The sequence below is a fragment of the Dipodomys merriami genome, unplaced genomic scaffold, assembly GCF_024711535.1.
Source record: "Dipodomys merriami isolate MVZ:Mamm:240054 unplaced genomic scaffold, mDipMer1.0.p SCAF_55, whole genome shotgun sequence".
In the NCBI taxonomy this organism is placed as follows: domain Eukaryota; kingdom Metazoa; phylum Chordata; class Mammalia; order Rodentia; family Heteromyidae; genus Dipodomys; species Dipodomys merriami.
The window spans coordinates 2,638,987-2,708,462 of NW_027206124.1; the positions used below are offsets into that span (position 1 = coordinate 2,638,987).

At 52.4% G+C, this 69,476-nt stretch overlaps 2 protein-coding genes across 6 annotated transcripts; one reads left to right on the forward strand and one right to left on the reverse strand.

Moving 5' to 3' along the window:
• Positions 1-28,179: 28,179 nt before the first annotated feature.
• Positions 28,180-42,316, forward strand: LOC138811754 (DNA dC->dU-editing enzyme APOBEC-3-like). Its single transcript, XM_069999556.1, has 8 exons — positions 28,180-28,488; positions 31,175-31,322; positions 32,539-32,803; positions 32,944-33,049; positions 36,312-36,483; positions 39,141-39,408; positions 40,579-40,694; positions 41,169-42,316. Exons 1-8 carry the CDS (start codon positions 28,409-28,411, stop codon positions 41,214-41,216), a joined length of 1,203 nt encoding a protein of 400 aa, XP_069855657.1. The 5' UTR covers positions 28,180-28,408; the 3' UTR covers positions 41,217-42,316.
• Positions 42,317-42,386: 70 nt separating this feature from the next.
• Positions 42,387-55,824, reverse strand: Cbx7 (chromobox 7). Of its 5 annotated transcripts, none has more exons than XM_069999562.1 (6): positions 55,547-55,824; positions 53,605-53,648; positions 48,197-48,262; positions 47,032-47,098; positions 44,924-44,996; positions 42,387-44,748 (listed from the first exon to the last, which is right to left on the reverse strand). In XM_069999562.1, the coding sequence occupies exons 1-6, from the start codon at positions 55,613-55,615 to the stop codon at positions 44,591-44,593; spliced, it is 477 nt and encodes a 158-aa protein (XP_069855663.1). In that variant the 5' UTR covers positions 55,616-55,824; the 3' UTR covers positions 42,387-44,590. The 5 variants fall into 5 exon arrangements, with proteins under 5 accessions (XP_069855663.1, XP_069855661.1, XP_069855660.1 ...); XM_069999560.1 differs by having other exon boundaries at positions 42,387-44,745; positions 44,924-45,275; XM_069999559.1 differs by having other exon boundaries at positions 44,924-45,275.
• Between the last annotated feature and the right edge of the window lie 13,652 nt (positions 55,825-69,476).

Here is a 69,476-nt window from a genome sequence, read left to right on the forward strand (position 1 = left end):
TAGTAAAGTTAAACATAGAGGGAATTAAAAAAAACCTAGTTCATCATTTGGCTTTTAATTTCAGCTTTAAATTCTTATTATTTTAATTATAGATTTGGAAAATTCAAGCAATCACTTTTAAGGAGGTCTTGATTCATATTTGGTCTCGTTTACACTTAAACTCCTTTAACCATTTCATATTGAACGATCCATCACATATATTTGCATAACTTCTCAAATATAATTGGCTGGCAAACCTTTTCAAACTCTCAAGCACTTCTTACAAATCTAATGTATTGAGGTTGTAAATACAGAACCATCTATTGAAGAGCAAAAGCCAAGTTTGGTCAATTACTCAACTGCATATTTAAAATTGGAATTGTGAAAACAATCATTCTAATTGAGTTCCCTTAAGTATGATAAGAATACAAAATACCGCTTTTTCATAAAGATGTTAACACTATGTTCTGATCTTTTTACATTTTGGTACTTAATTTAGCTCTTCCTGGGGGTAAAAAGTACATATTACAGCTGGATGCACATGGCTCATGCCTGTAATCCTAGCTACTCAGGAGGCTGAGATCTGAGGATCAAAGTTCAAAGCCAGCCTGAGCAGGAAAGGCTATGAGACTCTTTCCATGGGCTTACAGAACTACTTAGGCTTTCTTTTCTTCTCTTTTCCTTTCTTCTCTCTCTCTCTCTCTCTCTCTCTCTCTCTCTCTCTCTCTCTCTCTTTTTTGTCAGTCGTAGGGCTTGAAGTCTGGGCCTGGGCGCTGTTCCTCAGCTCTTAAGCTCAAGACTAGCACTCTACCACTTGAACCACAGCACCACCTCTAGTTTTCTGAGTGGTTTATTGGAGATAAGAGTCTCTCAGACTTTCCTGCCCTGGCTGGCATTTGAACTGTGATCCTCAGATCTCAGCCTCCTGAGTAGCTAGGATTACAGGTGTGAGACACCGATGCCAGGCAATTTCTCTTATCTTTTATTTATTTATTTTTTGTTCAGTCTTGAGGCCAGAACTCTGGGCCTGGGCGCTGTCCCTCAGCTGTTCAGCTCAAGGCTAGTGATCTACTACTTGAGCAAAAGTGCCCCTTCCAGCTTTTTCTGCTTATGTGGTGCTAAAGAATTGAACACAGGCCCTCGTGCATGCAAGGCAAGCACTCTACCACTGAGCCACCTTCCCAGACCCTTCTCTGAATCTTAAGGTACAAAAATGTGCCAGGTACAGTGGCTCATGTGTGTGAGCCCCAGCTACTCAGGAGGCACAGATCAGGAAGATCTCAGTTTGAGGCCATCCCAGGGGGGAAAAAAATTACCAGGGCCCAATCTGAACCAATAACTGGACCTGTCTGTCTTCCTATCTCACTATTCAATAATCTACTTACTCACTATCTGTTTATCTATCTCCATATCAATAAATACAGATCTCATGATCCCTTTAGCAGCAACGGGCGAGCTGCTGGCTGGCTGTGCGCGAATTCATTTATGCTGTCGGAATGAAACAGCCCATATGCTGTTCAGAGGTTTTCTTTCTTTCTTTCTTTCTTTCTTTTTTTGTCAGTTGTGGGGCTTGAACTCTGGGCCTGGGCACTGTCCCTCAGCCCTTCATCTCAAGGCTAGCGTTCTACCACTTGAGCCACAGCGCCACTTCCTGTTGTCTGAGTGGTTTACTGGAGATGAGTCTCAGGGACTTTCTTGCCAAACTGGCTTTGAACTGCAATCCTTAGATGTCAGGCTCCTGAGTAGCTAGGATGACAGGCGTGAGCCACTGGTGCAGCTTGTTCAGTTGTGGAAGCACTCAGAGGCCTGGATGAAAGTCCTTAAACCCCTGTGCGCATCCACTTGTCCAGTTATCTTCTTTTTATTTATTTATTTATTTATTTATTTATTTATTTATTTATTTATTTTGGGTCCGGTCTTGGGGCCTGAACTCTAGGCCTGAGCGCTGTCCCTCAGCTCTTTAGCTCAAGGCTAGCGCTCTACCACTTGAACCACAGCGCCACTTCTGGCTTTTTTTTTCTCTTATGTGGTGCTGAGGAATCGAACCCAGGGCCTTAAGCATGCAAGGCGAGCGCTCTACCACTGAGCCAACTTCCCAGCCCTCGAGTTATCTTTTTAGAAGACATTTAGTGGGCAGAGTTTGGGAACATTACAAACTTTAGGGGTGAGGTTACTGCTGCCCTCATCCCATCAATCCAGCTTTGTATACTTTGCGGGCCTGGGGACTCCCCAGCTCTGGTCAACAGTCTCACCCCAGTCTTCCCAGCCACATGGCTCTACATCAGAGCCTAGATGCGGTGCCCCTCCCTGGGGGGACCTTGCCAGGCGGAGTCTTTGCTTCTCTTCACCTGAAGAACTTCCTCACCTTAGCACTGCACTGTCTGGACCTTGTAAAGAGATTGGTGACAGGCGTCAGTCACTGCGCTGAGTGCTGAGTGCTGAGTGCGTGCCTAGCATGTGTGAAGATCCCAGTACCACAGCAGGGAAAAAGAAACAGAAAAGCCTTTGCCTCTATCTGCCCTTCTGTCTGTCTGTCTGAGCCTGCACACAACGTGTTTCTCATTTTGTGAGGGGGAGGAGCCCTTTGTGACAGGAGAAGCAGGGGTAAAGGAGCAGGGGACTCAAGCAGAACCCCCCAGGCAGCCACTCCATGTGGGGCTGGGGAAGCATCAGAAAGAAAATGCAAGCCAGGCACCAGCGGCTCACGCCTGTCATCCTAGCTACTCAGGAGGCTGAGATCTGAGGATCCCGGTTCAAAGCCAGCCTGGGCAGAAAAGTCTGCGAGACTCATTTCCAAATAAAAACCACTAGAAAGGGCTGGGAAGGTGGCTCAGTGGTAGAGCGCTTGCCTCTCATGCATGAAGCCCTGGGTTCAATTCCTCAGCACCACATAAGCAAAACAAAACAAAAAAAAACCACTAGAAATCCAGAAGTGGTGCTGTGGCTCAAGCGGTAGAGCGCTCGCCTTGAGCTGAAGAGGGCAGGGACAGCGCCCAAACCCCATCACTGACCAAAAAAAAAAAAAAAAAAAAGCTTGGGGACAGTGCCCAGACCCTTAGTTCAAGCCCCAGGGCAGGCACAAAAAAGAAAAAAAGAAGAAAAAGAACTAAATACTCTGTAAAGTTTATTGTTCAAGCTGAAGATTCAAACAATAGTACTAACAAGTTTCATCATGCTCACTCATAGGCTACTTTGCACATGTACTGGAGAATATGCATTCCTTTCATGTTCACATGGAACATTTGTGAAAACTGACCACACATTACACCACAAGGCAAAGTCTCAATATCATCCATAGGTCAAAGACAAAATCACAATGGAAATTTAAAAAGTGTTTAACACTGAGAAACAATGAAACACTAAAACTTGTGGCACACAGTTAAAACAGTACTTAGGGGAAATGTGTAGTCTAAGTCCCACACATTGGAAAAACCAAACTAGTCTTTAAGGCTTTGCTAATGAGCTGCCATCCATCTCAAGGAGATAGCAGGAAAAGAGACTCTAATGAACACAAAGCCAAATCTGGTCACTGATGGCTCGTGCCTGCAATCCTAGCTACTCAAGAGCCTGAGATCTGAGGATCTTGGTTCAAATCCCGCCCAGGCAGAAAGGTCTGTGAACCTCTTACTTTAACAGCAAAAAGCCAGAAGTAGAGTGGGGGTTTACGTGGTAGAGCACTAGCCTTCAGCAGAAAAAAGCCAAGCATGTGTATGAGATTAAGCCTAAAATTAAGCCCCACTTATAAGCGTGCGCGTGCGTGTGCGCGCACACACACACACATACACACCAACAAAACAAAATATAAATAAACAACAAAAATGACAGAAAAACAAAAATAAACAACAACAAAGCCAGCCAGGCACTGGTGGCTCACGCCTGAATCCTAGCTACTCAGGAGGCTGAGATCTGAGGATCACGGTTCAAAGCCAGCCTGAGCAGGAAAAGTCCGTGAGATTCTTATCTCCAATGAACCACCAGAAAAACCTGAATTGGTGCTGTGGCTCAAGTGGTAGAGCGCTGGCCTTGAGCTGAAGAGCTGAGGGACAGTGCCTAGGCCCCACGACAGACAAAAAAAAAAAAAAAAAAAAGCCAGGAAAGGAAAGTAAGGAATTGCTGTGGTTGGACTGTAAACATCCCTAGACAAGGGAGGCAATGACGGCCCAGGTGACAGCAGAAGAAGAGCCTTCGGAGGTGATGAGGTTGCGGGGGGGGGGGGGGGGGGAGGGGGCAGGAGGGAGGGGGGTTGTTTAGAACCCTTGTACAAGAAGCCAGAGAGCCCCCTTTCCCTTCTAGTAAGTGTGGGCCCAGCTAAAAGGCACCATCCAGCACCTTCACCAGCACGGATGCTGCTGGAGCCTTGAAGTTGAACATGCAGCCTCAGAACTATGAGGAAGAAGCTCCTGTTATTCATAAGCCACCCAGTTTATGTAGTGCGTGCGTGCGTGCGTGTATGTGTGCGTGCGTGCGCATGCGCGCGCGCGCGTGTGTGCGTGCGTGCGTGTGTGTGTGCGTGTGTGTGTGTGTGTGTGTGTGTGTGTGTGTGTGCGTGTATGCCAGTACTGGGGCTTGAAGTCAGGGCCTTATGCTCTCATTTGGCTATTTTTGCTCAAGGCTGGCACTCTCCCACTTAAGCCACACCTCCACTTCTAGCTTTTGGTGGTTTATTGGAGATGTGTCTCAAGGACTTTCCCACCTGGGTTGGCTTTGAACCACTATCCTCAGCTCGCAACTTCCTGAGCATCTAGGATTACAGGCATGAGCCACCAATGCCTGGCCAGTATACAGTACTTTATTCGAGCAGCCCATATTAAAGCACAAAAAAGAATAGAAAATAATAGAAGAGGGGCTGGGAAGGTGGCTCAGTGGTAGAGTGCTTGACTCACATGCATGAGGCCCTGAGTTCAATTCCCCAGCATCACATAAGCAGAAAAAGCTGGAAGTGGCACTGTGGCTCAAGTGGTAGAGTGTTGGCCTTGAGCTGAAGAGCTCAGGGACAGCACCCAGGCCCAGAGTTCAGGCCTCATGACCGACAAAAAAAAAAAATAATAATAATAGAAGAAAAAAAACAGACATATGGTGGAGCAGATCAACCAAGACAAGTAGGTCTTTAAAAATGGAAGAATGCTAGGCTCATGGCTCCTGTATTCCTCACTACTCAGGAAGCTGAGTTATAAGGATTGTGGTTCAAAGCCAACCCAGGCAGGAAAGTCCATGAGACTCTTATCTGCAATTAACCCTTAGAAAACCAGAAGTGGTGCTATGTCTCAAAGTGGTAGAGTGCTAGCCTTGAGCAAAAGAGTTCAGGGACAGTGCCCAGATCTGGAGTTCAAGCCCCATGACCCACAAAAAAATAAAAAATAAATTTTAAAGTGGATGAACTTGGGCTGGAGGCATGGTTCAGTTGTAGAATGCCTAGCTAGCTAGCAAATAGGAGGCCCCAGTTCAAACCCCAATATCACCAAGAGAAAGAAATTGATAAACTTCAGCTGAGATTTCTCAAGAGGAGGAAGAGAACCACAAATAATATGATACCAAGAATAAAAGTAGGATCCCATAACTCCAGATGTTGTAGGCATCAATAAGATTATAAGACACTGTCAACAGATATCAATACAATTTAAATTGTATTCTGAAAAATAAAAACCTCTAGAAAACATCACTTATCAACATTGGCTCAAGGTGATGTAGAAAATCTGAGTAGATGGGGCTGGGAAGGTGGATCAGTGGTAGACTGCTTGCCTTGCATGCATGAGGCCCTGGGTTCGATTCCTCAGCACCACATAAGCAGAAAAAGCCAGAAGTGGTGTTGTGGTTCAAGTGGTAGAGTGCTAGTCTTGAGCTGAAGAGCTGAGGGACAGCACCCAGGCCCAAAGTTTAGGTCCCATGACCAAGAAGAAAGAAAGAGAGAGAGGGAGGGAGGGAGGGAGGGAAGGAGGGAGGGAGAGAGAAAGAAAGAAAGGAAGGAATGAAGAAAGAAAGAAAGAAAGAAAGAAAGGAAGGAAGGAAGGAAGGAAGGAAGGAAGGAAGGAAGAAAGAAAGGAAGGAAGGAAGGAAGGAAGGAAGGAAGAAAGAAAGGAAGGAAGGAAGAAAGGAAGGAAGGAAGGAAGGAAGGAAGAAAAGGAAAGAAAACTTGAGTAGTTCTGTAAGCATGAAATGATTTGAATGAGTAATATATCCATGAAAGACTGGTCAGGAAATAAAACCACACCACTCATCTGGGCAGAGAGAATTTAACAAAGCACAGGTGCTGTCACCGTTAGTCCCAGCTGCTCAGCGGGGCTGAGATCTGAGCATCACAACAGTTTGAAGGCAGGCTAGACAAGAAAGTCTGTGAGACTCTTATCTCCAATTAACTATCAGAAAAGGTCAGCAGTAGAGCTGTGGCTCAAGTGGTAGAGCAAAAAAGCTAAGGAACAGTGCTCAGGGGGAGAGAGAGAGGGAGGCATTAATCCAGAGATAAAGTAGAAAGGCTTAAAAGGAGCTCTAAGATCTGGAGGTAGAAAGTCCAAAATGTTACTGCTCCCAGGGCTGCTGGGAGTACAAGAAAGTTAGGATTGTGCCAGAACCCCCCCAAAAGCTGTACGTGGCACCCAGGAGGAAGAAGTAGTGGCAGGGCCAGTGAGGTGACTCCCAGCTGGGAAGCCAGGGAGGAGGGGTGTGTGTGGAGAGTGGAGCCCCACTGCAAGGCCCCATGGGGTCCAGCGGCTGCTGCAGGGTGAGCTGCTGCTTCCCATCAGGTGAGCGGCTCCGCCTAGCACAGGCAGAGCAGTGCCCACAGGGGCTGCTGGATGCAGATTGCATGGCTGTCCTTTCTTCCTCCCCAGCCTGCCTGGTCTCTCGCTTGCCCTGTGCGGGAGTCTTTCCCTAATCCAGTAGCACTCTGCAGCTAGCTTTGGTCACAATGATAACCCCTCATACCCCCTCCCTCCCCAGCACCATCAGAATGCTGTATTACCTAAAATGGAAAGCTAACTTCCAATCGAATAGTACCAGAGAAGAAAAGACACCCAGCAAGGAAGCGAATGCCCACGTGGCTCCAGGCCTTGGTTTCTGTAACTGGTCACTGGAGCTATAGTTGACACTTTGTTGTTGTTGTTGTTGTACCAGGACTTGAACTCAGGGTCTCACACTTTCTCTTGCCTTTTCACTCAAGGCTGGTGCTGTACCACTACATCTCCACTCTGGCTTTTTTTTTTTTTTTTTTTTTTTTGCTGGCTAATTGGAGATGAGTCGCTCTGATTTGTCTGCCCTGTTTGGCTTTGAACCACCATCCTCAGATCTCAGCCTCCTGAGTAGCTAGGATGACAGGCGTGAGCCCCTTTTCTATGCACTGTGGTCCAACTAGAAACATCAGCTGCCTGCTGTGTGGCTGGACTCCATCCGTTCTGTTCTTTCTCCTTGGAAGGTTAGACGGTTTTCTCTCCAGAGATCATGTATTTCAGCAGAACTCCGGGATGGTAAAGTGGGTTCAGAGGCAAAGATAGAAGAGATAAGGCTTGAGACAGAAGGAGGAGGAAACACATGGGCCCAGTTGCAGCTATGGCCTTGAGTGACCAATGAGAGGAGGAGTCCTGCCTATCAGGAGCAGGGGCTCAAGGGGCTTTGCGACTTGCAGGAGCCTATCGTAGGCCAGCAGAGGAGGGACAATCCTCCACTGCCCTGGGCTACTCCTCCCCTGCGGGCTGTGCCTGGGTGCAGCTGACTGGCATTAGGAGACTGAGAGCATGAACACATCCTGTGACTTGGTTTAGAAATCACCCCATCTGGGCTGGGAAGGTGGCTCAGTGGTAGAGCGCTTGCCTTGCATGCATGAGGCGCTGGTTACATACCTCAGCACCACATAGGCAGAAAAAGCTGGAAGTAGTGCTGTGGCTCAAGTGGTAGAGTACTCGCCTTGAGCTGAAGAGCTGAGGGGCAGCGCCCAGGCCCAGAAAAAAGGAAAGAGCAATCACTCCTCCTCACTCTTCAGCTCATCTTCCTGCTCCAATCCTTTTTCACATCCACTCACGCCAAAAGCCATGGTTGGAACTCCCATGTTCTCTAACAGTCGACCAAGAAAGCAGTGTCCCTAGGTCTATTGGGGATACTGCCCTTGTTGGCCCTGGGGCTGCTCAAACGCACCACCACCCGTTGGGGTCAGAGACACCTTCGTGCGGGGGAGCCGGGGCGAACGCAATTAGACTCCGCCCACTCCCTTCCAGTGTTGAGGTAAACAACTCCATATTAGGCAGTGCTTGGCAGGACGGTGGGTCCTGGGCTTTGCGCATGCGTGAGCCACGTAGAGTCCCCAGCCAATCCCGTGGCACTTGGTGACGGTGAAAGGCAGACGACCAATGATAGGACAACACGTGTTCCTGTTCCCTATATAAGCGGCCATGTTTTCTGTGCACGCTCTCTCGTGCTCAAGCTCTCCTACGAGTAAGAAGGCTTTCCAATAAAGTGTGATCTGAGAAGACTCCTGGTGTGGTGGTCGTTCTTCCTCGCTGGCCGAGAAGGCGTTCGCCGCAAGTGGTGCCGAAACCCGGGACCCACGCGAGATGCCGAACAGGAGCCAGAACTCAACACGCGGAGAGGAGACGTCGGTAAGTATCCCCCGGTATGCTGTTTACTGTAGATTACTGGTTGCTTGCGTTGCTTCTTCCCTTGTGGTTTGTCTTTCTGGTGGTTCTGCGTTGTGGGGATGACCACAAAGAGGGGGTCTCAAGGAGACCCCTATACCCTTCTTTGAAGGCAAACCGGTTCTCAGCCCTACATGTAGAAGGGGAGGACCAGGAACGCAGTGATCCTGTGAGTGACTCAGAGGAAGAAATGTTAGAGGAGGAGGGAGAGCAGCTCGATCCAGCTGATAATGAAGACTTAGAAGAGGCTGCGGCTGAGTATGAGGCAGACAGATATGGGGGGTGGCGTCCCCAAACAATAAGAGTACCGCAGCAGCCAGAAAGGAGGAAAGGAGCTAGCCCTCACCCGTCGCCCCCCCCACCCCCGTACCCGCCGGCGGGGCGGAGTCACTTTATAAAAGGGAGCACCTGGTCGCGGCTGGCGGCCGCCTTTCCAGTTTTTGAAAATCCAATTACTAATGAAAGAAATTTTGAGCCGGTTTCCTACTCCCAGCTTAAGGATTTAGTTGAGGCAGTCCGGACTTATGGAGTGACGGCTAATTATACCACTGCCCTGCTCCGAAGACTGACCGTCAATGCTATGAAGCCCATGGACTGGTTTGAGGTAGCCCGTACCTGTCTTAATCATGGGCAGTTCCTTGATTTCCGGTCTATTGTTCAAGACAAGGCTCAAGCCCAATACAGACAAAATGTCCGTGACGGGCACCCGGACTGGACCGTAGATATGCTTCTCGGGCAGGGACCCTATGCTGTAGATCAAACAGGATATCCCTTTGAGGTGTATCGACAGGTGAATACTCTTTTTTACAAATCCTGGCGGGCCCTCCCAAACAAGGGAGAGACGGCCGGCAATCTAACAAAAATCATTCAGGCCCCTAATGAGCCATTTTCTGATTTTGTTCCCCCTATACTAGAGACAGCCGAGCGGGTGTTAGGAAATCTGGAAACAGCCATGCCATTTGTACAACAAATCATTTTCGAACAAAGCACCAAGGAATGTCAGAGGGCAATTACCCCAGTAAGAACCCAAAGCCTAGAAGCTTGGTTAAGGGCCTGCAGAGAAGTGGGTGGCCCCCTGACCAATGCGGGGCTGGCGGCTGCTGTCTTGTCGGCTGCCAGGGCCGCAAAAGATAATAAAGGAAAAGGATGTTTTCGGTGTGGTCAGTTGGGACATTTTAAACGGCAGTGCCCACAAAATGGTGGTCCGGTACGAAACACGCCCAGGCCGCCAAGGACTCCAGGAGTGTGTCCTCGTTGTAAAAAGGGGAAACATTGGGCTAACGAATGCCGGTCAGTTAGAGACATCAATGGACATCTTATCCCCCAAATTATTCCAAACACTGATTCAAAACAAGAGCCAAAAAACGGGGAAAAGGGCCCTCGTCCCCAGGGCCCGAAAATTTACGGGGCATTTCAGACTCCGGCTCCCGGACAGCACCCGCAACAACCCCCCAGCCAAAAAGAGCAACCTCAGGCTCCGCAGGGTTGGACCTCTGTGCCACCTCCGGACGGGTATTAACACAGCAGATGGGAGTCCAGATTGTGGCGACGGACATGACAGGACCCCTAGATGAAGGCACTGTAGGAATAGTTTTAGGACGCTCCTCCTCCACAATGAGAGGATTAATAATTTTCCCGGGAGTGATTGACCCTGACTATACGGGGACTATCAAGGTCCTCTGCCATGTCCCCCATGGAGTGGTGTCCATTTCTCCCGGGGATAGAATCGCACAGCTCCTGCTTTTGCCTTCTCTTCACGGCAACTTCCCTGCTAAGGAGATAAAGAGAGGAGATAAAGGGCTAGGCTCCACTGGAGTCGACCTTACATGCCTGTCCATAACTTTAGACCAAAGACCCATGCTAACTCTCCAAGTGGAAGGGAGAAGATTTGAGGGACTGGTGGATACAGGGGCAGATAGAAGCATCATCCAAAGAGGGGAGTGGCCAAAGCAATGGCCAACTCAAAAATCCTCCCAGACCTTGCAAGGGCTGGGCTATGCTGATGCCCCACAGTTAAGTGCAAAAAAATTGACTTGGAGAACAGATGAAGGCCAGGTTGGAAAAATGCAGCCATTTGTGGTAGACGTCCCTGTCAATCTTTGGGGAAGAGATGTGCAGCAACAGCTGAAGTTAACTTTAACTAATGATTACTCTGAGGCCAGTCAGAATATGATGAAACAGCAAGGATTTGTTCCAGCCTTGGGGCTTGGTCGATGTCTCCAAGGACGCAAGGAGCCGATAGAGCCACTTCCTAAGCAGGACAGAAAGGGTTTGGGTTTTTCTTAGGGGCCGCTGAGAATCATATTTGAAAGAGTTATATTTTACTGCTCATCATTGTCATACCTTGTAACTAGCATTTAGATATTTAAAGGATCTATTAAATTAGCATTGTATTTGGACAAAACATAACCAAACTGCAGGCCTATTTTCTTTCATACCTAATTAGAAATAAAAGCTAGAAGTTGTTTAAATTCAGTAGGCCAGTAATAGCTTATAATTCCCTTTCTTAAATTGACTCTTCTGCTGTGAGCTTTCTAATGACTTTATTTTCAAAGTTCCTGCTCAGGAACTTGAGGAAAAAATGCTTGGATTCAGGTTGATTTTGAATGTAAGTTTCCTATAACTCAAACACAAATTTTGATTAGTTTTAATTGGATCCTAAGTGTTTTGAATTTCTTGATTGATATAGTAAGATAGTAGAAAGATTCAAGTTTCATAGACTCACGAACAAAAGACAAACAGGGACTGGGTTTTTCATAGCGGCCACTGGGGCGGGCATTCCCATAGTTTGGAAGACGGGGGATCCAGTATGGGTGCCTCAGTGGCCACTGCCCTCGGAAAAGCTTGCTGCTGCTCAAACTCTAGTACAAGAACAGGTAGAACTGGGGCACCTTAAGCCTTCTGTTTCTCCTTGGAATACTCCTATTTTTGTAATAAAAAGGAAATCCGGAAAGTGGAGATTGCTACATGACTTGCCTGCAATCAATGGACAAATGCAAATTATGGGTCCAGTTCAGAGGGGCATTAATTCTCAGTTGCGAGGAGGGTTAATGGTGGTCAACCAAAGGATTGATCTCGTCCAGGAACAAGTGGACACCCTTTGGCAAATTGCTCAGCTTGGCTGTCAGTGGAAGTATGAGGGATTATGTGTGACAAGCATTCAGTATGATAACCTTACCCGAGCTGCAAACTTATCTAAACAGTTGTCGAGTTATCTTCTAGGTAACTGGACTGGTGAGTTTGATGAAATGCTGGATCAGCTGCGGATTGCCATTGTGACCGTGAATTCAACGCGAGTGGACCCTGGATTGGTGGAGGGACTCCAGTCTTGGATCTCCTCTGCAGTCTCCTGGTTTAAAGAGTGGGTGGGAGTCGGAATGTTTTTAGCCTGCTGCCTGGGAGGATGCGTGGTCTGCCTATGGTTGGTCTGTCGCCTTCGAGCCCAAACCAGAAGGGACAAGGTTGTTATCTCGCAAGCATTAGCCGCTTTGGAGAGTGGATCCTCACCCCAGATCTGGCTGTCAGCCCTGAGAGGCAATTAAGCCTTACCATCCTGCATAGCCTTAGCACCCCGAGGGATCAGGGGATCCCATTGCACCGGGACAGGTATGCAACTTGCAATTTGGGACAGGGTGCGAGGCAAGTGCACTGCACTTGAGGAGGACCATCTCCTCAAGAAGAGCATGCTGGGTTGCGAGTGGGTTGATGCCCAAGATCCCACCTCTGCAAAAAAGGCATCGGATGGGCCTGGTCATCACTGGGGAAGGCGCCCCTCAGGCAAAGGCCAGTGCAAGGTCCTCTCATTAATGTTTTAGACAGAGGCCCAACCTCTACTCTTACCTGTCGCCAAAAAACAAAAAGGGGGAACTGCGGGGAGCCGGGGCGAACACAATTAGACTCTGCCCACTCCCTTCCAGCGTTGAGGTAAACAACTCCATATTAGGCAGTGCTTGGTGGGACGGTGGGTCCTGGGCTTTGCGCATGCGCGAGCCACGTAGAGTCCCCAGCCAATCCCGTGGCACTTGGTGACGGTGAAAGGCAGACGACCAATGATAGGACGACACGTGTTCCTGTTCCCTATATAAGCGGCCATGTTTTCTGTGCACGCTCTCTCGCGCTCAAGCTCTCCTACAAGTAAGAAGGCTCTCCAATAAAGTGTGATCTGAGAAGACTCCTGGTGTGGTGGTCGTTCTTCCTCGCTGGCCGAGAAGGCGTTCGCCGCACCTTCGCTGCACTGTTCATAGTCCTGAAGCCCAGCTGTCCTCTCTGGCACTCTTTGTGCAGGGTGAGGGGCTGGCTGGACACCTCCCTCACCAGGGCATTAATAATCCAGGAGCATGGAGGGGAAAGGCAGAGAGAAAGAGCGAGGAAGAAGGTTAGGGATGCTGGAAAATCCTACCCAGATGTTTCCAGGGGGAAGAAAATGGGACTGTATTGGGTCAGCGTTTACAAAGATGATTGACAAAGACCCCGAGGAGCGCATGACTCCACATAACCATTGTAAGGTCCGCTCCTGGATGGCAGGCAGACTCCACCCTCCTCGCAGCAAAGTCTCCACCCAGTACCTGCGTTACCTAGGTAACTGGGACACCTGGAAGAGGTCACATCTGAATTTGATGTGGCCACACCTTTCCCCACCCATACCCTACATAAGAGCTAGCCCAGGCCCAGACTCTCCCTTTTCTCTCTCTGTTCGTTTCTAGCTCTTGCTGCTCTTTTCTTGCTCTCTTGCTCTCTCTCTTTCCCAGCCACGTGGAGTGCCAACCTTGCCTGGTCCCAGCAGGTCTACCCCTTACCCGAATACCACGTGAATGCTACTGTTCTTACCCCTCTCTCTGCTCTTTTCTCTCTCTTTCCTCTCTTCCCAGCTCTCTCTCATTCCCAGGCCTTTCCCAGCCACGTGGAGTGCCAACCTTGCCTGGTCCCAGCAGGTCTACTGAATAAACCTACCCCTTATCTGAATACCACGTGCGTGCTGGTGCTGTTCTAACTCGGCTACCTCTTTTTAAAAACCTAACAACCATCTTCCTCTGGGGCGAGTTCATGGAAGGGGACAGAGGGACACAAGGGGGAGTTCCTGGACTTCAGAATCTGGATTGGCTCTTCCTGGCCTCTCCCCAGGATCCGTGGGAAGTGTCCAGGGGCTGTTGGTTGAACGGATGGGATGTTGGGTAGAAGAGAAAGATCCTGAACTAGTTTGATTTCATCCTGCCTCTAAGGAGGGCAGGAAGGCTAACAAGCCAGGCCCCGCTCCAGCTCAGGAGTTTGCTGTTAGCTTCCTTCACTGAGCCCTAGCTACAAGGGAGGCCACAGGTGATGGAAATCAGCTTTGTCCTCATAGCTCAAAGACTGCTCCCAGAGCTAGGCCCCCTGACTTCCCTTCCCCCAAGGAAGTCACTTCCCAGAATTCTTCAGCCCAGAATCTTAATCTAGATGTAAAATTTCACTCCCTCACCCCCCCCCCAATCAGGTGATAAGCACCTAAATGCCGGCAAGCAGATGGGTCGGGAGACTCTAACCATAGGTTCTTACATCTGCCAGACCTCTACCATAAACGCAAGAGACTCTGAACCCTTAAGCTACCTGCAAGCCTGTGCCTGCACCAGGATCCTACTTAAGCCTCTTTGTCCCTGGTGCCATTCACCACGCCCCGTGTCTCCTGACTCTCTTCAAGTCACCATAGCGTCCCTCTTCAACTCTCCATTAAAGTTGATCTGATCTACTGAGATTCTTTTCTGTTCTTTCTTGACCCCGTTTCCTAACAACAGGCAAGAGAATCACAATCAGAGGCTGAGTCCAGAGAAAAATACAAGACCCTATTGAAAAAAATAACAGCCAAAACATAACTGGAAGCGGGGCTCAAGGGGTAAAGCACCTGCCTAGCAAGTGCAAGGGCTTGCCAAGAAAAATAAATCAGGCTTCTAGACATGAGTGAGCCCCCACCACTAGACATGAGCCCCCACAGTGAGCCCCATTCCTCCACTGCTTCAGGGTGGTGAGCTGAGGGTAAAGTTCGCCGGTCTTCCTGGCCCTGCTGTCTGTCTCACTCTCCTTGTCTCTCTGCGTCCTGCTGGATACTTCCTCCTGTGCTAGCGCACTCTCAGGGCAGGCAAACATCCCGCTTACCACCTAGAGGTCATGGCAAGGTTAGAAAATGGATTAAGAGATGGTAACTATTCCTGACGAGGGAGTGGAGCCAGTTGCTTAAGTCGAGGCTGTGGAAGGGACCCAGGGTTCTCCCCTTTCTCAAAGCCTCAGCTTCATTCATAGTTCAGCTTCAGTCAGCAAAAGTAATGAACAGCTTCCAACAAAGATATAACCTGAGGAAAAGCCAATAAAGATAGACGAGATCTGGCAGGAGCCCAAGCAGCGGCTCAGGTACCCTGCTTGGAGGCCACAGGCAGGTGATTTCCTTCAGCTGCGGCGTGAGTCAGCTTGGCAGCCACCCAGACTTCGATCAGGATCTAGCGGTGCAGCCAGCATACACGTCGATGGTGTCCTCCAAAGCATTAGGAGGAGCCGGGAGCTGGTGGCTCACGCCTGTAATCTTAGCTACTCAGGAGGCTGAGATCTGAGGGTCACAGTTAGAAACCAGCCCAGGCAGGAAAATCCATAAGACTCATCAACCATTAACCACCAGAAAACTGGAAGTGGAGCCATGGCTCAAAGGGTAGAGTGCTAACCTTGAGCTGAAACTCTCAGGGAAAATGCCTAGGCCCTGAGTTCAAGTCCCATGACCGACAAATTAAAAAAAAAAAAAAAAAGAGTAGGAACATATGAGTCACCTTTTACAGTACTCAGCGCTTTGTGGGCCTTGGCATACTCACAAATCAATCTGTAATTTAAAAGAAGCCGAGCACCAGGGGTTCATGCCTGTAATCCTAGCTACTTTGAAAGCTGAGATCTGAGGATCTTGATTTCAAGCCAGCCCAGGTAGAAAAGTTCATGAGACTTATCTCCAATTAACTAGTAAAAAGCTGGAGGTGGAGATGTGGCTCAAATGGTAGAGCCACTTAAGCAGAAAAAGCTAAGCAAGAACATGAGACCTGGAGTTCATAACCCCAGCACAAAAAGGAGGAGGAGGAGATAGAATTCCAGCAATGATTTTAAATTAACAGGTGAAACAGCCAGGGGTAGTGGTACAATGCTTCCAATTCCACACTTGGGAGGCTGAGGCAGGAGAATTTTAAGTACAAGGTCAGCCTGAGCCACATAGACAGAACCTGTCTCCAAAAATGGAAGAAAGATGAAAAAAGAACAGCAAGAAAATATGTGATAACATTTTTTCCCTTCCTTCCTTCCTTCCTTCCTTCCTTCCTTCCTTCCTTCCTTCCTTCCTTCCTTCCTTCCTTCCTTCCTCCTTTCCTTCCTCCCTTCCTTCCTTCCTTCCTTCTTTCCTTCCTTCCTTCCTTCCTGCAGGGATGGGCAATTAGTGAATTCTACTCTTGGCTTCACTGTGATTGGCTCAGAAGTGGACACATGACCACATGCTTGTCCAATCCGTGTGAAGTTCAGTTTTTCTTTTTCTTCTGGGAATTCTGGGAGCAGCTATAGTGGCTGGTCTGGGTAATGGGGAGGGGTGGGCTGTAAGGCTTGTTCCTGCCAGAACCGTTTTCCTCCCCCAAGCAAGGTTTATCTGAAAAGAAGCCAACACAAAGAGGACAGAGCCAAGACACCTGCAGCTTTGGGCGCCAGAGCCCTGACATCACAAATGCCTTAATTAGTTCCATTTATCAGTTAATCCACTGAATTGAGTTTCTCATCCCTGAGTGAACACACATACTGACCTGCTCATTACCTGTTTTGCCCGCACCATGCTGAACACATATGCAATGGAACTTGGCCAGAATTACATGATCGTCTTCTTCTTCTTTTAAAATTAATTATTACTTTCTTGAACCGTGAAACAAGGTCCACATGTGGACCATGAACTCTTTTCTGCAAATAAAGCTGCAGGAGGCACATCATGCGTCTTTCTGCCCAGAGCAAAGCCCTGCCTCACGCAGCCGTGGCTGCCTGGACCCTGGCACGGATCCCAAAGCACCATTTCTAGCCCATGACTCACAGAGTAAATAATCTCTAAGTGAAAAGCCTCTTATCATACTTTGGCAGGAAAAACAAGATGGCAAGCCAGGCAGCATTTTTCCTCCGTGTTTGAACTCGACGTGTGCCAAGGGCTGCTTTATGCTGTGCACATGAGCAGTTTGGGCTGGCTCAAAAGCAAAAGTATTGGCTCACATGTGTGCACATTAATAATCGCTTTTCTACCGCATAGGCTCTCGAGATTATGCAGTGGTTGACAATGGTATCTGTTGAAGAAAGTTTATCAATATCCTTTTGGCTCTGTCCCAGCAGACTTTACTGTGACCTTCACACTGGTTATGAGCATTTTGGCCCCAGTGTGTCGGACATTGAGGTGCATTTGCTGAGGACGGCAACCTCGAGTGAGGGTGTTTTGGTCACCTGCACCTTGGGTTGAGAAGACCAAGCAATCTTATACTAGAAAGCACTGCTTTGTGCTGGTTCTGGAAAAACTGGATTGGTTACTTTTTTCTTCTTTTCTTTTGAGGGCAATTGAAAACTTGTTAATATGTTTTTATTGGCATTAACCACTTGTACAGGGGCTTCAGTTGGACATGTCCGTGAATGCCTACAATGTACCTTGATCAGAGCCACCCGCCCACCCCCCCCCCCACCTCCCTTCCCAAGTCACTCCCAGCAAGCTGCCTTGCTCCATTTTCACATGCGGATATAATGAACGGTGATCATATTCGCCTCCCCTCCCACTAGTACCACATCTAAGACAGGACATATTCCGACGTCCTGATACTCACTTTTGTTAAACTGCAGGCTAATTGTTCAAAAGGGCTTCTTATGGTGTGGCACACATGTATTTGCCATATTAAATGGGCCGATCATTATGTATAAATACATATATATGCACATAAATGTATATGGAATGCATTTTATATGGTATCTCTGGAAACGGCCATTTTCAGGTTTGTTTGTTTTTTTGTGAAATCTCCACACTGGTTTCCATAGTGGTTGCACTCCTTTCAGTTCCCATGGAAGTGTGTGCGACTCCTCCTCCTCCTCCCCCTCCTCCTCCTCTTCCTCCTCCTCCTCCTCCCAGCCTCCCAGCCTCCCAGCATCTGTTGTTGGTGTTCTTCATGATGGCCATGTTTCCTGCGGGTGAGTGAAATCTCCATGCCGTTTTTTTTTTTCCCCAGTCGTGGGGCCTGAGCTCTGGGCCTGGGCGCTGTCCCTCAGCTCTTCAGCTCAAGGCGAGCCCTCTACCACTTGAACTACAGCGCCACTTCCGGTTTTCTGGTGGTTTATTGGAGATAAGAGTTTCATGGACTTTCCTGCCTGGGCTGGCTTTGAACCTTGATCCTCAGATCTCAGCCTCCTGAATAGCTAGGATTACAGGCGTGAGCCACTGGCGCCTGGTTCACTTTTGGCTTTTTCTGCTGATGTGATGCTGAGGAATCTAACCCAGGGTCTCATGCATGCAAGGCAAGCACTCTACCACTGAGCCACTTTCCCATCCCTCCATGCCATTTTGACGCACATTTACTTTACAGTAAAAATTGTTGAGCATGTCTTCATGCCTTTCTTGGCCACTTATCCTTCTTTCTAGAAGTGTCTGTTCAGTTCATTTGACCATTTAATGGGGTTGCCGATTCTTTGGGTGTTTAGTTTTATGGGCTTCCTATATACTCTGTATATGAATCTCATCAGGTGTACAGCTGGTAAGATTTTCTCCTATTTGCAGGCTGTGTCTTTAGCCTACTATTTCCTCTGCTGTGCAGAAGCTTTCTGGTCAACCTTTGCAACTATTTGCTGAACTACTGGGATTCTATTCAGGAAGTTCTTGCCTAAGCCAATAACTTCTAGCGTTTTCTCTGTTCTTTCTTGTAGTAGATTCAAATTTTCAGGTCTTAATCTTAACATCAAGACCCTTGATCTTGCTGGGCTCTTGTGCCTTATGCCTATAATCCTAGCTACTCAGGAGGTAGATATCTGAGGATCTTGGTTCAAAGCCAGCCTGGGCAGGAAAGTCTCTAATTAACCACTAGAAAACCAAGTAGAGCTGTGGCTTCAAAGTGGTAGAGTGCTAGCCTTGTGAAAAAGAGCTCATGGACAGTGCCAAGGTTCTCAGTTCAAGTCCCAAGACCACCACCACCAAAACCTTGATCCACTGCATGTAAGATAGGGCCTCACCACGGAGCCGAGGGTGGCCTTCAGCAAGCAATCTTCCTGCCACTGCCTCCCCAGTGCTAGGATTATAAGCCTGCATTGTCACATACATCTTAGAAAACATTTTTATGGTTTCAGACTACTATTTATCAGAGTTTTAATTTGAAGAGTAACACATTGAGGGCTAGGGAAGAGTGGATTTTGGGCCCAACAAGTCAATGTGCAAGAATTCCTCACAGAATTTACCATTTTCACTTATATGGCTGCGTAAGTAAAATCATTACTCGAGGGTTCATACAGTGGCATGTTTCATAGTTACACTGGAGAGCTATTTCTTCTTACATTTATGGTGCTCTCCTGAGGTTTTGTGATACCATTTTCATCATCATCATCATTACTATTATTTTGCCAGTCCTGGGACTTGAACTCAAGGCCTGGGCACTGTCCCTGAGCTTCTATTTGCTCAAGGCTAGCACTCTACCACTTGAGCCACAGCACTACTTCCGGCTTTTTCTGTGTATGTGGTACTGAGGAATCAAACCCAGGGCTTCATGCATGGTAGGCAAGCCCTCTACCACTGAGTCACATTCCCAAGCCTTCATCATTATGTTTTGAAGAACCTTGTTGGAATCATTAATCCAGTTTTGTAGAGTTACTAGAACTACAAACATTCAAAACTAAGGTCTGCCCGATACCTTGTGGGGAGAAGCCCTGCCGGTCCCTTTTTTGTCCCTTTATAGGCAACATCCTTCTAAGTGGTAGCTTTTACTCATTTATTTTTAGCAAGTGGAGATGTGGTGCAAGTGGTAGAGCACCAACCTTGAATGAAAAGGGTGACAGCATGAGGTCCTAAGTTCAGATCTCGGTACCCTCTCTCTCTCCCTCTCCCCCCCCACTTTATTTTTATTTTTATTTTTTTGCAGTTGTGGGACCTGAACTCTGGGCCAGGGCGCTATCCCTGAGCTTTTTTGCTCAAGGCTAGTGCTCTACCACTTGGAGCCACAGCTCCACGTCCAGATTTTTACTGGTTAATAGAAGATAGGCAGTTCATGGCCATTCCTGCTCGGGCTGGAATCGAACCGTGATCCTCAGAGCTCAGGCTCTTGAGTAGCTAGGATTACAGGCGTAGGCCACGCATCTGGCTTCCTGCTTCCCTTTGGACACGCTTTTCAGCATCTCCAGCTCAACCCACCACTTCTAGGCCGGTGAAACGCGTGCGGGTGGCGTCCTGTCGGCGCAGCGCGAGGAGCCCCGGGCGGCGGAGCCCCGCACCCCTAGGGAGGCTGGAGAAGAGCCCCGCACCCACTGCACACGTGGACCCCAGCCTGACGCCTGGGGCCGGGGCGCCCGCGCTGCACAGATCAGAGGACCCAGCTCGGGATCGCGGCGGGAAATCCCGCGCGCCCAGAGTCCCCCTTCTTCCCCTGCAAGGCCCAGGGTCCCCCCTCTTTTCCCCCCCGCCCGCCCCGGGGTCCCCCCTTACCCTCCGCCCGCCCCGGGGTCCCCCCTTACCCTCCGCCCGCCCCGGGTCCCCCTCGCCCCCCGCCCGGCCCGGACCCCCAGGGCCCCCCCGTGCGGACCCCAGACCTGCAGTGCCCCCCCCGCGCAGCCCCGATCTCTCGGCCTGTAGCGCCCCCCAAATTAGGAACGCGCCGGGCCGCTGCACGTTGTAAGCGCGGGGCCTGCGGCTCGCAGGGCTTCAAATCCCAGCGCGCCCCCCGCGTCTCCACCCCGGGGCGCCTCGGGGGCTGCAGCGGGCGGGGCTGGAGGAGGGGCCGGAGGAGGGGGAGAGGAGGGGGAGCGGAGGGGTTGGGGGAGGAAGGGCCAGGGAGGAGGGGCTGGGAGGAGGAGGAGAGGAGGATGAGAGGGGGAGAGGAGGGACTGGGGGAGGGGCTTGGGGAGGAGGGGCTGGGAGAGGAGGGGCGGGGGAGGAGGGGCTGGGGGAGGAGGGGCTGGGGGAGGAGGGGCTGGGAGAGGAGGGGCTGGGGGAGGGGCTTGGGGAGGAGGGGCTGGGAGAGGAGGGGCGGGGGAGGAGGGGCTGGGGGAGGAGGGGCGGGGGAGGAGGGGCTGGGGGAGGAGGGGCTGGAGAGGAGGAGGAGGAGAGGAGGGGCGGGGGACAGGGGGCTGGGAGAGGAAGGGCTGGGGAGGGGGGCTGGGGAGGAGGGCCTGGGCGGGGGGGGGGGCGGAGGGAGCGGCGCCCCGCCCCCGAGGCCCGCGCGCCCCCTGCTGCCCGCGGCCGGCACGGCAGGCGGCGGCTGCGCGCGGAGGTCTGGCGGGGCAGGCGCGGACCGGCCCCGGTGGTGGACCGAGACGACGCGGGCTCTGCGGGCCGCCCCTCCACGCAGGAGAGGACGGTGGCCCCCAAGCCTTGAGTTCAAGGCCAGTGTGGATCCATAGCGAGACCCGGCCTCAGACCGCAGCCAAAGGCCGCGTTTTCTTCTTTCCGAACGCGCAGCCTCGCCGCTTCGCCCGTCTCCCCGGGTTTGCTTGGTTGTCATTTCTTCTCCGCAGGGGTCGAGCCTTTGGCCGATTCTCCATCCTCACGCTGCCGCCGTCAGTGGCGGCTTTGAACAAGGCGCCGGTTCCCGCCTGCCCGGTTCGGCCCCGGGCTGGGGTTACGGCTCTCGCAGCTTCTGTGGAGTGCTGAGGGGTCTCTGGTGTATTTTTAGATAAAGTGCTGGCCGGGGGGGGGGGGTAGAGTAGTGGGACTCGAACTCAGGGCCTCTTACTCTCCCTCAACATCTTAGCTCCCCACTGGAGCTCTACCACTTGAAACACACCTCTGCTTCCAGCCTTTTGGTGGTTAGAGGTAAGAGTCTTACAGATTTATCTGCCTGGGCCTATAAATCAGATCTCAGCCATGCTTATGCGTAGATAAGATCACAGGTGTTGGGGTGAATGGCAGCCACTCAGCTGATAACGATTCTTTATTCTACCTCTGGGTTTTGGTTTTGGTTTTGTCTCTTGCCAGTCCTAGGGCTTGAACTCAGCACTTGGACTTGCCCCTGGAGCTTTTTCACCCTAGGCTAGTGCTCTAACACTTTACCCAAAGCTCCACTTCCAGCTTTTTGGAGGTTAATTGGAGATACGAGTCTCACAGATTTCCCTGCCCTAGATGGCTTTAAACAATGCTCCTCAGATCTGAGCTTCCTGAATAGCTAGGATTAGCGGTGTGAGCCATCCATGCCTGGCTTTAGATGTCTGTTTTGATGTTGTGTTTTGTTTCTCACCCCTTGTCTATGGCTTGTCTTCTCATCCGCCTGACAGTTTTTTTTTTTCCTCCCATCTTGACAGTCTTTTGCAGAACAGTTTTTAGTTTTAATGAACTGCAGCTCACCGCTCATGGCTCATGGCTTTGGTGTTGCATCTGAAATAGCATTGCCATACCCCCAAAAATTTACAATGCTCCGTGTGCTATCTTCTCCGAGTTTATAGTTTTGCCTTGACATTTCAGTCTAGGATGCATTTCGACTTCATTTTGTGAAAGGTATTTGTTACAATTGAGCAACATTTGATGAAATGAGGACATTGTATTGAATTGCCTTTGCAGTGATCTGACTGTTAATGTGTCTGTTCCCAGCTTCTCTCTTCCTCCTTCTGTCTTTTCCCCCTCTCACTCCCCTATCTGTCCTCTCTACTTTCTTCTCTCTCCTTTCTCCCCTCTCTCCTTCTTTTCCTCCCTCCCTCTCTCTCCCTCTCCTGGGGCTTGAACTCAGGACCTCTGAGCACTGTCCCAAGGAATTATCTCCAGTTAACTAGCAAAACACTAAAAGCAGAGATCTGAATCAAGGGGTAGAGCATCAGCCATGAGTGATAAAGCCAAGCAAGAGGCAAGGTCCTGAGTTCAAGCCCCATTTCTCTCTCTCCCTCTCTCCCTCCCTCTCTCCTTCTCTCCCCCTCTCCCCTCCCTCTCTCTCCCTCCCTCTCTCTTCCTCTCTCCTTCCCTCTCTCTCTCCCTCTCCCCCTCTCTCTCCCCCTTTCTACCCCCCCTCACACACACACACACACACACACACACACACACACTTGTCTTCAGGTCTCTTTGTGCCAGTACTAAGCTGTTTTTGTTATTGCGGTTCTGTAGCATAGTTTGGAGACTGGTGTTACGATGGCTCCCATGGGGATCTTTTTACTTAGGATGGCTTTGGCCATTCAGGGTCTTCTCTGATTCCATGTGGAGTTGAACTTGAGCTTTCTAATTCTGTGAGGAATTGTGTTGGGATTTTGGACGGGTATTTCTTTGAATTTGTACATTGCTTTTGGCAATTGGGCATTTTTGCAATATTAATTCTACCAATCCATGAACATGGGATGTCTTTCTGTCTTCCGGTGAAGGGAGATTTGGAACTGCTTCGATGGTGGCAGGGCAGAAGCGCAGGCCTGGCGCCCGTGGCACACACCCTCGCACCCCCAGAGGATGCGGTGGGGACTCGCAGCACCCAGAGGACACCGTCAGACGCAGCGAGACCTGCGGACTCTGCCAGCCACACAGCAGAGGCCCCATTAGACGAATCTGGAACGCTGAATGTGAGCACAGGGCGGATGCCCATGGCTCCACCCTCCCCGACAAAAAGAGAATTCTGTCAGCTCAAGCAAAGGCGACAGTGAAGCCTGGCGCTGGCGGTGCATATGACCTGGGGTCGGCTCCGGCTTCCACAGGCTCACCACGGAGGGAGACGGAGCCCTCCCACCCAGACCTAAAATATGAAAGCTTGAAGAAAGAAAACGCACAGACTGCTTGTCACACTGTAAACATGGCCATGCTGCCCAGAGCAAGCCACAGGTACCGTGCAGTACCCATCAAAACCCCAGCAATGTAAGTACCAATTCAAAAGTTCATACGGAGGAATAAATGACCTCAAGTAGGAAAAATTTAAGCACAAAGCAAACATCACCAGTGTTATTACAATACCAGACTTCAAATTATACTACAGAACCATAGTAACAACAACAACAACAAAAACCCAACTGGGTACCTGCATGAAAACCCACATGAAGACCAATGGAAGATTATAGAAGACCCAGGAATAAAACCACACACTGCTTCTCAAAATAGATCTTCATACATCAATTGACCAGAAAGACACCTGCCTAGCCATTACTGTTCACATTAGCCAAATGACGGATTCAGGAGTGCTGAACAACAGATGAAGGGTGAAGAAAATATGACAAGCCGGGCGCTGGTGGCTCACGCCTGTAATCCTAGCTACTCAGGAGGCTGAGATCTGAGGATCGCGGTTCAAAGCCAGCCCGGGCAGGAGAGACTGTGAGACTCCTATCTCCAATAAACCACCAGAAAACCAGAAGTGGCGCTGTAGCTCAAGTGGTAGAGCGCTCGCCTTGAGCTGAAGAGCTGAGAGACAGCGCTCAGGCCCAGAGATCAAGCCCCACGGCCGACAAAAAAAAAAAAAAAGAAAATATGCACACATCACACACACACACACAGAGGAATAATTACACAGCCATAAAGAAAAAATGAAGGGGCTGGGATTGTGGCTTAGTGGTAGAGTGCTTGCCTAGCATGCATGAATCCCTCGGTTTGATTCCTCAGTAGCACATATACAGAAAAAGCTGGAAGTAGTGCTGTGGCTCAAGTAGTAGAGTGCTAGCCTGGAGTAAAAGAAGTTCAGGGACAGTGCCCAGGACCCGAGTTCAAGCCCCAGGACAAAGAAAGAAAGAGAGAGAGAGAGAGAGAGAGAGAGAGAGAGAGAGAGAGAGAGAGAGAGAGAGAGAGAGAGAGAGAGAGAGAGAGAGAGGAAGGAAGGCAGGCAGGCAGGCAGGCAGGCAGGCAGGCAGGCACCAGTGGCTCACACCTATAATCCTAGTTACTCAGGAGGCTGAGATCTGAGGATCGCAGTTCTAAGCCAGCCCAAGCAGGAAATTCTGTGAAAATCTTTTTTTGTCGTTGTTATTTTTTGGGTCCAGTGGTGGGGCCTGAACTCTGGGCCTGGGCGCTGTCCCTCAGTTTTTCAGCTCAAGGCTAGTGCTCTACCACTTGAGCCACAGCACCGCTTCTGGCTTTTTTCTTTTTGCTTATGTGGTGCTGAGGAATCAAACCCAGGGCCTCAGGCATGCAAGGCAAGCACTCTACCACTGAGCCACCTTTCCAGCCCTTCTGTGAAAATCTTATCTCTAATAAACCACCAGAAAACCAGAAGTGATGCTATGGTTCAAGTGGTAGAGCATTAGCCTTGAACTGAAGAGCTGAGAGACAGCATTCAGGCCCAGAGTTCAAGCCCCATGACCAACAACAACAACAAAAATTACAAAAGAAAGAAATTATTTTATCTGCAGGAAAATAGATGTAATTGGAGAACATTGTACTGAGTGAGACAAAGCTCAAAAAGCAAAATACTTGGCTGGGAAGGTGGCTTAGTGGTAGAGCGCTTGCCTTGCATGCATAAGGCCCTGGTTTTGATTCCTCAGCACCACATAAGCAGAAAAAGCCAGAAGTGATGCTATGGCTCAAATGGTAGAGTGCTAGCCTTAAGCTGAAGAGCTGAGGGATGGCGCCCAGGCCCAGAGTTCAGGCCCCAGGACTGACCAAAAAAAAAAAAAAAAAGCAAAATATCCTCCAAATCTTTCTCATATGTGCAAGCTAGATGTTAAAACATATTATTAGACCTTGCCATATTTTCATACATGTATATACACATACCAACGTGATCAGTGTGACTATTGAACAAGTACTGTGATTGGTTTCTTACATAAATCTTCCCAATAACCTTATTAGGCAGGTACTATGTATATTCACTTATAGATGAGTATGGCTGTCATTTTTAGTTTTGGGTATATTTTTAGTCATGAACTCAGGGCCTGGGCACTGTCCACTTGTTCAAGGCTAGTTTATGCTACCATTTGTTTTTTTGGTCGGTCATGGGGCTTGAACTCTGGGCTTGGGCACTGTCCCTGCACTCTTCAGCTCAAGGCCAGTGCTCTTGAGCCACAGTGCTACTTCTAGTTTTCTGGTGGTTTATTGGAGATAAGAGTCTCATGGACTTTCCTGCCAGGGCTGGCTTTGAACCTTGATCCTCAGATCTCAGCCTCCTGAGTAGTTAGGATGACAGGCGTGAGCCGCCGGTGCCCGGCTATTATGCTACCCCTTTGAGTCACAGTGCCACTTCCAGTTTTCTGGTGGTTAATGGAGAAAAGAGTCGAACTAAATTTCCTGACCTGGCTGGCTTTAGACTGTGATCCTAAGATGTCAGCCTCCTGAGTAGCTAGGATTACAGGTGTGAGCCACCAGAGCTGGGCTATAACATCTTCTAACAGGTGTCCATTTCTGATTTACCACCCAGAAGGCATTTGTTTTCCCTGACACCAGAAAAAGTTCAAGGCCTGGGAGCTGGGCTTGTGAGGAGGTAGATCAGCCTTCCCCCAGGTGGGGGCGCTGTTATGTGTGCATCAGCTCGGGGATGGGGATCTGCCTCCTGCAGAAGAGCCCAGGGACACCGCCCACAGCCTGGGTTTTCTTGGGACAAAAATCCCATTGAGGACACATGTTTAGGAAGATTAGCTAGCAGTGTGCATTCATTCCTCCAAAGAATTCTGGAGTTTATCCTTAGATGAACTTAAATAATCAGAAAGCTGTGGTGTGTGTGTGTGTGTGAGAGAGAGAGAGAGAGAGAGAGAGAGAGAGTAGTGTGCGAACCATCCCAACTTCCTGGGGTCGGTGGGACTCGAACCCACAAACAGTGAAAGGAGTCACCAACACTCAATCAGTCGGGCTAGGAACCTTTATTAGCCGTCTCAACTGCCCTTCACTATATGAAGAGTGAAGACCAGCAGCCAAGCTCTCTTGCGGCAGAGTATTAAAGGGTCAAGCAGGTCACACACAGGTGGCAGTGTACGTGACAGCAAGCAGGTTGACAGAAGCAGAACTAGCCGTTAATGAACCCAAATAACAATGACAATTTCCATAAGTCATGGGGGCAAAAGTGACATTTCCAGGCTCCCCCTTTGTTTCATTCCTGACATTTACCAAAACACAGTCCAAATTTCTTACTTACCTCATCCAAAATCAAACCACCTTCCAGGTTTGCGGGCTCTTTCTAAGTCTCACTGTTATTTACCACATTTAACTTGTCTAACTCCCTAATCTTCTGAGTCTCTGCTTCTGAGAAGTTCCTTTAATAATTAACCTGGGGTTTCTCTCTACCGAGAGGTCCTGCCTTTAATGCTTGCCCTATCCTTACAGTATGTGTTGGCAGTTCAAATGGGAAAATGATGGATGATATTAATTGGGGTACATTTGAGAGCTTGCAGACTTCTGGGACTACTAACTTCTGGGGTCATGTGCTCCTCCTCTCCAAGGGAGGAGGGCTCAAGGGAGAGAGTAAGTTCCCTTCAGCACAAGGGTCTGTGGCCAGACAGCAGGAAGGACTCCCTGCTAGTGAACAGTAAGCTCAGATGCCCTAATTTTGGTGTGTGTGTGGGTCACCTCAGTGAGTATTACGGAATATTGATATAGTGTGGTGTGGAATCTGGAATCGGGAGTGTAGGTGTGCTATGAAATATATTAAGCCGTGAAAGTATGAATTAGGAGGATGTAGTATGGAATACAGAGATCAGGACACACCCAGAGGCCCGAAGACAGTGATAACCAGACACACACAGAAGAGCTCCAGCCGGAAATACATAAAAAACCCCCACCCCCACCCCCATCCAGTGAGATGATCTCCCTGGGGAGCAACTCCATATCCCCCTCCACTGGAAGGCAGCTGCGATCCCCTCCAGCCGTCCAGAGCAGCCGGGAGGACCCCCTGGACGGACTCCCCTCCACCTCAGGAGCAAGTGACGTGCCACGTGAGCTCTCTGGGTGTGTGGCCCACTAAGTAGAATGGAGGATAGGAGTTCTTGGTGTGGATTAATACTGGTATGTTTGAAGTGTTGGAAGAAATTGGGTGAAACTTATTAGTCTAAACGTGATGCTATATGTGTGCTCAGCACAGAGAGAGACACACACACAGACAGATAGACAGACAGAGATCCTGGGCTCTAGGTCTAGCTTTGCTGCCTGGTACTATCTGATCAGTGTCCCCAGCGGCCTGGTCACTCTGGGCAGCTGAGCAGTTACAGGTGACTAATGCAGAGAAGGAAGTTCCCAATTAAAGGTCCAAAATATATGTCTGTCTGTCTGTCTTGTTGCCAGTGAAGTCCCCACCTGTAATCCTCATTTCCATCACCCCCAGACTCTCCACACCTCCCTTCATCCAACAGCCAGGGGCTCAGCTGAGTAGAGGTGGTGAGCAAAGGATTCCGCGCACAGCCACTAGGGAGGAGCATCTGCCTTGCCTGGCCCTCCTCCGCCTCTCCCTCCCCTCCCTCCTCCCGCCTCCCTCCTTCCTCTCTCATCAGTTACTTTCTCTTTCCCTTTCTAAGCAATCTTGGCCGTCCTGGCCCACACAGGCCCTGACTCCTCTGCCCAGCCAGGGCAGCGAAGCAAGGAGGGAAGAAGTTAGGGCTGAGCTCCGAGGAGGCGCTGGGCACCAGAGCCCTCCCATTGTGGGGCTGAAGCAGGAAGAAGGTGGAGCCTGGGTTCAGAAAGCCCTGGTCACTGGCGGTTATCAGGGGAGGGGGTCTGCCCAAATCAGGAGCCTCATAAGCACAAAATGCAGCTGCAGCGCCAGAGACCAAGAGCCGGGCTGGGACCCTCCTGCCTGGGATGTCTATATCCGTCTACACAGATAAGGTAACGCTCTGCCTGTGGGTCCCATGCTGTGGCTCCCCTTCCCAGCCCTGGCTTCTCTCCAGGCTCCCTGGTCCCCTGAGAGCACCCTTTCCCTCTCCAGGAGTGAGGCCCAGGCTGTCCATATTGGCCACCCTAACCCCTCCCTCCTCTGCCCAGTGGCCCGGGGCTTTCCTGAGGCAGAAGTAAAAATGGGTGTCTGGGGGGGGCGGGTAACTCGGGTTTCCTGGACGTGTCTAGACTTGTCATGAGTCAAAATTGAAGAAAAAGTCAGACTGGGAAGCAAACTTTTGGTCAAAGCATGTTGATGGGTTTTCTGTCATCTTTACACTATTATAAACAGCCTCAGGGGAGGGGAGGAAAGGAGATCCTCTCCGGAATAAGCGGGGAAGAGAGGGACAGCAGAGGATCCCCCAAACATAAGTACCCCTTGGTCCTAATGACATTTGGGAAAGAAAACAGGATGCTCAAGAAAAATGCCCACCTTCTTAGATAAAGAAGCAAGTGTCACCCGCAACTGCACAGTTCTGCTGAACAGGAAAAAAATGGCTGAAAGCAGTTGAGGTGGGGCAGGCCCCAGAAGACCAGCTCCCAGCTGCCCCAGATAAGCCCAGGACCCATTTCAGAGCCCCCCTCAGACCCGCCATGTCTGTTTCTGTAATGGGCTGCCTGCTACAAGCCTCCTGCACTGCCCGTCCACCGCCGTGTCTGCTTACGCAGCCCCCACATAGAAACCCACCAATTGCACCCCTCCACAGCCCTTGCACCCTGATCCCGCTCATTTCCCTGTAACCCCCATACTCGGGACCCAGCGTGAGCTCCTCTGGGTCGGCAGCTGGAACATTATTTGTTTGCTTGCCAGTCTGGCATTGTGCAATACTCCAGGTGATCTGGTGTACCCTTGGATCTGTCCTGGCCCAGCTAGGGATCCAGTACCACTAAGTACCAGCTCTGAGATGTGGGCAGATGGCCCCCTTCCCCAGCCCCGACCCTACCCCACTTTCCCAGCCAGACTCTGCTCCCTGGGGACTGGAGCCAGTGAGTTCAGAATAGTAGTTCACAGCAGCTGTGAATTTAAGTGTTACCTTAACTTTAAGACAATAACAAAAGCCCAAACAAAGCCCTGCACTTGCTGGGCGCTGATGGCTCATGCCTGTAATCCTAGCTACTTAGGAGGCTGAGATCTGAGGATCATGACTGAAAGCCAGCCTGGGCAGGAAAGCCTGTGAGACTCTTATCTCCAATAAACCACCAGAAAACTGGAAGTGGCACTGTTGCTCAAGAGCCACTCAGCTCGCCTTGAGCTGAACAGCTGAGGAACAGCACCCAGGCCCAGAGTTCAAGCCCCATGACCGACACACACACACACACAAAAGCTGAGCACTGGGGGCTCATACCTGTAATCCTCCCTATTCAGGAGGTGGAGATCTGAGGATCCACGGTTCAAAGCCAGCCTGGGTAGGGAAGTCCCTGACACTTTTTGTTTTTCCAGTCACGGATGTAAACTCTAGGCCTGTGCTCTGTCCCTGAGCTCTTTCACTCAAGGCTCACTCTCTACCACTTTGAGCCACAGCTCCACTTCCGGTTTTCTGATGGTTCATTGGAGCTAAGAGGCTCATGGGGACTTTCCTGTCCTGGCTGGCTTTGAATCATGAGCCTCCTGAGTAGCTGAGATTACAGGTGTGAGCCACCACCAGTGCCCCGTGTCCATGAGACTCTTCTCTCCAATAAACTACCAAAAAAGCCAGAAGTAGAGCTGTGGCTCAAGTGCTAGAGCTCTAGTATGGAGCAAAAGGAGTTCAGAGCTAGCGCCTTGGCCCTGAGTTCAAGCTCCAGGACTGATGAAACAAGCCTGGTGCTGTGGCTCATGCTTGTAATTCTAGCTACTCAGGAGGCTAGATCTGAGGATTGCAGTTTGAAACCAGCTCCAGCAGAAAAGGCTGTGAAACTCTTACTTAGTCTAGTTAAGCACAGAAAAACCAGAAGTGGAGCAATGGATCAAGTGGTAGAGCACCTGTCTTGAGCAAAACAGCCCAGGGATTGTACCCAGGCCCTGAGTCCAAGACCAAGTACTAGCACCTCTTCCAAAAAAAAAAAAAAAAAAAAAATCAAAAAGCATGCATAGCTAGAAGCCAGGAATTAAATATCTAACGCTATTATCTGTGAGTACTGAGGATTTTGTTCTTTTTCATTTTCTAATGGGTTGGAGGGGTGCTTCGGCAGGAAGACTGAGTATTATTGGATGGTACGCCCTCTGCGCTCTGTCTGTCTCCCCCATCTTTCCACCTACAACGATGGTAAAGAAATCTCAGGGCCAGCCGGGTGCTGGTGGCTCACACCTGTAATCCTAGCTACACAGGAGGCTGAGATCTGAGGATCACGGTTCAAAGCCAGCCCCGGCAGGAAATTCCATGAGACTCATCTCCAATAAACCACTCAGAAAACTGGAGGTGGTGCTATGGCTCAAGTGGTAGGGCGCTAGCCTTGAGCCGAAGAGCTGAGAGACAGCACCCAGGCCCAGAGTTCAAGCCCCACAACCAACCAAAAAAAAAAAAAAATCTCAGGGCCATGGATGGCTGGGAGGTGGCACACAGCTGTGCCTCTGGGGAGGGCTTGTTCATGGACAAGGTGACACCATGGTCACTTTGGAAGACACCCTGCAAGCGTATGTGTCCTCTCCTGTCCCCAGAAACCCCATGTTCACCTTAAGTCAAGGATCGTTCTACTTCCATTTCCAAAACCTTCTTTACGCCAATGACCGGCACACAACCTTCCTATGCTGTCGAGTGGAAAGAGAACAGGAAGGCCTGATAGACACGAGGGTCTTCAAAAACCAGGTATGGAGGGCTAGGGGAGGGGGGCGTGGCTCGTGTGGTAACTACAAAATCAAAAACAGACACAGGTATGGGACAGACTCTTCCCAGCCTGGGGCCAGAGCTAAGCCATTCTCCCATGTGGAACAAAGAAGCTAAAATGTTAGACAGTGGGAGCCCTTGGCCCTGCCGACCTAGCCTGACTGCCCTGGAATCTGATAAAAGGTGAGATCTGAGCGGGAGGCTCACCCCTGTCATCTGAGCTACTCAGGAGGCTGAGATCTGAGGATTGTGGTTCAAAGGCAGCCCAGATAGGCAAGTCCAGGAGACTTTTATCTCCTTAACCACCAAAAAAGTGGGGAATGGCTCTGTGGCTCCAGGGGGGTCTCGTGTGTCTACAAACTCTTGTCATCACACCTCTGAATGGAGCTGCGTGCTGCAGCAGTTTTGAAGTAAGGGAAAAGGTCGAGTTCATTGAAAGGGGGGCTGGCCCCCCTACACCCCATGGCATGGATATTATCGCCCAGAACCACGCTTCACCTGCCCGCCCCGGCTGCTTAGAGCCTATACGTAAGAGCTCCTGTAGATAACCATCTGGACAGCTCTTACCAGTGCTGGCAGGTGCTTAGCCAGTCCGACCCCCTGTAACCACTGTGCTGACTGCTGACACATAAATTCTTCATGAAAGCCTGATGCCCATGGCTTGTGCCTGTCCTCCTAGCTACCCTGGAGGCTGAGATCTGAGGATTAAGATTCAAAGCCAGCCTGGGCTGGTAAGTCTGTGAGACTCTTATCTCCAATCAATCACCAAAAAAACAAATCCAGAAGCGGAGCTATGGCTCAAGCGATAGAGCATCAGCCTACTGACAGCACGTAGGCCGAGTTCAAGTTCCAGTACTGGCACGCATGCACACATACAAATTATGCTTGCATAATTTCAAGGGCTTAGTGTCCACCTGTGTCCAGGGGTCCCCCCGGGGGATGACAGAGTCCCATGCTGTCCCTAGAGACAGCAGGCAGGGGACAAGCTGACCCCAGTGGGCCTGGCTGGAGCCAGGCTCAGAGGCTTTAAGTGATGCCTGGGTGGAGGGCTGGGGAATGAATGGAGGAGAGAGTTAAGGAGGGGTGGAGAGCAGGGCTGAGTCTCTGAGTGGCATGTCCTCCTTGTCCCCCTTCCAACATGGCCTGTCCCTCCAACCAGAAGCCTTTCTCTTCTTCCTCCTCCTCCTCCTCCTCCCAGGGCATCCACGCGGAGCTCTGCTTCATCCATTGGTTCCATGACGAGGAGTTCTTCCCCGGAGAGGACTACCAGCTCACCTGGTACATGTCGTGGAGCCCCTGCCCCGACTGTGCGGAGCAGGTGGCCCAGTTCCTGGCGGTACACCGCAACGTGAGCCTGACCATCTTCATCGCCCGGCTCTACTACCACTGGCTGCCCCAGTTCCAGCAGGGGCTCCGCCGGCTGTGCCAGGAGGGGGCCCAGGTGGAGGTCATGTCCTACCAAGGTGCGAGGCCGAGGTTCAGGGCTGGGGGCTAGGTGGGGACTGTGGGAGGGGAGGGGTCTGAGATGCCCCAGGGCCAACACGAAGGCCCGGGGAGAGGCCTCCTGGACTGAACAGCGTCCTTCTTGTGTTTTGGATCTCAGAATTTGAAGACTGTTATGAAGAGTTTGTGAAGAAGTCCTTCAGGCCGTGGAAGGGGCTGTACACTAATTATAAGAAACAGGAAGACAAACTGAGGAGAATTCTCGGGTGAGGGGCTCCCTTGTGTCTGCTCGCCTCTCCTCACCTCTCCTTCCAGTCTCTTCCTCCTCCCCCCCTACCGCCCCGCTACCCCTCACCCCTGCTCAGACCACGATCCGCCTCTTGCCGGGCCTCTCGCCAGCCTGGGAGCCCCACCCTCACAGTGCTGCCCTGGAGATGCAGTCTTGTTATTATTAAACGGAAACGAGCATTTGTACACAGCGCGGATGGGGGTGGGGAGACACCCTGGAGGCAGGCGTGGCTGGAGCATCCTTCAGGAAACAGCCACGAGGGCCCGGACTACCATGACAACCAGGGGTTGGGACTGCAGACCTGGCCATCCCTTCTGGACCATCATGATGCAGGGCTGCTCTAGGCCTCTCTGGTCTAGCTAGCCACCCGACTGACCCTCACCCATCTGTCCTCCTGCCCCATGCGTCCCCACCATGCCTCTGTATGTCCAAGTGTCCTCTTCCAGATAGCCGTTGGGCCCACACCAAGGGACTCCTCACCTGATCACCATGGTTTCCAGGGCGTGTCCGCACACAGAGCGTCCGTTCTGAGTTCTGGGGCTTAAGGCTTCAACACGTGCATTTGGGTTCATGACAAGGACCCATGGAGGGGCTTCTGGGGCTGGTGTGGATGTGGGTGCAGGAGTATTTGTTCTGTGTGACATGGTGTTCCCTGCCGCCGCCCCCCAGCCCTGTCCCACCCCCATGTCCCTCCAGGAGATGCAACTCTGGATGGCAGGCAGACTAGCCATGGTAATGGAGACTGGGGTTGGTGGGGTGGGGGTGGGGGGAGGAATGGTAAAAGGAGGTAAATGGAAAAACAAAACAAAACAAAACAAAAAAATCGTTTAAGCCAGCACGGGTGGCTCACACTGTAATCCTAGCTACTCAGGAGGCTGAGATCTAAGAATCACAGTTCAAAGCCAGCCTGAGCAGGAATGTCTGTGAGACTCTTTTTCTCCAATAAACCACTCAGAAAACAGGAAGCAGTGCTGTGGCTCAAGTGGTAGAGCGCTAGCCTTGAGCTGAAGAGCTGAGGGACAGCACCCAGGCCCAGAGTTCAAGCCCCATGACTGACCAAAAAAAAAAAAAAAAAAAGCGTAATTAAGACGTTAATGGAAAGGGATTGGGCAGCAGGAGCCGTGATTGACAGCTTCTCCTCTCGAAGGAGGGAAGGAAGGCTGGAAGGGAAGAAGCCAAGAAGTGCAGCGCAGATGTATCCAGGGGAGCAGCCAGACAGTGGGTCCCTGGCTACCAGTCCCTACCTGGACACCATGAGTGGGACGGGAGCGTGAGTGGGAGGGAACACGCAGGCAGGGAGACGCGGGAGGGACAGCAGGAAGGAGGTGGTCCGCACGCTACAGGTGAATGAGATATGGCAATGGCTCTCCTGCTGCTCCTCCCTCTGCCCCCCACCCTGGGCCCCCTTTCTGGGGTGCCTAGGTGTAGGTCCCAAGGGCAGCATGTAGCGATTCTTTCTGGCTAGTTTGAAACATTTGTGACCTGACTGCTCACTCCTTGAGCATTTGGGTTAACACGGGCCTGGATGGGACACTCTAAACTCTTCCCCAAGCCTCTGTTGCTCCGGACGTAAGGGAATGTCATCCCATATCAGCCTGGCACTGGACAATTCCTGAACACAAGGAACAAAGTACCTACCCTGCTCGCTCACATAGTTTTGTGCTGTAGAAACATTCTGTAAAGAAACCCAAAAGTTGTCTAATGAAGATTAATTATTAGTGCAGGGCACCGGTGGCTCACGCCTGTTATCCTAGTTGCTCTGGAGGTTGAGATCTAAAGGATTGAGGTTTAAAGTCAGCCTGGGCAGAAAAGTCTAGGAGATTCATCGCCAATTGCCAGCAAAAAGCCGGAAGTGCAGCTGCGGCTCAATTGGTTGAGCACTGGCTTTGCACAGTGGAAAAAGTCAAGTGAGGTGCAAGGCCCCGGATTCTAGAATCCATGATGGGGAGGGGGCAGTGGGAAGACCCCCACCCTACTTGGGGGAATATGAATAAATCCCGAGGGAGATCGGTGTGGTCAGTCATGTCCAGCTTTGACCTTCAGAGCGCCTGGGGTTCCTGTGCATGTGGTCAGGAGCCCCAGGTGACCAGCAGAGCCCGGCCTCCTCTCTCTCAGGACGCAGCTCTCACAGAATGTTCTTTGTTGTCTTGTTTTTCAAGCTGAAGAGCCTAGCTTTGGGCTTGCCAAGACGGGCAGATAGCTTCAGGAATGTGGGCTTGAAGTCCAAGTCCTTGAATCCTACACTGGGCGGCCCTGCGGGGACACAGCCCTCTCCCCCTCCCCCGGGCGCCACCCCAGTCACCCCAGCCCGGTCCTGGGAACAAAGCAGCCTGCTGTGGAGGGGGAACGGTGGCCAGCACTTCCGCTCTGTCATTTACTTGCTGGATGACCTCCAGTAGGCTGAGAAACCTCTCTGTACTTGAGATCTCCTTGGAGATGATCTGAGCCATCCCTCAGAGGCTTTGGGGGGACTGGGGTGCAGCTCTGGCACACACTGGCCTTCTCCAGGCGGTGACCTCTCTGAACCGTGCAGAATCCTGCTCCTGAGCTACAGGTGCACCCGTTGTGCATCCTCCCTCCCTTCCTCATCAGTTGCTTTCTCTTTCCCTTTTTAACCAAGCTTAGTGCGGGCCCTGCCAAGCCAGGTGCCTGCCAAGCCAGGGCACTGAAGCAAGGAGGGAAGCAGTCAGGTCTGAGCCCGAGGCGCTCCCCCGTGTGGGTCTGAAGCAGGAAGATGGTGGGGCCTGGGTTCCCAAGGTCCTGGTCGCTGGCGGCTCTCAGGGGTCTGCCCAAATCAGGAGCCTCAGAAGCCCAAAACGTAGCCCCAGCCCCAGCACCAGAGACCAACAGCCAGGGAGGCCACGTCAGAACTCCACAGACCCCAGGGCCCTAGGGAGCTAAGGCCACCCTAATGCCAAGCTAGGACAAAGGTGTGAGGGCAAAGGGAACAAAGGGTCTGAGCCAGGAGGGTGGCAGGTGTCCAAGAAAAAGCTGCCCCTTGGTTCTCAGGAGGGGCAGAGCCCCAGCCCAGCCCGGACACTGCTCCACCAGCTGGTCGCATGGGAGCCTCTCTGCAGAGTCCCCGCCCTCCATGGAGTCCCTGTAGCCCCGGCCCTCCCTGACCTCTCCCCAGGGCCTTAGAACCCAACAAGTGGGCTCCAGGGAGTAGGTAGAGTGCAGCCCGCGGCAGCTAGTTCTGAGTAGCTCTCTGCATCTTTGATTTCTCTCTTGTCGCGCAGAAGCACGGTGAGTCTGTTAAAAGAAGAAACCTTCCTCTTCCAGTTCAACAACCGGCACCGGGTGCCCAGGCACTGCGGCCAGCACCGGCCCCGCAGGAGGACCTACCTGTGCTACCTGCTGGCTCGCCCCGGGGACACCACCGCCCCCACCAAAGGCTGCCTTCAAAACAAGGTGCCAGCCCCCCCCCCCCCCGCCCCGTGGCTTGAAGTCAGGGACCTGGGCTCACTCTTCCTTGTCTTTTTCACTTAAGGCTGGCACTCTACCACTTGAGCCACACCTCAACTTCCAGCATTTTGCTGGTTAACTGGAGATAAAAATCTCAGCTGGGCTGGGTGCTGGTTGCTCACGCCTATAATCCTAGCTACTCAAAAGGCTGCGATCTGAGGATGGTGGTTCAAAGCCAGCCTGGGCAGGAAAGTCTGTGAGACTCTTATGGCCAAATAACCACCAGAAAACCAGAATTGGTGCTGTGGCTCAAGTGGTAGAGTGCTCGCCTTGAGCTAAAGAGTTGAGGGACAGTGCCCAGGCCCAGCCCCACAGCCAACCAAAAAACAAAAACAAAAACCAAATCTTAGCTTTGTCTGCCCAGGCTGGCTTCATAATCCTCAGATCTTAGTTTCCTGAGTAGCTGGGATTATAAGTGTCAGCAACATTGCTCCTCTCTGTGCGTGAGGCAGGCGATCTATACACTCCAACTACGCATGAAAATATGCATCATGCAAGCCTACATGAATCCCCTGACCACTTCAACCCCCACTGTCTCCCTGATTTGGGTTGAGGGGGGCCCACATTCTTTTTTTTGTCCCTGGTCTGTTCCCTCCTACCGAGCACTCTTCCTGCCCCTTGGAGAGGTGTTAGTGTCTGCACATCCTCCTGTTCCAACCTCTGAGCACTCCCCCCCCCCGAACAACACCTGCCTCCTGCTTTGCTGCTGCCCCCCTCCAACTCCATCCCTCCGCTTGCAGCAACCCTCCTCCTCCTCCTCCTCCTCCTCCTCCTCCTCCTCCCCCTCCTCCTCCTCCTCCTCCTCCTCCTCCTCCTCCTCCTCCTCCCCCTCCTCCTCCTCCTCCTCCTCCTCCTCCCCCTCCTCCTCCTCCTCCTCCTCCTCCTCCTCCTCTTCTTCGTCATCATCGTCATTGTCATCGTCGTCGTCAGTCATGGGGCTGGAACTCTGAGCTTTGGCGCTGTCCCTCTCAGCTCTTCAGCTTAAGGCCCACGTTCTACTGCTTGAGCCACAGCACCACTTCCTGTTCTCTGGTGGTTTACTGGAGATAAGAGTCTCACAGGCGCTGGGCGCTGGTGGCTCACACCTGTAATCCTAGCTACTCAGGAGACAGACCTGAGGATCTCGGTTCAAAGCCAGCCCAGGCAGGAAAGCCATAAGACTCTTATTTCCAATAAAACACTCAAAAACCAGAAGTGGCTCTGTGGCTCAAGCGGAAGAGTGCTCGCCTTGAGCTGAAGAGCACAGGGACAGCGGTGCCCAGGCACAGAGTTCAAGCCCCACAACCTACAAATAAAAAAATAAATAAATAAAAGGGGTCTCACAGATGTTCCTGCCCAGGCTGGCTTTGAAGCGAGATCCTCAGATCTCAGCCTCCTGAGTAGCTAGGATTACAGGCGTGAGCCACCAGCGCCCAGCACAGCTCTCTTCTTGAACCATCTTTGAACAACTCTTGGGTCAGTATGCTAAGCACATGGGGGACTGTGTCCTGTGTGGTCTGTTTGTTGGCCTCTCTCCTCTGGGCACTGATGGCCTGATCTGGTTTAAAGACCTGGGGGAGCTGGGTGCCTTGGCTCATGCCTGTAATTCTAGCTATTCAGGAGGCTGAGATCTGAGAATCTCCATTCAAAACTAGCTTGGGTAGGAAAGTCTGAGACTTTTTTTGGGGGGGCCGGTCCTGGGGCTTGAATTCAGGGCCTGGACACTTGTCTCTGAGCTTTCTTTTGCTCAAGGCTAACACTCTACCACTTGAGCCACAGCGCCACTTCTGGCTTTCTTCTTGCTTTTTCTGGTTATGTGATACTGAGGAATCAAACTCGGGCTTCATGCATGCTAGGCAAGCCCTTTACCACTAAGCCACATTCCCAGCCCCTGGGAGACTCTATCTCCAATTAATTACCAAAAGCTGGCAGTAGAGCTGTGGCTCAAGTGGCAGAGTGCTAGCCTTGAGCAAAAAAGCTAAGGGACAGAGCCCAGGCTGAGTTCAAGCTCCTAGATCCTGGCGCGCGCACAGCGCACACACACACACACACACACACACACACACACACACACACACAGAGAGAGAGAGAAAGAGAGAGAGAGAGAGAGTAAAATAAAGGCCAGGGGGCTTTGGGAATGTTGTGTGGATGGGCAAGACCCTGAAGAACTCAACCTTCACCTCATAATCCTAGGTACACCTGGATGTACCTGCCCCTGGGTGAAACATTCCCTTAGGGGTTTAACTACAAGTCCCACCTGTCCTCCATTTTCTTTACAGACTCCACCCCCATTAGAAAGTTCACAGATAGAGCCCTCTTTCCCCATCCCGGGACTTCCAGATTCTGCCTTCTAACCTTTTCTTTGTTGTTGTTGATTGTGGGGCTTGAACTCAAGGCCTGGACACTGTCCCTAAGCTCTTGTACTGAGGCTAGTGCTCTACCACTTTGAGCCACAGCTCCACTTCCAGTTTTCTGGTGGTTCATTGGAGATAAGAGTCTCACAGATTTTCCTGCCTAGGCTGGCTTTGCGCCATGATCCTCAGATCTCAGCCTCCTGAGCAGCTAGGATTACCGGCGTGAGCATCCAGCTGACCTTTTCTTCTCCATGTGTGGCACCCCTCCAGAAAGGTCACCACGCAGAAATCCGCTTCATTGAGAGAATTCGGTCCATGGGCCTGGACCCCAGCCAAGACTACCAGATCACCTGTTACCTCACATGGAGCCCCTGCCTGGATTGTGCCTTCAAACTGGCTAAGCTCAAAAAAGACTTCCCGCGCCTGACTCTGAGGATCTTCACCTCCCGCCTGTACTTCCACTGGATCCGGAAGTTTCAGAAGGGGCTGTATGAGCTGTGGCTGTCAGGGGTGCTGGTGGCGATCATGGGCCTCCAAGGTAGGAGAGAGGGCTCAGTCTCCACAGGACAGCTGGGGGCAGGTGGATGGGGTAGGGAAGAAGGACGGTAGTCCACATTAGACAGTGTGGCTGGGCACCAGTGGCTCAGGCCTATAACTCTAGCTCCTCAGGAGGCTGAGATCTGAGGATCAGTTTAAAGCCAGCCCAGGTAGACAAATCAGAGAGACTCTTCTCTCCAATTAACCAGCAAAATGCCAGAAATGGAGGTGTGGTGGGGTGCTGGTAGCTCATGCCTGTAATCCTAGCTACTCAGGAGACTGAGATCTACAGATCATGTTTCAAAGCCAGCACCCACAGGGAAAACCCTTGAGACTCTCATGTCTTAAGCAGCAGAAAAGCTGGAAATGGAGCTGTGGCTCAAGTGGTAGAGTACTAGCCTTTTACAAACAAAGCCTAAAAAAAGGATGCCCCCCCCAAAAGGGAATGGGGAGGGGAAAGTGGGGAAAAAAATGAGGGAGGGGTAACAGTTGTTAGACTCGAACTTGAGATCCCTGAGCAGCAAAAGAGTCGTTTATTTGCAAGCTCGAGCCTGGACTCCGTCACCGACACAGCGGGTCCGAGTTGTGAGCCCTGACCCCTTGTCCATCAGGGTTTTTATTGAGTATGTAGCAGGGGAAAGGATGTCTCAAGCTCATTGGTTAGGAATATGATCATTTCCGGTAAAGGCAGGGACTTTCTAGCTTATCGGTTACAGGATAGGTTAAATCAGACATCATTGGTTGGGTAAGTGGGGCTAACCACAGGAATGCTGAATTATGTCTTGTCCTAAATGTTTTCTCAGGAGAGTTGGGGGGAGAGACTGCCCAAATTCCTGGACTGTGATCCCTTAATAATTCTTACTGTGATCTTGCCTTGGTGCAGGATCTAACACTTACTTTCCAGTAACAGATGACAAATGTTTTCGTTCTGTCTGAAAAGACTGCTAAACTTATTTTTGGTCTCTCACATTGTCCAAAAAGAAATGTATTCATCACCTGACTTATGTAACTGTAACCCCTCTGTTCATCACCTTTACCATAAATAAGAAGAAAAAAAAATGACAGTACTACCGAAGGAAGGTTCCAGAGAGGAGAAGGCAGGCGGGAGACCCGGCCCGGGCTCCCTGGCCCTTGGGCCTCGGCCTCACTGGCTTCGTGGCTTCCTCCTCAGAGTTTACTGACTGCTGGAACAACTTTGTGAACCACCAGCAAAGAAGCTTCGCCCCCTGGGAGAAACTGGATGCGTACAGCAAGAACATAAGAGAGAGGCTGGGCCGGATCCTGAGGGTGAGCGAGCCTCTGTCCCCTCCGCCCTCCCTCCTGCCCTCCCTCCTGCCCTTGCTCCCAAGGCCTCTCCTCTTTCCATACCCTCTGCTGTCCACTTTTTTTTTTTTTGGTCATGGGGCTTGAACTCAGCCTGGGCTCTGTCCCTCAGCTCTTCAGCTCAAGGCGAGCACTCTATCACTTGAGCCACAACGCCACTTCCAGTTTTCTAGTGGTTTATTGGAGATAAGTCTCACGTCGTTTCCTGCCCGGGCTGGCTTTGAACCAAGATCCTCAGATCTCAGCCTCCTGAGTAGCTAGGATGACAGGCGTGAGCCGCCAGCACCGGGCTCTCTGCTGTCCCCTCTGCAGCAGGGATTCCCAGGTCTCCCTCCTTTGCCTTTCCCTGCACGGTCTTGTCATCCTGTCCCCACTGTCCCACCCCACCCCTTGCCTCCCACCCCATGGCTCATCCTTTTTCTTCTCTTCTCTCGACAGTCTTGGGGCTGTGGACCTCCACCATCCTCAGGAGGGGATTCAAGGTGACCTTGGAACATCAGTGCCCCCCCCATCTCCCCCCCCCCCCCCAGGCCCCTAGCCAAGACTGAAAGTCTTTCCTCCTACATTTCTGTTTTTCTTTTGGTGTGTGTTCTGGGGCTTGAACTCAGGGCATGGGTGTTGTCCCAGAGCTTTTTTTTTTTTTTTTGGTCAGTTGTAGGGCCTGTGCGCTGTCCCTGAGCTCTTAACTCAAGGCGAGTACTCTACCATTTGAGCCACAGTGCCACTTCCGGTGTCCTGGTGTTTTATTGGAAAGGAGTCTCAGAGTTTCTTGCTCAGGCTGGCTTTCAACTGTGATCCTTTGATCTCAGCCGCCTGAGTAGCTAGGATTACAGGTGTGAGCCACGGTGGCTCATTTCCAGCTTTCTACTGGTTCATTGGAGATAGGTCTCACAGACTTATCTGGTGGTCAGGCTTCAAGCCACAATCCTCAGAGCTCAAGCCTCCTGAGTAGCTTGAATTTTAAGTATGAGTCACCAATGCCCAGTTGTAAGTAGGTAAATAATGTCATAATTGAAAAAAATTAAGGTGATTTTTTTTTTTTCTTAGCTGGCCAGGGGGCTTGAAGTCAGGGCCTAGGTGCTGTTCCCGAGCTCTTTGACTTAAGGCTATCACTCTACCATTTTGAGCCACTGCCCCATTTCCAGTTTTCTGGTGGTTATTGGAAGGAAGTCTGACTCTCCTGCCCAGGCTGGCTTGGATGGCAGTTCTCAGAACTCTGCCTCCTGAGTAGCTAGCATAATAGGTGTGAGCCGCCAGCGCTGGCCTAAGTGATCTTAAACATCTAAACTCTGCTGAGCCCTGGAGGACTGCGGCGTAGAATCAGTCCAGGCAGAACAACAGTCTGGAGGAAACAGAAACGGGAGGGGAGGCCATCAGACAAGTTCGGTGTGTGGGCACCAGAAACGCCGCCTCAGTGGTGTAGCTCAGGGCTGGCCCCATGCCCATTCTCTGTCATATGCTGCATGAACCATGGGGTCTCACATAGGGGCAAAGCGAGTTTGGAAGAGTCTTAGTTGCCCTGGAAAGCAGGGTCTGGGTGACCTGTCCTGCCAAAGATCTTGTCCACAAAAGCGGCAGACGCTGGGCCCAGGTCCCATACTGCTTCAGGAGCGTGGAGCTTCTCCCTCAGTCAGAAGCAGAGATCAAATGCCCGAGAACATCTTAAAATTGTCTTTAATGTATTTGTAATAATTTTTGCCTCGTTTACCAGATAAATCATCTAAATAAATAGATGCTATACAGTCTCTTACCAATATCAGTACAAAAATAAACCGTGCTCTGCGCTCGCGACCCCCTCCCCCAGGGCAGGCCCGGGCCCCACCCCCAAATACATTCATGTAGTCTAAGCTCGGAGCTCACTGTGCAAGGAAGCGTCTTGTGCTGAGACCGGCGGCCGCACCACCACTTATAAAGCAGAACTGTACAGTGCACAGTGGCTTGGCCTCCCCGGAGCGGAGGCGGAGGAACTTGGCAATGGAGTCACCGTCCTGAGAACCACGGAGCCCAGGGCTGGGCCACGCACTGCAAGTGACCCCTCCTCTAGCCCACCCCTCGTTAAGAGCCAAGTACCAGCGCAGCCTCTACATTCAAGGGGGGGAAGGGGTGGGCAGACAGGCGGGCGGCTGCCAGCCCCCTTCCCATCCAAGTACTGGCCTTGTAGGGGCTATGGAGAGGGGGTCACCGTCCACCTGGCCTGAGCTGGGGCCTTGCTGGGGTCTGAGCAGCCACCGGGTCCTGGGCTGGAAAAGCCGCCTCTGGAGAATGGGCCCACCCTGTGCCATGGATTCCCGTGGGCCAGAAAGACAGGAAAAACACATTCTGCTGCTGCAGCAGACAGAAAACAGCTGCCCACCCGCTCGCACAGAACCCAGATGGAGGGGCCCAAAAAGGGCCGGGGGTGGGAGTGTGGTTTCCACTGGAAGCTGCCTGTGTCCTCAAGCCCCAAAGTGGGGAGACACACTCAATCTGCTTGAGATCTGCTCTGAGGAGCCCTGAGCTGCAAGGGCCCCCGAGCAGGCAGAGGCCCCCCCTTACCCCCTCTTCTGTTCTCCATCTGACCTCTGGGGCTGGGGGGTGGGCGATGAGGCTGTCCCCCAATGGAAGCACTGAATTGACCCTGGACAACTAGAGACTAAGGAAAAAGGGGAGCCCCAGGAAGTTTGAAGGTCTTGCTAACGGCATCCCAAACACAATGGGTGCAGGCGCTCTTTGGTTTGGGAACTGAAAAGGGGAGAAGTTGCCCTGGCCTTGGGCCCCACACTCTGCTGGCTTTCCTGGGGACACAGCAGTCAGGGGACAGTGCTGGGCCCCCAGCCATAGTGTCCAGTCCACCTGGACGCCGATGGTGGGGGGCCCGGCCTCCCTGCTCCCCTGGGCCCTCACCCATCTGCATTTTTGCCCCCACAGGATTGGGGTAGGAGTCATTGCGGCCAGCCGGCACAGCAGCACCGCTCCCGGCAGACGCAAGCCTGGCCCACCGCACACAGTGACTCCACCTCCACAGGGGACAAGGTGGCATTCAGGTTGCCTGAGGGACACAGAAGGGGGGGAGGAGGGGTCCAGGAGATGAGGGCTGCCCTGAGAACGGGTGGCCACCTCCCCCACCCCCCGGGGGTGCTGAGCCACAGGGGAGGGCAGGAAGCGAGGGGGGCCGGAAGAGCTGAGCCGGGAAGGACTGGACGGAACCTGTGGAAAGACAGGTCCTGCTGTCTCAGAAGCCACGCACGTGTGGTGGCACGTGCGCATGGCACACTGGTGGCCTGGCCAGAATTGCATGCTGGAGCCTGGGAGGCCTCCACGCCCGGACCCTGGGCTCTGAGCAAGCAGAGCTGGCAGATCCCGTCACGGGACGCGCATGCAAAGTGGAGAGAGGGGCTCCGTGGCAAGTTTGCGTGTGCCGAGTCGCCCTGTGTTCTCGGCAGTTTCTGAAGGAGGCGGGCACGGGTGTGCGGCTGGACATACGCGTGGACGCTTCCATACCCGCTGGGGAGGAGGGGCTCGGCGGGTAGCCCGCTCTCAGAAGGGCAGAAGCCTCTGGAGGATCAGGACCCTGCCTGGCCATCTCAAGGCCTCCATCTGATCCTGTCCTTGGAGATCAAAGCCAGCCTCCAGTTCCACCGTACAGCACGAGCAGACAGGAAGGTTCGGGTGATGTTAGCATGCCAGCTGGCCAGGCGGCTGGGCCGGGGGCTCTCCAGGCCCGCTGTCTCCATCCCTCACCAAGAAAGGTTGGGTGGTGGGAGGGTTGTGGGGGGGGGTCTTCTTTTCCACTGAAATATCACCCTGCCCCGGCCCCTCCTGATCTCTGGGGTCCCCCACCCCCCACCCCAGAGAACAGTTGAGGAAGAGGGGAGCCTGGGTCACAGCTTCCTGCCACGGTCTCGGAAGAAGCCCTCAGCTGCCTGGGCCTCACGGAAGGTGACAGTGACCGAGTTGGCGGTGATGTCTGTCACGGTCACTTCGCTTGAGGGGAGTGCAGGTGTCCAGGATGGGGGCCCATCAGCCAGGTCTGCATCTGCTGCAGCCACGGACAAAGACACAGAGGGCAAAGGCTGACCCAGGCAGCACGCTGCTCCTCCCGCCCGCGCGGGCTCCTGGGCAGCTCTGGCTCAGTGAGTCCAGTGTGATCCTCCTCCCCCGCCCCCTCCACCCCCGGCTGGACTGGGGGGACCCGAGGGCCCGGGCTGCCTTACCCTCCTCCTCAGCGGGCTGCTCCTCAGGCTCCCACTGGCCGGCCGCCTGCAGGGCGTCTGGGGCTGGCGAGTCCTGCGGGGAGAGCTCCTGTCCATGGCTGTGACTTTCCAGGTAGGACCCGCGGGGCGGGAACTTCTTTCGTGACAGCCGCAGGTACTTGTGGGCCTGGCCCGGCTTGCAGAGCGGGAAGGGCAGGGCGGGCACCAAGGGGCCCTTGTCCACCAGCTTGGGTGTCCCCGCCTTGACCACCCCCTTGGGGCTCCCGCTGCCGAGCGGGCAGGTCAGGGAGAAGCAGAGCTTCTCCTTGCCCTTGGCCTTGTGCGAGCTCCGCAGGTCCATACTGTACAGCCGCTGCGGGGGGAAGCCAGGGCACCGTGGGTCAGCCCGGCCCTGCTGCAGCTGCGGCGTCTCCGCTCGTGCGGTTCCCCTGCCCCCAACTCAGCCCCACGGTTCAGGCTCAGAGCCTGCCTGCCACTCATCCCCAGCCACCCCCCCCCCCCACAGCTGGACCACCTGCTTGGTGCCTAAATTGTAGCCCATCACCCCATGGCCAGGGGCATGGCTCAGGCCAGAGCACCTGCCTGAGTGGTGGAAGGCCCTGGGTTCCATCTCCTGATCAGCATTTAGAGTAAGAATCTGACTTTCTGAAGCAAAGAGCTGAAACCACAGCAGAGCTAGAGCAAGGTGAGCGGGCCTCAGCAGCCCTGGACAGAGCCGAGACAAGAGCGTGCCCGCAGCCACCACCCAACCCTCTTCTCCAAGTTGGGCCTGCAGCTCTGCCATCTGGGATCTGGGATCTGACTGACTCTGGGGACAATCCATAATGTCCAGACCCGGGGAGCTCCTGTGTCACTGTGGGACAGCACCTTCCACTGCCACCTGTCACCCAAGAGCGCTCTGATGGACCTGAGGCCACATCCCTAACCTGGAGGCCCCCAGGGTGTGGGTGGCAGGCTCAGATCCTGCCCCCAATGGCCTGGGCTTCACAGGCCAGGAAAGCCCACCACCTACAAGGCCAGTTCTCTGTGTGCGCCCCAGAGCAGAGCTGGAGCCTTTCCCCAGAGCAACCTGGGCACACTCCAGCCCCCCTGAGATTCCTGCTGTCTCCCAAAGCAGGGAGACTAGCAGTGCCTCACATGGAGCTGTGCTGGGCACTTACTTCCAGGCTGGCTCCTTGGTCTTCCCATGGTAAGGGAATGGCCACAAAGAGAGGACATATTTAACAATTCTATCGGGCTCCCCAACACCCTGGCTGTAACCAGAACTAGGGCTGAGGGGTGGGGGGTCAGTGGTGTGAGGCCCTGAGTTCAAACCTCAGTACTGGCAGGTGAGGTGGGTAGGAGAGATGTATTCCTAAGTGGAGGGCCCTGGGCATGTGGCACAGCAGGCCACGTGTCCATGTAGCCACGCACCATGAAGAGGCCACACCCCCATGCCCTCACAGGGCTAGACTCGGGATGCTCAGTAACCCAGCTCGGCCTTGTTGCACATCAAAGCCCCCCATGCCTTGACCTCAAGCACCAGCTGGGTCCCATGAGCTGTCCAGGAGAGCACGGACTACTGTGACCCAGGACAGGGCCAAAACCCCAGCTCAGAAACCTGCACAGAATCCAAACTCCACTCCCTTTTGAGGCCCCCAACACCAGGTGTCACTGGGGACTGGAACTGGGGGCAGGGAGGGGCTCCACAGGTTTCTTCCCACTCGCAAAGGCCAGGCTTCTGAGGGTGGGCCAGCCCAAAGCTCTATTCCAGAATCTGGCGTCTCCCGAGCTCCCTCAGCTCTCCAGTGTTGTTTCTCAAGTTCTGGAATATTGCAATTTTGTGTTCGGGGACTCTGAGTATCACAAAGCCTCAGTCACAAGATTGCAAGCTGTCAACCCCTTCACAAATGCGCCCTTCCTGCTGCCAGTGCCTTTCCCGGGGCTGCCAGCTCCAGGCTCCAGCCAACATTTGGTCTTTGCTGGCCCTTCCCTGGGGCGGTGCCCTCGAGTGTCCCGCCCTGCAGTGCCCAGGTATGTGTGTGTGTGTGGGGGGGGGGGTTCAGCAGGAGTGCGTGCTCATGCAGGGCAGGGCGAGGAGGGAAGAGGCCCCACAGTAGCGGGGTTACCTGCAGCAGAAGCCGCTTGGGCTTCGGGCCTCTCTTCCTATACCCCGACGCTCGGTCTCTCTCCTCCCTGGGGTTGCAAAGCAGGTGGCAAAAGAAAAGGAAACACTGCTGACATCTACGGGGAGGCAAGGTATCCCCGCCAAGGCCGCCCCCCGCCTCTCCACTGCTCCCTTGGGACCTAGGGTCCTCATGGAGCCCAGACCATGCAGCCCCCCCCCCCCCCCCGCCCCGGGAATAGTGTTCAGTTTCTACTCTTAGGAGAGTTGCACAGAACTCTATGAACCCACTCCCTGACTCTCGGGGGAGCTGGTGAGAGCGGAGGGTCCCTGCATCAGGGACCCCTGGGAACCAGAAGAGGAAAAATCTGCCTCAACTGCACCAACTGGCTGGGCAGCGTGGGGCGTGGCCAGTATCAGTGCCCAGTACCTGGCTCTGCGGGGTGCCTTTCCCACAGGGGAACACATGCACACCACACCTCCGTGGGACAACACAACCACGGACTCAGGGCAACAGTGCTCAAGTGGCGGGAGAGATCAGGGCCCTTCACTGTGCCTCAGTTCCCTCTGCTTACAAATCCACAGCCCCCACCACACAGTCCCAGGAGCAGCGAATGAAGGACCCAGGCTTTCCCCCTACCGCCCCCCACTGGCTGGGTGACCCTAGGCCAGGCTGTTGGGGCTCAGCCCGGGCATCAAGGCTAGAGCTAGGTCAGATATTGGTCTTCCAGGCAGCAGAGAAGGGAAGATGTTTCTTCAGCTACATCAAGCCTGTCTCAGATGGCCCAAGTGTCACAGACCCTGGCTCTGTGACCCAGCCCCTCAGGACATGCAGAGGCCCGGCTTGCATCCACACCCGCTCCAGGCCTCAGCTGACCTCACCGGAGGTCCCGTCCTTCGTGGGAATCTCCAGGGACTCTGACCTGCACCAGCAGAGTTGCTGCCACCGCCAGTGGCACCTCTGTGGACACCAGGGGAACTCAAACCCGTGCCAGGGGCAGAGTGCTACAGACAGAAATGGAGGCCACGGCCAACAGCACAGGAAAGGGGCCTGGGGTCCTAGGTGCCACCCTTTTCCTCTGGCTGCAGAGCAGGCTGGACTATGCCATCAGATGCCCCATCCTGCCCTCCAGCCAGGCCACGCCCAGCAGCGGACTGAGGGCGCTTACTTCTCCTCGTAGGCCATGACGAGGCGAGGGTCCAGGATGTGTTCCTCCGGCTCCCACGTGCTGTACCTGGGGAGAGGGAGAAGGGTCAGGGCTTCCCTGCCTCCACCTGGCGCCCCCAAGGTTGTGGCTGCTGGGTCAGGGCCGAGAGTCACCGGCCTTGGCTCTGCCAGTAAGGTGTGACTGACCAATGCCGAGGGGCAGGCCTATGCCAGCTGGGCTCCAATGATGTCAGAACTCTCCTTCGCCCACACACACACCAGTCCACGGAGTCCTGCTACAAATTATAGACACCACATCCACGCAGGGCGCTTGGGTTCCTGCGTGGCCTGGGACAACCACACAGCCAGGGCCGAACCCCAGCCCAGCCCTCAGCTTGCTGTGCAAGCCTCAGCCACCTCCTCCACAGCTCTGTGCGCCAGCGTCCGCATGTGTAAGACTGGTGTGGATAGAGCCTAGCAACTGAGAGTTCGGGCAGCGCATGCTGGGGACAGTGCTCTGGGGTTCTCCTGTTTTGATGGGTGCTCAACCTCTGCCGTGGGGGCAGCTCCCTCTACCCCAGCACACTGGGCCCCTGGGGCCAGGCTCTGGGCCTGGTCCACAACTGGCATCTGATAAACACTGGCTATAGAAGCCGTGCAGTGGTGCAGGATTCCTGTGTCTGTCCCCACCTGTGTCCATCACCACCCCAGACCACAGGACACAGAGGGCGGGGCTGGGGTAGCAGGGAGCACTTCTATCCCTCCCCTCCCTCTCCTCACACTGCACACTGGCTGACTCGTGGGAGAGTAAGCTACTTTCCCGGTCTGCAAGCAGCTGGGGTGGGACAGGGTGGAGGTTGGCATTGGGACTTGAACTCAGGGCCTAAGTGTCCCTTAGATTTTCTTTTTCCCTAAAATTTTGAGTTTTAGAAACTTTCCCGCCATGGAAGTGGTGCTGTAGCTCAAGTGGTAGAGCGCTCGCTTTGAGTTGAAGAACTGAGGGACAGCACCCAGGCCCAGAGTTCAAGCCCCACGACCGACAAAAAAAAAAAAAAAGAAAGAAAAAAGAAAGAAACTTTCCCACCTGGCTGGCTTCAAAACTCGATCCTTAGCTCTCAGCCTCAGAAGTAACTAGGACTAAAGGAGAAAGCCACTGGCACCCAGAAACAGCTCCTTTCCAGACAGGGTCTTGTCACATACCAGGCCGACAGGGACCGCTCAACCTCCAGAGTACTGGATTACAGGCGTGCACCTCTATACCTGACTCAAGCAGCTCACGTTTTGTGTCTAAATAATTTCATTTAAAAACTACACTTTTCCAAAAATGGAAAAAAACAGTATTGCTATGAACAGATGCAAATACAATATCTATTTTTTGTGCTGATCCCAGGGCTTCCACTCGGGAGCTAGGTGCTGTCTCTGAGCTTTTGTGCTCAAGGCTGGTGCTTTACCCACGTTAAGCTCCATTTCCAGCTTCCTGGTAATTAATTGGAGATGAGAGACTCGTGGATTTGCCTGGGCTGGTTTTGAACCTTTATCCTCAGACCTCAGTGAGTAGTTAGGATTACAAACAGGACAAGGTCACCGGCCCCTAGTAAGTGCAATATTTTTAAATAAAAATGCAAAGTACAACCTATCTATGTACGGATTACACACTCGGACGCACGACACGTGCGCGCACACCAAGGCACGGGTGGCAGTGGGCAGGCGGCGGCCCCGAGATGCACGCTGCCCACCCCAGCCGTCCCCTCCCCGGCCACTCACCCGGGAGCCCCGGGCGGGCGCAGCTGAGCTGCAGAAAGCCACCCTGCCGCACGCACGGGGGCCTCGGCCCCACCCGCCCCTCCGGCCAGCCCCTGGGGCAGGAGCGATGCCCCCGCCAGGCACTCGCCTCGCCCTCCCCGTTCTCCGGGGAAGTGGGTTTCTAAGTCACCCCACTTTACAGATGAAGAAACTGAGGCACGGAGCTCGGGCACCGTGCCCTGGTGTAACCAGCCGGTCCTCGGCCATCCACCTCGGACCGAGTTCCAGGTCCCGGGTGGGTCCTCCCGGGGTCCCCGGGGTCCGACCCGGGCCTGGCACCCCTGGCGGCGGGGGTGGGGACGCCGGGGCCGCAGGCCTGGCACAGCGCCCTAGCCACGGGACCCCCGCTGCTGCGGCCCCCAGGCTCGCCGCGGGCGCGCCCCCGGCCGGGCGCGGTCTCCGCCGGGCTCCGAGACGCCCTCCGCGGGAGCGAGCACTCCGAGCCCCGCCCCCGCCCCGGCGGCGCGCACGCACGCACGGAGGGCGCGCTCCTGGACGCCGCACGCCAGCGGGGGCGGGGCGCGCGCCGGCTGGAGATAAACACGGCCACGTGACCGCCGCCCCGCCCCCACCCGGGTAAACAAGCTCGGGCCGCCGCGCCCCGACCGGCCGCGCAGGCTCCGGGACGGACGGGACGGGACGGGGGCGGGACGCGGCCGGGCGCCCCGCTCGGCTCTCCGCAGCGCCGGGAGCTGCACCTGGCTGCGCCCAGGCCCAGGCTGCAGCTGCGGGCCTTGAGCCCGTCGGCCTCACCTCTCCGGGGCCTCGTCCGGTGATCCGTCCCTTCCCTCCCGTCCCATAGGGTTGCCGTGGAGCGCAGACGCTAAGCCACTGGACGCACTTAGATCGGCGTGGCGCGTAAGGAAGCAAACAAGTGGAAACAATTTCGGAAACCTAGAGTGCAGAAGCTTTGTCCCTGGCCTGGCGTCGAGGACTCGGCTCAGGCCATCCTCAGCAGGGCTTCAGCTTACAGATGGAGAAATGAAGACACAGAGAGGTTGAGGTCTTTGCCTGGGGTCACACAGCTGGCATCCATACACATGCAGAGTTCGAAGGCAGGATGCTCAGACCCTGAGGCAGGAAGGAGACTGCTGGTCCCCTCTGGTGGAGTAAGCTGCATGCCACCGCATAGTTCAAGTCTTCCCTGGCACCGGCTCTTTCCCACCGCGCGGGCCTCTGTCTTCCCATCGGTACTTGGGCCAAGGCCTGGCTTGTGGGGAGGCTCACTGGTCGGCAGCTTAGTTACTACTGTCCCAATGATAACCATTACTAAAGCTCTACGAACCAGGCCTGCTAGAAGAATGAGGCCACAATCACAGTGGACAAAAGGTGTTCTCAACCGGGGGTGAGGGGCTGGGGGTGGGGTTGTCGGAGGGCCCTGGAAAGGAGGAACTGAAAGTGGGGTACTTGGGGTCTTCGAGACCTAGGCCACCTACAGCTGATAACATTGTAACGCCTTGTGGCCCAGCCCCTCTTGCGCCATCTGTGGTGACTTCCACAAGGTAGCCCTGTGCCACTTCTACTGGAGGGAGGGAAGTCAGTCATTTGCCTACTGTTGCAGAAAGAAAATGGGCAATACTTGCACAGCATCCTGGCTCCAGAGTGTTATTTCTAATCACAGCTACTGTGTTGCGATTACTAGATGTCTTCCTGGCTAGAGGAGAGTGTTGCTGAGCAGGACAATTGGCCCCCTGCCCAAGCTGGCACTGCCCAGCCAAGGCTCCCAGCCTAGCAGAGCAGCCTGACAACAAGGCTCCCTGGGGTGGGAGGCCGGATGCAGGGGCCCAGGCTCTCCCCACCACACACACACACAACATCTGTCTCCCCAAGCAAGGTCTGGTACAGCCGCTGCAGCTGCCTCATGCAGATGGCATTGCGGATGGCAAGAGTGGGCACCGCACTGCACGCGGTTAGTAGCTACCGCCTTGTGATGACCTCCCCTCTTTGGGCCTCAATGTCTCCACCTGGAAAGACTATAGGAACGTTATTCCTTTTTTTTTTTTTTTCCTTTTTCTTTTGTGACAGTACTAGGGCTTGAACGCAGGATCTTGCTCTCTTGCTGAGCTATTAATTGGAGGTAAGTGAGCCACTGGCACCCAGCAGAGAACATTAGAATAACTAAGGAGGTTTTGAGATCCAGTTTGGAAGTGCAATCCCTTAGCTTCAGTCCCCAGTGTGGGGCAAACGAACAGGAAAACAAGCCTAGAGGCCAGCCAGCCCATGCACCAACAGCCTGCGCATTCACACAAGAGCTCAGGCTCCGCAAATCCAGCCTACAACCTCACAACAACCTGCAAAGGAAAGGTTCCCTAATGCAACTCGAAGACCAGGAGGAAGCCCAGACATCTGGGGGCCTAGGCAGGGGCTAACAGCTGACCTGGCCTGGAATCTAGGGAGCAACTTGGGAGCAGGCAGAAGGAAGACCCACATTATCCGGTCAGATGGCTCCCAGGACCTGATCGGTCAGAAAGGCCCACCTGGTGGGCTCAGCATGTTAACAGAAAGAAACAAGCACGCAGACCAGGGTGTGCACAGACACAGAAGGGCTCGGAGGACTTCAGCTCCTGGCTGGTGCTCCCTCCCTCCTTGGCCAGCAGATGCAGACTAGTCCAGGGTTTCCAGGTGACCAGCCCCCCAAGAGGCCAAGGGATGGAGTGAGGCCCCCTCCCAAGTGCTGTCTGGGTCCCTACTGGCCACCATGCTGCCACCAGGAGCCAGGGGTTCACCTGGAACCCGTGCCCAGGACCACCAAGCCCACCTTACAGAGAAGGAAGCGGAGTGGTGCTCATGCTCAGGGCTGTCTTTCCCACCAGGCCCACAGAGCACCTTAGAACTCAATCCTAGGTCAGCCCCTCACCCCACTCCAGAAGAGAAGCCCCAGCACTGATACACAGCAAGGCAGGGGCGGGTTCCAGGAGCCAGTCTCTGGGAAGGGGGGGCAGGGCACCCACATACCAACGGATTAGTTCGTCCCCACCCTGACAGACAGCTCTTCCTAGGGAGGTGACGGGTTTGAGCCAGAATCCCTGAGTGGGCAGAAGAGGCGGGGCAGCAGGGAGAGGTCTTAGCTCAGATCCTCAACTCTGGGATGGGAGTTTAGGGAAGCCAAAGAGAAGAGACTTGAAAATGGGAAGACTTAGTTCAAGTTCCCAGTTCTGCCTCCATGCTGGGTAACATGAGGCAAGTTGCTTACCCTCTCGGAGCTTGTGTGCTCATCTTGAGAGGTTCAGTCACATCAAGAGGCTGTCTTGACTGGCAACTTACCCTGTAGACTGGGAAGTGCCACCCAATGGCTCTGCCTCTCCAGACAGGGCACTGGAACTTGCAGTCTCCTCACCCAGCGCTGGACCTGCTGCACCTTGAGACCCCTGTACCTGGCCAGCAGCCGTTGCTGAAGCCAGGTCTTCACTCTCACGGCGGGGAGAAGCCGTTGGGGGAAGGGAGGAGACAGTTGGAGTGGAAGAAGCTGGATACCCACACATGCCAGCCTGTGTTCAAACCTCTGTGGGCAGAGGGGAAACTGAGGCCCAGCGAAGCCAATCGTCTAGTCTGGGTCAGCTGTCCGAGCTGGAACTTTTTAAAGCTAGGCTTGGGAGGGGTGGACAGACACACACACAGGAGCCTTACTTGGGGGGCCATCCTTTCCACTTCACCAGATACTCCACCTTGCCCTGCAGAGAGAGGAAAATGGACACAGTGAGACACATGCTTGTCCCTGCCACCCCCCGGGACCCGCCATCTGCAGCGCAGACTTCCCCAAACGCTGGCTGCGTATCACCGCCTCAACAGACAGCAAGCACATCTGGACAGCACTGTGAGGCCCAGCTTCAGAGCCTGGAGAAACTGAGGCCACATGTAGGTAGACATGTGTGCAGTCTCAGAGCCAAGGCCACACCTCTTCCTTTGGTGTGTGTGTGTGTATGTGACACAGAGAGAGAGAGAGAGAGAGAGAGAGAGAGAGAATGAATACTGGGTCTTAACTCAGGGCCATGAGTTCTGTGTTTTGGTTTTTTCAAAGCATTCTAGCTCCACTTCTGGCTTCTTGGTGGTCAGTTGGGAGTCACAGACTTTCAAGCCAGGGCTGACCACAGTACCCCTCAAATCTTAGCCTCCTGAGTAGCCTGGCTTACAGGTAGGAGCCACCAGCGCCCAGCTTCCTCTCGAGTGGGAAGATGTTAGCATCCTAAGACATTCCGCCAGTGATGGTCCCCCAGTTCCAGTCCCGCAGCTGGCTGAGGCTCAGCAGGCCAGCAGTACACACTTGGAAAGACCAGGAAGCACCCTGGAGGAGGCCGGTCAGCCTCCAGTTTGGGTCAGCCCTGTCCGGGGCGGTGGATGAAGCCCCTCTTCACCAGACCTTTGAGATCGGACATGACACCTCCTTCCCTCCTACCTAGCACCTGAGCTCTCTCCACAAAACACAGCCCAGCCAAGGCATCTATTTCCAACTCATTCATCCAGAGTCTGCAGCCGCCCCCTGCCCCCTGCCCCCTGCCCCAGGGGAGGGAGGGGTGCCCCGGCTCAGGACGCGGCTCTAACACTCCAGGAGGTGGCTGAGTCCTCCCCGCCGAGCCGTCGGGGCCGCGGTGGGGACCGGCTTCAGGCCGCTGGCCACCGAGAGCTGGAGCTGTGCGGACTCAATTAATCCTCTGTAAGCAGGACTCACTCCCGGGGGGAAGGGAGCTGAAGGTCGGAGCTCCAGCCGGAAGACGGAGCCCCCAGGCGGAGTCGGGGAAGGAAGAAGTTGCTGAGGATCCTCGGCCCGGGACGCGGAGGGGAGCCGACGGGCACCGGTCAGCCCCGCGCTCCGCCTCCGCCCGCGTGGGGCCCGCGTGGACCTCCGGCCGGGCCCTCGCCTCCCCACCGGCCTCCCCGGGAGCGCCGGGGAGGGGACGCGGGGCGACGCGCCCGGCCAGGGGCCTGGGGCGGGAACTGCTCCCCACGATCGTGCCCGGCCCCGGCGCGGGGCCGCCCCGCAGGCTCGCGGGGTGCGGAGGGCGGGGGGGGGGCGGAGCCCGGGGATGCCGGGCGCGGGCGGCGGCCGGGGGAGGGGAGAGGCGCCCCGGAGAATCGGGGTGTGCACTGCGGGGGGGGGGGGTGAGGCGGGGATCCGAAAGGCCAAAGTCCTGCGGAAAAACTTGCGAGGCCCGGGGAGACTTTCCCCAGGTCCCGCCTCCAACTTCTTCAAAGGACTTGGTCCCGAGGTTCGAGGCTCAGCGCCGCCACTCGCGCAGGGGGCGGGCAAGTTGTGTCCTCGACCTGGGCCTCAGTTTCCCCACGCCTAGGGGAGGAGGTGGGGGGCGAGGCGGGGCGGCGCTCGGGGTCCCCGCGGTCCCATCCCCGTCCCAGCTCTCCCGTGGCCCCGGCACCTCGGAGCGACAACTCAAATCCTGCGATCCCTACAGGGAGGGTGGCGGGGAAACTGAGGCACGGGCCGGCGAGACGGGCTCGGCCACGCAGGGCCGCCCGGGCCGCCCGCCCCGCTCTCCCCGCACGCGAGCCTAGAGGGGGCGGTGCCGGGGGCCCGAGGCGACGCGGCCGGGGTCCCGGGGCCGCTCCGGCGCCTCACCTTCCGCACGCGCTTCTTCCGGATGCTCTCCACCGCGAACACCTGCTCACCGATGGCTGACAGCTCCATGCGGGGCGGCGGGCGAGCGGGCCCGGGGCCGGGCCGGGCCGGGGGCGGAGCTGCGGGGCCGCGGCTGCGGCGCGCGATGCTGGGGCCCGCGGGGTCCCCGTCACCCTCGGCCCGGCGCGCACGCGCACGCGCGCACACCCCCTCGCGCTGCCTCACGCCGCCGCCGACGTTCCATTTTTGAACCTGCGCAACGTTTTCCTCCGCGCCAGCGGGCGGGCGCGCGCGCGCGCACGGGGGAGGGGGCGGGGCTCCGGCGGGGCGGGCGCGCGCCGGCGAGCTGGCCGTGGGGCCGCGCTCGAGCCCAGAGGGTCAGCCACGCCCCCTCGGCGCTGTGACCACGCCCTCCGCGCCGGAACCACGCCCCCAAGCCGTCCGGCGGATTCGGACGCGCGGTGCGCTGCCGGCCGGGTTTCTCGGTCCTCGGCCCGGCGGGACTTATTTGGTGCGGTACGGCGCACCACGCGCTTCCTCCCGCTGCCCGATTCCTAGCCAGGACGTGATCTTTAAGAGCGAGGCTCCGGCCCTCAGTCCTTTCGAGGACCGACACCGGGCCGGGCAGACAGCAACCGGGCAGGGCGCGGGGAGGTCAAGTGCATCACCGTCCGTCCAGCCTCCAGCGGAGCGGGCCGGGCCGGGCTGCGGGAGGGCGGGGACCGCGGAGCCTTCCGCACCGCGGTGGTCCGGGCGTTGCGGGGACCGGAGATCAGGACTGCGGGCGTGCGACCCCGGCCAGCTGCGCTGGGCCCGGGCGGGGCCGTCCTTCGCCTCCCGCGCACTCTGGGCCGGTGCGGCGGACGCGTTCCGCCCCACAGGGGTTCTGATGTGTGGAATGAGGGGGTCTGGGGCCCGAGAACCCCTCCTCACCTTCCTTCTTTTCCTTTCCTCTGCCGCGCCTCCACGCATCCTCACCAGGATCCCGGCCCCGTCCGTCTGCGGCTTCCCTCGGGCGGAGACCCTGAGCGACCCCAGGTGCTGCCCCTCCCAGGGCTCCACACCCAGCCCGCCAAGTCCCGATCCCGCCTTCTCCCCCGCCGCCCCGGCCCAAGGTCGCCTGAGGATGCTCGAGGGTGCAAGCCCTGGGGGCTGGGGCCGGGGGGGGGGCGCCTGCCTGGCACGCACAGGCCCTGGGCCTTGGGGTGCGGGTGGGGGGGACGAGCCTGCCTGGCAAAATATATAGGTTTGAAAACAGTTTTAAGATGGGGATCAGACTGGGTAGCACCCCGATTTCTTTTTTTTAATTTTTTTATTGTGAAAATACTGTACAGAGGGGTTACAATTACATGGGCAAGCTAATGAGTACATTTCTTATCAAGCATTGTAGCCTCCTCCTTTGTTTCCCCTTCCCATCCTCCCCCCCCGCCCCCAAGCACCCCGATTTCTTCTGGATAAAATCCAAACAATTGTTTGACACACAGGAAAAGCATGCTAGATTTTATTTTATTTTTTTTTGTAATCAAGAGCAATAGATGGAAAGAAAATACCCTCCATCCTAGAACTAAATACCTTCCGAGAGGGAGGATGAATAAAGATGTTTGCAAACATAGACTCTAGGAATTTTCCCCTCTCGAGGGGAATTCCAGCCCGAGGAGTGGATTTAGGAAGGAGGAACTAAGGAGACAATTGAGGGTTTGAAAATGAAACCATGTCTTGTAGGTAAAAATAAAAAAAGTTGCCCGAATGTGGGTCGTAAAACGGGGGTGAGTGTTGTTCAAGTGTTCCAAGGTCTTCTTCCGGAGGGAAGAAGAATGTGGAGTTGAAGGTCCGGGTTGCCAGCCCTCGGTAAACACTCCATGAATGGAAACTATTACTGGAGAAAATAGAATGAGAAAACCAAACAATCCAGGAGGAAGCAAGAAGGGAGGGGGGAGGGAGAGGGAGGAGAGAGGAGAGAAAGAAAGAAAGGAAAAAAACCATGGTAAACCCAAATGTCCTCTGATTCTATAAATGCAAGTGGACCGGGTGTGTTAAAATACAAAAGTTGTCGGGTTGCCTAAGATCCATTCCCATTGCAATTTGCGAGAGACATAGGAAACACACTAAATGGTTGAAAGTCCTCTGCTCCTGGAGGGGAAATGCCATGCTAATAGTCACAAAAAGGTGGCAGAAAGAATTTCAATATGAAGGAAAACTCATCACAGAGACAAAGGGGGTATTTCATCGTGAAAGGGGTCTGATTAGCCAAAAAAGAACAATTCCAAATTTGTAAGAAAACACCAGTCCTCAAATACAAGAAATAGAAAAGAACTGTAATGAAAAAATAGACAAGTCTAAATTATAGTGGGAGATTTAAAGCACATCTTTCTATAATCAGTAAAACAAGCATACAGAAAATTCAGTAAGATACACAGGATTCCAACATCATGAATAAACTTGACTAATGATCTTTCCCAGAACAGTAGCTTGTACTTGTTTTCAAAACAGTATTTACCAAAAGAGTTCATCAGGAAATTTTAAGAAACCTCTAAATGTAGTACATGTAAACTAAAAATACAAGATAATTTCAACCATTGCTTATGTTTAGAAATTAAGAAGCTTATTTCTTTTTTAAATCTTTTATTTTATTTTTTATAAAGGTGATGTACAGAGGAGTTACAGTTACATAAGTCAGGTAATGAGTGCATTTCTTTTTGGACAAAGTCACCCCTTTCAAGTACTTTCCCCTCTCTTCCCCACAGTATCTAGTGAGTACCACCTCTGCATTTGTTCACCTTAAGTCCCTCAGTTTCTGTACCTCCCTCTTACTCTTCCAAAGACAGCTAAACAAAATACAAGACAAAAATAAAAAGAAAAACAGCAACAAAGAAAAAACTTCTTGTTTCCATCTCCTAGAGTTCATTTCAATAAATATTATTTATAGGATCAGAAGCACACAGAAGTAGCATATTTCAAACTCATCAATCAAAAAGGCAGAAGTCATCATAGAAATTATAAAGTATGTTCACTGAGTGAGAATGAAAATACTGCATATTTTTAAAGTGTTGGCTATTGCTAAGGTATTACTGAAATAGGACTTTTAATGCTTATTTTAGGAAAAAAAAACTGCAAATACTGACTGAGCACTGATTTTGAAAAGCTAGGAAAAGCTGAGCGGGGGTGGTTCATGCTTGTAATCCTAGCTACTCCAAGCTGAGATCTGATGATTGTGATTCAAAGCCAGCTGGGGCTAGAAAGTCCCTGAGACTCTTATCTCCAATTAACCACTAGAAAACTGGAAGTGATGCTGTTAATAGAGAGGTAGCCTTGAGTAAAAAGAGCTCAGGGACCGAACTCAGGCTGAGTTCAAGCCCCACAACTGACAGAAAAGAAGAAGAGGAGGAAGAGGAGGAGGAGGCAGAAGCAGCTAGAAAAAGAACAGCAATTAAAATGGAAGAATAGAAGGCAAGAACACAGAATCAGCAAAAGCAAACAAGGCAAAGACCAATCGTGTGGACATGGAGATGTGGCTCAGTGGCTGAAGAGAGCCCAAGTTCAATCTCCAGTACCAGGAGAGAGAGAGAGAGAGAGAGAGAGAGAGAGAGAGAGAGAGAGAGAGAGAGAGAGAGAGAGAGAGAGAGAGAGAGAGAAGGCAATAACTGAGAGGAATAGTATTGGCAAATACTAAGAAAAAAGAAGAAGCTGACTTAATGGTGAAGCCAGTCTCTGCCCTTAAAATCTTAACAGGCCAGGCACGGGTGGCTCATGCCTATAATCCTAAAAAGCTGAGGTGTGAGGATGTTGGTTCAAGGTCAGCCCAGGCAGGAAAGTCTGTGAGATTCTTATCACCAATTAACCAACTCAAAACCAAAATTGGAGCAATGGTTCATAGCGGTAGAGTGCTACCCTTGAGTCAAAGGGCTCAGGGACAGCACCAGGCCCCATGTTCAAGCCCCATGACAACCAAAAAGAAAAAAGACACAACTCATAAATATCAGAAATGAAAAGCTCAAAAAACAGATTAAAAAAAAAGAAAACTATATTTTCATGTAACTATAACCCCTCTGTACAGCATCTTTACAATAAGACAATTTTTTTAAAAAAAGAAAAGAGTATATTTGAAAATTTTTGGGGGGTAGGGGTGGGTTAGTCTTGGGGCTTGAATTCTAGGCCTGGGCCTTGTCCCTGAGCTCTTCAGCTCAAGGCAAACGCTTTACCAGTTGAGCCACAGCACCACTTCGGGTTTTCTGGTGATTAGTTGGAGGTAAGAGTCTCAAGGCCTTTCCTTCCCAGGCTGGCTTTGAACCACAGTCCTCAGATCTCAGCCTCCTGAGTAGCTAGGATGACAGATATGAGCCACCAGTGCCCGGCTTGAATAATCTGATTACTACAATTCCTTGAAAATCTAAATAAAACAGACAAATTTACCAACTCAACAGGAAGAGCAAATGTGAATGCTCATGGCCCCTGGTGGCATCTGGAAAGAGTATGCGGGACCTGGTCACACCCCCACTTCCCACTTCCTGTGTTTCCTCCGCCAACCTTAGCACCCAACCCGAGGTGCTGGTGTGTCATACTCTGGAGCTTGACTTACAAGGGAGAACTGAGGAGCCTGGGCAGCCCTGTAGGAATTGTGGCCCTTAGGGGCTTGAGCCGTGGCTCTGTACCAATGGACATGAAAGTATCTTAGTACTATTTTGCAATCTCAATCCCAAGTTCTGTGGCATCCACTGAACTTGAAACCACCTCATAATATTAAAGATGGACCATCAAAGAAAGCTCAGATTCCAGGACTCTGCTACTGGGCACTTACTCTCTCTCTCTGGATATATACGTCCAGTCTTACTTTGATGTCTCCACATAACAGAAAAAAGAGGGAAGCCAAGCACTGGTTTCTCAGGTCTATAATACTAATCACCCAGGGGGCTGAAACTTTAGGATTGAGATTAAAAGCCAGACCAGAAAGATGCATGCGATCCGAATGAGCAAAATGCTAGACTGAAGGCATGGCTCACATAGTAGACAGAGCCCCAGCTTTGAGCAAAAAAAGCCAAGCAAGAACACAAATCCCTGAATTCAAGCCCCAGTACCAGAAGAAGAAAAAAGCAAAAAGAATGATCAATAAAGCTGTCATTGTCAGATTTTATACACAAAAAATAAACTTCAGGGGCTGAGTATATGGCTTAGTGGTAGAGTGCTTGCCTAGCATGCATGAAGCCCTGGGTTTGATTCCTCAGTACCACATAAACAGAAAAAGCCTGAATGCTATGGCTCAAGTGGTAGAGTGCTAGCCTTGAACTGTTTAGTGGAGGGACAGCACCCAGAGCCTGAGTTCAAGCCCCAGGACTGGCAAATAAATAAATAAACTTCAAATTATTTATTAGAAGAAGAATTTAGCAAAAAACCATTAGATAGAAACAACATACAGGAGGTACCGGTGACTCATGACTGTAATCCTAGCTATTCAGAGGGCTGAGATTTTAGGGCATGATGTGAAGCCACCTTGGGCAGGAAAGTGTGAGACTCTTATCTCCAATTGAATCACCAAAAAGTAAGAAGTAGAGCTGTGGCTCAGGTGGTAGAGTGCTAGTCTTGAGAAAAGAAAGAAAGAGAAAGAAAGAAAAAAGAGAGAGAGAGAGAAGGGGAGAGGAAGGGAAGGAGAGAGAGAGATTAGGACAGAGTCCCACTCTGTATTTAAGCCACAGGATTGGCAAAAAAAAAAAAAAAGCAAATAAACCAAAAAACAAAAGAAAAAACCCTGCAATATACAAAAATCAATGGCGTCTCATTTTTCTTTTCTTTTCTTCTTGTGCAGGCCTGGGCTTGCATTCAGGCATGGGCACTGAGAAAAAGCTCAGGAGTTCCCCCCACACACACCTCCCCGTCCTCAAAGCTAACACTGCTGTACCACTTGAGCCACAGCTCCACTTCCAGCTTTCTTGTGCTTAATTGGAGATGAATCTTACAGACTTTACTGTAAGGCTGGCTTTGAACCATGATCCTCAGATCTCAGCTTCCTGAGTAGATAGGACTACAGGCGTGAGCTACTGGTGCCCGGCTTGGAATTTCTACATACTATATTTAACCACTTTGGAAAAAAGCAATATAAGATGTAATTTATAGTATAATAAAATATGTAAAAGTATCTGAGAATGTATCTAATAAAATGTGCAAGGCCTTCATGGCATGAAATCATAAAGTTTTATGGAGAGATGTTAAAGATTTGAAAATGAGGAATTAATCCATATTCATGGGTTGAAAGAGTCAGAACTGGAGCCAAGTCAATTTTCTCTAAATTGGCCTCTAGCATCAAGGCAACGCTAATCAAAACCACCACAAGTATTTTTTTAGAACTTAGTAAGTTGATGTGAAATTGATATGGAAATATAAAAAGCTGAGTCTAGTCAAGGCCTTCTAGAAGACATAAGGTGGGGGGAGGAGGTAGCAGAGGTGAATCATCTCTGGAGGGAGCCAAATGAGGAGGTAGAGAAGACCAAGTTTGATTGGCATGAGAATGGACAAATGGGATGAAGGGACAAAAGGGAGAGCCTCTCCAGGTAGATGATAGATGGATGAACGGATAGATAGATGATACGTAGGTAGATAGATGATGGGTGGATGGGTAGATCAATGATAAATAATATGTAGGTATATAGGTAGATTGATTGATGACAGATAATAGAGATAAATAGATATAAATATGATAGTGGATGATAGATGATAGATGGACAGATGACAGACAGACAGACATATAGATGACATATACAGACTATATATAGACTCTGCATTAAGAGAGGCTACCTATGAAGTACAGTGAGAAGTTGAGCACTGGTAGCTCACCCTGTAAGCCTAGCTACTCAGGAGGCTGAGGTCTGAGGATCATGGTTCAAAGCCAGCTCAGGCAAGAAAGTCTGTGAGACTCTTATCTTCACTAAACTACCAACTGAACCAGAAGTGGAGCTGTGGAAGAGATGGTAGAGCACCAGTCTTGAGCACAAAAGTTCAGGGACAGTGCTCAGGCCCTGAGTTCAAGTCCCAGGATTGGCAAAGAAAGAAAGAAAGAGAAAGAAAGGAAAGGAAGAAAGAAAGAAAGAAAGAAAGAAAGAAAGAAAGAAAGAAAGAAAGAAAGAAAGAAAGGAAGGAAGGAAGGAAGGAGGAGAAAGAGAGAGAGAGAAAGGGAAGGAAAGAAGGAAAGAAAGAGAGAAAGAAGGGAAGGAGGAGGAAAGGAAGGAAGGAAAAGAAAAAGAAAGGAAGAAAGAAGGAAGGAAGGAATAAAGAAGGCTGGCAATATGGTTTAGCAGTAGATTGTTTGCCTAGGATGCATGAAGCCCTGGGTTCGATTCCTCAGTACCACTTAAACAGAAAAGGCCAGAAGTGGTGTGGCTCTGTGGCACAAGTGGTAGAGTGTTAGCCTTGAGGAAAAGAAGCTCAGGGACAGTGGCCAGGCCCTGAGTTCAAGCCCCAGGACTGGCAAAAGAAGAAGGAGGAGGAGGAGGAGGAGGGAGGGAAAGAAACAAAGAAAGAAAGAATGAGGAAGGAAGGAGAGCAAGAGCCACTCTTATTACCGCTGTACCCAAATAACTGAGCAAAGCAACTTAGGGAGCTGATCGTTATTTCGGTTCCCCGTCTCTCCAGTTACATTGGCCTCTATCAATGGACAGTGTGGTGGAGCAGCCAGGAGACGCAGGGAGAGCGAGAGAATGAATGAATGAACAAATGAATGAATGGGCTAGTGTGCTCATGCACTCGCTCAGAGGCTATGAGATGGGGTCATCCACTTTTGGGACTGGCTTCCCCTTCACCTCACCCTCTCTGGTTGCACACTTGTTCACATTTTTTTGGGGGGGGTCCGGTCGTGGGGCCTGAACTCTGGGCCTGGGCACTGTCCCTCAGCTCTTCAGCTCAAGGCTAGCGCTCCACCACTTGAGCCACAGCGCCACTTCCGGCTTTTTTCTTTTTGCTTATGTGGTGCTGAGGAATCGAACCCAGGGCCTCAGGCATGCAAGGCAAGCACTCTACCACTGAGCCACCTTCCCAGCCCCACACTTGTACACATTTGTAATGACCAATCCAGTTGACCATCAAAATTGACATCACAGTTGTGATGTCATACTTTAGCTGATACAGATGACTCAGATGATACATGGGTAGATAGATGATGGGTGATGGATAAATCAATGATAGATAATGCCTATATACCTATCATATGTCATACCACATATCACTAAGTCATACTTTAAGTATGACTTAAATTCCCAGCGGCTCATGTCTGTGATCCCAGCTACCCAGGAGGCCGAGGTCTGAGGATCAAGGTAGGTTCAAAGACAGCCCAGATAGACAAATCCCAGAGCCTTTTATCTCGAACAATCGGCAAAAACAGTCAGAAGTAGAGCTGTGACACAAGTGGTAGAGCCTCAGCCTTGGGCAAAGAAAACCAGGCAAGAGCAAAAGACCCTGAGTTCAAGCCCCAGATCTAGTGCACCATACACACACACACTCACACACACACACACACACACACGCAGCCACGACTAAACAGTATAAACAGAATAGAAAAAAAATAGTTTAAATATTCCTAAATAAGCCAGGCACTGGTGGCTGATACCTATAATACTAGCTACTCAGGAGGCTGAGATTTAACTTCCTAAGTTTGAAGCCAGCCCAGGCAGGAAACTCTGTCAGACTCTTATCTCCAACGAACCACCAGAAAACTGGAAATGGCGCTGTGGCTCAACGTGGTAGGGTGCTAGCCTTGAGCTGAAGAGCTCAGAGACAGCACCCAGGCCCTAAGTTCATGCCCCGTGACTGACTGACAAACAAATTCCTACACAGACATAGGTGGTGGGAAGGAATCATTATGAATTAGAAGCAAGACAGTCCATTTTATCCCAACATGCCCAGGAGACAATGCAATTAGGCTTCACTGCCACCTGATCAGCAGCAACAAGTAGTCTGATAAAAAAGTTCCTGCAGGTCCTGGCATGTACCGGGGTCAGGGCGAACTCTCCTCCCCTCTCCCCCACACCCCCCAGCTGCCAGGGAATGGAAATGGGTGAAGCCCTGGGGAAATGCCACTTGGCACTGCTGAGTACACTTGAACCTGCCAGGGGTCCCCTTGGCACATTCCTTACAGCAATCCTTGCAAACATGTTTGCAATTGTTCATAGCAACCATATTTGTAAAACTAGAAACAGCCCCCGGAGGGGGGTGGGAAGTAAAGTCTAGAATCTTCACACACTGGGTTATTATACAGAATTGAAATGAAAGGATCTATGGTTACACAACAACTTGAATCTTTCAAAGTGACATCCAATGAAGGGACTGAGAATCACATGCATGAGTTCCCATGCACGGTTCACACTAAACATTGCCTTGTATAGGAATGGTAAAACCAGTCAGAAAGCAAAGAAATAAGCTGGGGCCCGTGGCTCAAACCTGTCATCCTAGCTACTCAGGAGGCTGAGGGCTGAGTATTGTGGTTCGAGGCCAGCCCAGGCAAGAAGGTCTATGAGACTCTATCTCCAATTAACTAGCCAAAAAAGCCAGAAGCAAGTAGTAGAGCAAAAGAGCATTGAGCAAAAGAGCTCAGGGACAACACCCAGGCCCTGAGTTCACTCCCCAGGACCAGTAAAAAAGAAAGAAGAAGAAGAAGGAGAAGGAGAAGAAGGGGAAGGAGAAGAAGAAGGAAGAAAGAAGAAAGAAGAAGAGGAAGAAGAAATTAAATTGAAAATAAATGATCTACAGCTATAGCATTCAGATCATGTCCGATCCAAACCTAAGAAGGGACAAGCCTCAAGCAGGAGAGTGCGTGCCTAGCAAGCATAAGGTCCTGAGTTCAAGCCCAGCAGTGCCAAGAAAAAAAAAAAAAAGTAAACGATTCTGCATCTGGTTTTAGAGGCCAAATACTAGGAGACATTTTAAAGGATTGTCTTCAGTCTAAAAGTACCAGAGAACCAGGCGTCAGTGGCTCACGCCTAGAATCCTAGCTACTCAGGCTGAGATCTGAAGATCAAGGTTCAAAGCCAGCCTGGGCAGCAAACTCTGAGAGACCCTTATCTTCAATTAATCACCAGAAAACTGAAAGTGGCGCTGTGCTACAGCACTAGCCTTGACTGAAAAAGTTCAGAAACAGCACCTAGGCCCTGAGTTCAAGCCCCAAGACCAACAAAGAATAAAAGTACCAGAGAGTTAAGGGGACGCTAGACTTAAAAGAGAAAGGATAAGATGAATGCAGTGTGTAAAGTAAGGGGTGGCTTAGTGGAGAAGAAGATAAAGATAATTCAGGATGAAGAAGATAACTTTGCTATAGAAGTTCCTCAGCTCCTTTAAGAATGGCCACAACCACCAAGAACAAGAGGAAGAACCAGAAAACAACAACAAAACGTGAAGACAAGCAAGTCTTCTACTTTAGAATGTTGTTGCAGTTTTTTGTTTTGTTTTGTTTTTCATTCATTCATGTGGCTTGAACACAGGGCCTGGGCAATGTCCCTGAGCTGTTTTTTTGTTCAAGGTTAGCTCTCTACCACTTGAGCCCTAGAACCACTTCTGGGTTTCTGGTGCTTCGTTGGAGATAGGAGTCTCACAGTGCTGGGCACTGGTGGCTCACGCCTGTCATCCTAGCTACTCAGGAGGCTGAGATCTGAGGATCACAGTTCAAAGCCAGCCTGGGCAGGAAACTCCATGAGACTCTTATCTCCAATGAACCACCAGAAAACCGGAAGTGGTGTTGTGGCTCAAGTGGTAGAGTGGTCGCCTTGAGCTGAAGAGCTGAGGGACAGCGCCCAGGCCCAGAGTTCAAGCCCCGTGACCAACAACAACAAAAATTAAATTAAATTAAAAAATAAAAAGGGTTCATTGTGACATTTCCAGACATGCATACACTGTCTCTCGACCAACCTCCCCTCCTCCTCCCCTCTCCCTCCCCCCTCCCCTTTCTCGCAAGTTTCAACAGGTTCTATGGTTCATTTGCATATATGCAAATGAGCCACCTGAACCATAACCATCTTCTCCTTAGTCCTCCCCTGCTCCCTGCCAAAGCAGGAAGGATTTCTCAATATCTAACACCTACACACACCACAAAGCACCTGAAATCAAAGACACGGAATGCTCATTTCAAAGCTTCCTATTGGGGGGGAAAATCACAAAGAGACAAAGAAATATGAATCATCCTCACATCAGCACTCACAGAAGCTAGCCAAAGGCTTCAGATTCTGCAGGAAAATCACTTTGAAAGTAAATTATATACCTTCTGGACCCGCTGACAAATTCCCTGGTGACAGAAAAAATGGGTTACCGTGTCTTAAACTAAGACGGCTAAGCTGAGTGCCCAGAGTCATGCCCATCATCCTAGCCACTCAGGAGGCTGAGATCCAAGGATTGCAGTTCAAAGCCAGCCCAGGCAGGAGAGCCCATGAGACTCACTTCCAATTAAGCACCAAAAAAAAAAAACAACTGGAAGTGGAACTGTGGCTCAAGTGGTAAAGCACTAGTCTTGAGCAGAAAAAGCTCAGAGACAATGCCCAGGCCCTGAGTTCAAGCTCCAGCACTGGCACAATAAGAAGGATGGGGGGACAGAGAGACAAAGAGAGCTAGTTGTTTTTCATTTAATAAGGCATCTGTTGTCCTGATAGCAGGAAGGCATAGTTTGCTCTTTTCTTTGAGTTATATCTGTGACTCCATGTTATATTTGTCTCCACATGGTACAAGATGACTGCCACAGCTCCAGACATCACACTCATGGTCACTGCAGGGAGAAGGAGGAAAGATAGTGCCATAGACCTATGTTGCTCTCTCTTATGTTGTTTTTTCTCAGGAAAGTGACGATTATTCAGGACACCCAGATGGACTTCTGTGGTAGCTCCACTCAGCTGCCAAAGACTGAAAAAGCAAGAATGCAACCAAATTATATACCTGCCTCGGTGTGGAGAAAGAGTTCTCTGTTAGTCAGAAAAGAGGAAGGAGACGTAGTGAGTAGTAACTGCTGATTCCACCAGGCAACGTCCAATGCATAAAATCACTAGGCAGCCAGGCACCCGTGGCTCACGCCTGTCATCCTACCTACTCAGGAGGCTGAGATCTGAGGATCATGGTTCAAAGCCAGCGGGGGCAGGAAAGTCCGTGAGAACTCTTATCTCCAATAAACCACCAGAAAACCAGAAGTGGTTCTGTGGCTCAAGTGGTAAAGTGCTCGCCTCAAGCTGAAGAGCTCAAGGACAGCGCCCAGGCCCAGAGTTCAAGACCTACAATCAACAAAGAAAAACAATCGCCAGGCAGCTCAAGTCCTCTAGCTTTAATTTTCAAAATCACATTGTGTCTCTAGGTCCTCCACTTTCTGTATAAGATTGAGAATGGAGCCTGGCTTCAGTGGCTCATGCCTGTCATCCTAGCTACTCAGGAGGCTGAGATCTGAGGATCGCGGTTCAAAGCCAGCCCGGGCAGGAATGTCCAGGAGACTCTCATCTCCAATGAACCACCAGAAAACCTGAAGTGGCGCTGTGGTTCAAGTGGTAGAACGCTCGCCTTGAGCAAAAAGGAGCTGAGGGACAGCGCAGGCCCAGAGTTCCAGGCCCAGGATTGAAAAAAAAAAAAAAAATGAGAATGGGCTTGTGCACATTTGCTAGGGGGAAACTGCCTCAGCCTGCATGGCCGACTTCTCCCCTAACTGACCAGGTCCGAGGTACCCTGACAGCGCCCGCCCGACATCCTGCTGTTCCTGACCCCTCACCCGGGAAGACCCAAACCCTCCCAGACAGCCCAGCCCCCAGCCCAGCCCCCAGCCCCTCTGCTCCAGTCCCTGCCACTTGCTCCAACCTGCCCCAAGAGCTGGAGTCCTGGCAGCCTTCAAGCATGAAGAAAGAGGGCGGAAGTCCAGGCTCTGCCCCTGGAGATGAGAGGAATATTAAAGGGCCAGCCACCATAGGGACACCAAGAAACGAAAGTGCTCTCACAACACAAACCCAGGATTCTGGGTGCCTGGAGCCCAGGCAGTCGGTCCGCCCTGTCTTTTAAGCCCCAGCACACAGCAGGACTCTGACCACCAGGTGGCGCCAGGCTCCCAAGTGTCTGGCTGCTGGGCGCACACCCCAGGTTTTTGACTATTGATGGAGCTAGAGACAGCCTCCCCCTGGGCTGGGCCTTGGGGGTCACTAGCTGCTTTCATTGGAGGTGTACTGCCTGCACCGCGGGACAAGCCCATTCGTTAGCCCCAGGAATCCTTTGATGCCCTCAGATCTCATTAGCTCCATTCCATGGTGAGGGAGTGGAGGCACAGAGAGCTTACTTAGTTTATTGAGATCACACAGCGAGGTGGGGGAGTCCTGTCTTGCTGGCAGCTGGAGGCAGGCATTAGGGAGAGGAGAAAGGGTGGAACGAGGGAGGAAACTGAGGCTCAAGAGTGTGTTTGGGGCCGGGCGCTGGTGGCTCGCGCCTGTCATCCTAGCTACTCAGGAGGCTGAGATCCGAGGATCGCGGTTCAAAACCAGCCTGGGCAGGAAAAGCTGTGGAACCCTTATCTCCAATTAACCACCAGGAAACTGGAAGTGGCGCTGTGGCTCAAGTGGTAGAGTGCTCTCCTTGAGCTGAAGAGCTGAGAGACAGCGCCCAGGCTGAGTTCAAGCCCCACAACCAACCAAAAAGACAAAGTGTGTTTGGGGGCTGGGAATATGGCTTAGTGGTAGAGTGCTTGCCAAGTTTGAAGCCCTGGGTTCGATTCCTTAGTACCACATAACACAGAAAAAGCTGGAAGCGGCGCTGTGGCTCAAGTGGAAGAGTGTTAGCCTTGAGCAAAAGAAGCTCAGGGACAGCGCCCAGGCCCTGAGTTCAAACCTCCAGGACTGGCAAAAAAAAAGAAAAGAAAAGAAAAGTGTTTTGCACAGATTTGTCATCAGGTAGCTATCAGTGGGAGAAGGAGATTTTCCACTCAGCCAGATCCCTTCCTAGCAGGACGGCA

Coding starts and splice junctions, on each gene's coding strand:
- LOC138811754 (XM_069999556.1), top strand. CDS start 28,409: ATGCAGCTGCAGCGCCAGAGACCAAGAGCCGGGCTGGGACCCTCCTGC. Junction 28,489..31,174: donor TATCCGTCTACACAGATAAG/GTAACGCTCTGC, acceptor TCCTGTCCCCAG/AAACCCCATGTTCACCTTAA. Junction 33,050..36,311: donor AAACTGAGGAGAATTCTCGG/GTGAGGGGCTCC, acceptor CTTGTCGCGCAG/AAGCACGGTGAGTCTGTTAA.
- Cbx7 (XM_069999557.1), bottom strand. CDS start 53,459: ATGTGTGGGTATCCAGCTTCTTCCACTCCAACTGTCTCCTCCCTTCCC. Junction 45,276..47,031: donor CCAAGCGGCTTCTGCTGCAG/GTAACCCCGCTA, acceptor TTCCCCCCGCAG/CGGCTGTACAGTATGGACCT. Junction 44,749..44,923: donor GCAGCCCGCTGAGGAGGAGG/GTAAGGCAGCCC, acceptor CCGTGGCTGCAG/CAGATGCAGACCTGGCTGAT.